This window comes from Merops nubicus, unplaced genomic scaffold (assembly GCF_000691845.1).
Source record: "Merops nubicus isolate BGI_N331 unplaced genomic scaffold, ASM69184v1 scaffold27633, whole genome shotgun sequence".
Lineage (NCBI taxonomy): Eukaryota > Metazoa > Chordata > Aves > Coraciiformes > Meropidae > Merops > Merops nubicus.
The window spans coordinates 743-72,831 of NW_008601459.1; the positions used below are offsets into that span (position 1 = coordinate 743).

Genomic DNA, 72,089 nt, shown 5'->3' on the forward strand with positions numbered 1-72,089 from the left:
AGAATTTTCAGTACTTCTAAGCTCTGGTAGATATTCGACTCCTCCAAAGCAACTTAAAGTAGCAGTAAGGTCTTTCCTTCTGCCAAAAATAGCTAGAGGGCAGCTTGTTCTTCCCAGTATCTCTTGAAGGCAATGCGAATGGAAGCTGTCTGAAAGACAGGGAAAAAAACTTCTCCTTTTTTATATTTTAAAAGGGAAAAAATATTCTGTTGGCCAGATCAGAGGAGGGTAAACTCCATGTACCTGTATATTCAAGGATGCCACTGAAAGCAATCCCTTTCCAGAAGCTGCATATCCTGAATAAAACATTAATGATGGTGAAAGATGCACTGCCCAGAGTACTAATGGGAATTTCCTTGTCATGAAATTTTAACAAAGGCTAACAATTTTATTTAGATTTGAATTATAAGACTTTATGCCTCATAAAATATATAAAAGCGGGTAAGAAATATACAATCTGTCTTACACTGTATTTAAGTGTCTCATAACTTTCTTGAGCTGTTTTTACAATAGGTGTTTTAAACTTCATTTTAGCGTTCCTGAGATTTTGGGGAAAGTATAAGCAAAGATCTCACTGGTAATGTTCAGTAATGATAGGTATGTGTGAAAGGGGAAGGAGATCCTCTCCTGTTTGGGTTTAATGACTGACTTTGCATAATTCAGAAACAGATGAAACCATGCTTATGTATGAAAAGCATGGAGTACCATTCTTAAAAATACTTTTATATAGTATTTTGCTCCTGAGTGTATTAATATTCTCTTCTACAAAGTAATTACCATTGCAATGATAATGCAAATGATTTTTTTTTCTTTTATTTACTTTCAGTGGCATGCTAGTTAGAAATCACAGAGGTAAGAAGTCTGAGGGATCTAGAACTGATACCACCTCCACCCCCTGAACCAAACAGTTTCATTTTCACAACAGATTAGAACTTTTTCAGTAGTTTTCTTCAAAAGTCATTATGCCAGATTAAAACTGATAACAGAGAGGAGATCCCTGCTGCTTTGTTAATTTGTTTGCTAGCTGAAAAGAGGACTCTGAATATTTGGGTTTTGTTTGTTTGTTTTTATGTGGGGACTGGCTGCATTTCACAGGCAGGCTTCACTTTTCCTTGGATCCTTTCTAAGTCCTTTAGGTTCAGTTTTGTAAGGTGCATTTTGTTACTATTTCTTTATTTCCATTTCTTTAATTAGACATCTTTATTAGCACCCAAATTAAAAATGACAACCCAAAGCACTGTAAAAGCAGATGTGCAACCGTGCCCCAAGTAGCAGTTCCACGTTACTTATGGATTCCCAGTCACTCCAAGCTCTGAGAACTCATAGTACTTACTCTGAAAATTGTGCATGCAGATGGAAAAGTCTGAAAAAATAAAAGCTATTTTATTCTTTTCCTCCATTGACAAAATTCAAGATAGCTGTTAACATCTTGTTTACATTTGCTCTAGGTGAAAGTCTTGTTGTTACAGCTGCTCTAAGCCTGGCACATACACTGTAGCTGCCTTCTGAGGTGACACATCTTTTATGCTACTTTTGCCTTGATTCTTAGAGTCCTTACTGTGGGCTAATACAGATGAGTAACAGTTGTCTTTTGCAACTGACAATCATACTAAACAAAAGCAGCATCAATAAAGTAAACAATTTACTTTGTTGGCTGTACCTGGGATTAGTTAAGCAATGCTTTCTTTGTAAAGCCTGCAGCAAACAGGATTATATGCCCATATGATCACACTAACAGTTAGGACAAAAATGTTGCACCTATGCTATGCTGGAGCTCATGAAACAAAGGAGGGTATGAAATCCAAAAGTGTGCTGAGCGAGTATAATGAACAACAGCAGCGTAAAGCATGGAAACAGGCAAGGAATGGAAGACTGAAAAATATTTGCAGAACTAAGAGCAAATCTGGATGTTCCATTACTAATTTAAAAATATACACAGGGTCTTTACTTTTTCATTTTACACACTGGTGTTGTGAGTGTTCTCTGAAGGGTGTTCTCTGAAGGGCATATGATGCCTTTGAGGTGAGAAGAATCCTTCTCTAGGAGGAAGGACTGCCTCTGCTCCCCCCTTTTCCTTGGGAATTCTCTGGCGAATCTGTTCATGTTTATGTCTGCTAAAGGAATAAGTTATATCCAGTACTTTGTTAATTGAAATAACCCCTCTGACAGTTCCTGTGTAACATGACTGTTATCCTTGTGTTTATCCAAATCCTGTATTTTAGTTAAGCAAGAAATTTTATTTGTGGCCCCAGGTCACTAAATACAGCTGCATTATGACATGAGAATCTGAGGTGTGCTTAATCTCACACAGGATTTGGCAAAATCACACACGATGGAGTGAGAGTGTCATTATCTTTGCCATTCATATGGAGAGTGCATTTAACAAAATTCTGAGGCTTTCAAGTTTTGACAGGGCCCAATAGGTAGATTTTCCTTCTCTGTTCAATAGTTGCCTTTTACCTTGTTAGGAAGGCAGCATTTAATTATTTGTAGTTAATGTTTGGTTAATATATTCCTCAGCACAACTAGAATTTCACGACAAAATAACATAAGCAAATTGCTGGTAAATAAATTTAAGGACAGCTATTATATAATGATATCCAGATACTATCTTTTTTTTTTTTTTTGCTAGAGATTTAAGTACTACCAGTTCTTAAGAATAATGTATTTTGAATCTAAGTTTCTGCATGCCATTAAGTTCTCATCTAAGTTCTCATGCCATTACACATGTTGGTAATTCCCAGTCTCCTAGTACTCAGATATGAAGAAAGCAGCTTTAAGGCAACTGTTTAGATGGTAAAACTTAAGCTGCAGAAATACAGGATGTTCTCAGTGTTCAAACACAAGCAGTAAACTTAGAATACCTACCAGCATACTAAAAGATGGGGCTTTTGCTGATCTTAGATTTAAGATTTTTTTGGGGGAAAAGAGGGGAACAGAAGAGGGAAGCAATCAAAGAGAAAAAAAAAAAATCAAAACAAAAGGAGCTCTTTCTTTGGCTTAAAGATTGGCTGCCAAATCTTAGACCGCACCCACCAAGAAGGGATCTTCATCTCTTGTTTTCAATCCTAGGGATGATGCAATGATGACTTCCCACACAATAGGGAATGAAATTGTAGCGTAATGGCTTGCTTCTCACTCAGACTCAGACTGAAGAAGTACTTTCCTCATTGAAATTAAACACTACTGGAGAAAGAAAAAATAAGAAAGCTAGTCCATTTTTTTTTTTTCTTAAAATGGAGAAGTAAAACCAACAAAAAGGAGATCTGGGAGCTAAACTGAAAAACAAGGAAGTACATCTTCTGCAGATGAGTAATGAATGTTTTAAAGGTAAAACATTATCAAAGCTAAAACATTATAAAAGATTAGATGATAAATACTCACAGAGTTAGTGATTTCATATATAACTAGAAAAAAAAAGTCCCCTTTTTTGTTTTTTTTTTTTTTCTGCTATATTGACAACAATGGGTTTTCAAGTCCCTTTATATCAAATGCTTCTATTTTCCGACAAGGCCTGGCTATAGCTGTCACTTTGCTAGTGTTGTTTACTGCTTTCTAGCACACGATATGCACCAGCCTCTGCTAGCACTAGTTGGTGGCTCAGTTTCACTGAGCTCTGACTCGTCTATGTGCAGGTAATGGCCCAGAGAGATGACAGTGATCTGATCTCTGGAGGGTAGTTGTGTTGACTACAGGGCACAGCTTAAAATAAGGAACATTTAGGCCATCTTAAGGCCATTGTGTGTGATCTTTTCTGCCCTCACCCTGTCTTCCTGTGCTGAAGGTATTTTCCTACCATAGAAACTTGGCTATTAAGTTCTCCAGAGGGAAATTGCAATATATCCCAGTGCTATCCCAATGCGATCTTTATCCATCTGAAGTTTTGCTGTGTAGTCTAAGCTACTTACCTAGGCTCCTGTGCAGCCAATGGAACTAGATAGGCATCTCCACCAGCTAACTTTTCCCTTGCTCTGGTAGGTGTCTGAGACAGGTGTGATGAAACTCCTTTTGGAGATGCTTGTCGCACGCCTTTGTCTGGGGCAGGAATGTGGATAACTGGGTTAGGCTAGAGGCATGGCTCTCAGGGGACTATGCAGAAATTGAACTTGTGTCTCCATGCTTACCTTCTGCAGGATGCTGGGATCAGAGTCCTCTAGAGCAGAAGTGTCTTGGAGTAACTGTGAAAAACAGGTGCTAAAGGTCCATCTTCCTTTCATCATGAAATGTCCATTTTTTTTAATGACTGACTTACTGTCAGAAGAGGGTTTCTGTCTTGGCGCCTCACCCACACTGCAGCGAACTGATGAGGTGTACGTAATGAACCCAGCAGTGCTGGCTGTAAGCCAAATGATTGTACACATCACCCCAGCAAATCAGGTGTACAAGACATGCTTTTCTCCTAAACACACCAGGCTGAACGCACTGCATACATGGTGTAGGTCCAACGCCTTCCTGGAATTTCCGGTCATAGTGTCACAAGCAGTAAGTTATGCTCATGCCTGTGCAGCAATTCCAGTGTTCCCCCAGAGCAGCAGATTTTCTGTGTGTATGTAGAGCAGCTGTATTGCACATTTGTAAGACATGCATGTGGTGATGGCAGAGGGAGTGGGAGAAGATCCCAAATGGGAGTGATCTGGCCTCTCTGGAACAACTAATTGGGCTCGTGGCCTGCTTCTGGTCTACTCTTGCACTTGTTAACACCACAAGGTGTGTTACGATTCACCTGGTGGAAACTGCCACCCTGGCTTCACCTGGCAGAGGCTGAAGACCCTGTTGTCATAAATCCACGTCAAATATGACTTCACACAGAAGACTAGTTCATTTACATTCTGGTGAATAAACCAAACCACTCCCTTCTGTGAACTTGTAAACACAAATGCTGTTATTTTAATCTACACTTAGATAACATTTTCTAACTTTAAATTGAGCTATCAAGGAGCTACTATGGTATGTGATGTACTGAAGTGACTGAGATCTCAGAGCTATGCTGATACGTACAAGCTGAAAATCTGACTCTTGTTTTAAAATGTTTTTTGAAGTCTTTACTTTCTTTTCGGATTTATTTCCATACTATCTTTTGCTGTATGCATGTGCTATAGTTCTAATTCTTAGGAACACACATTTTTAATGTTTTCGTGCTTAAGAAAGTCTTCTGTTCATTATGAGAAAGCATACTGTTAATGACAGGAAAATATTTTTAAATTCCATGTTTATAAAAGAAGAGAAAAATGCTCTTCATCTAGAAGTAAATCTTAGTAAACTGTCTTTTGAAGTACAATGATAAAAGTGATTATCTCAAACCTAAAGCTAATTTAATCCCAATTCTCATCAAAGCTTCTTAAATGAAAACGTGATTCTTTTTTTCTTGAAAAGGAAGATCTTTTTAAAAAATTATTATTCTCTAAGAAGGTTTAGAAATCATGTGTAAACAATGGCAAAATGGTGGGAAACAGATTTAAAAGTGTCTAGCTGTGGAAAATAAGAGGTCTGCTTAGAAAAGACCAAAGAATGAGAATTGCAGCAGGACAGCTAAAAAAGTCCCATCCATGTGCTAGCCTTGAAAGAGGAAAACAATTGGTTTATTCACGAAAAATGAATTTCCTTTCCTGGAAACCTGGAGTAAAACTAGTAATGGCAGTAATTTTGTAAGACAGCAATGCCTGATCTGAGGGATCTGGGAAAAGACCAGAAATGTGGAGGAGGTGAGGTGAAATTACTGCAGCCAGACTGTCAGACCAGGCATTATCACACAGTGGCTCTTTTGAAGCCTGGGAGGAAACCTTGGTGTGTGTGGGAAAGCCGGTGTATGTCAGCCAGGCCTCCAGGAGTGTCTGCAGTCTCCAGTCATGCTGTGGCATCACAGCTGTGAGGGCTTTAAATGAATTAGCTTCCTGCAGCAGAAAACCACTAAGCCTGAAACCGGCAGATGCTTAGCTTTCAGCCAGAGGCAGATCTGCAAGCGGATTCGTAGAAGGAGCAAGGTTTGGGGAAGATGGAGAGAGACCTGGTGAACCACCTCATGCCCGGCGGGCTGAGGATGTACATTCATAGGACCACAAATTAAATGCGTAGCAACCTCCACTGTTTCCATGTACCCTTTCCCTATGAAAGGGTCATGCTGGGGAAGAAAGTCATCTCCTCAAACAATAGCCTTTGCAGTACTAGGGAAACAAGAGCATGTCTGTTTTCTTCAATTTATCATATAGACTATTAACAGTCTTCTGAATTAACAACTTGGGGTGGCCCCTCTGCACACCCTTAGTTTAGTAGGACTAAGAGCAAGTAGTGTGTTATTCCCATATGTGCCTGGTTCAGGGCTCTTCTCTTGCTTTCTCTCTGAACTGCTCTAACTGAAGAGTCTGCTCATTAGTGCTACATTGTCAGGGCTATCTGATGTACTGGTTTGTTGCCCTTCTAGTAAGATGCAAAGCCTCCCCACCCAAGGTGAAAGTTCAGGGAACATTCCTTATATTTGTGGAAGGAGGTATCCTGAGTTTTCTTAAATGTTGGTGGGTGAGACCCTTCAAAGTAGGAAAGTGGCTTCTCTCTCACACTCATAAATCTCTGCAGTACTTGAAACGCTGAAACTTTGGACCGATTCCCTAAGAACTGTAGTCATACCCCTGAGATGAGAAGGATGTTGAGTCATATTGAAGAAAGGAAAGAAAAGCTGCATGTTTTTTCTATTACAGTCATCCCAGAGGTCAGACGCAACCAAGACAGACAGATGAACAACAAAACACTGGTCAAATGATTCAAAAGGCTAGGTTTTCTGGCATTAGACAGAACATTTCAAGCACTCTAAAAGAAAATATGGAAATTAATTGTCATCCCAGTATATCTAAGCTTATTTGAGTTTTGAGTATAATGCCTGAAGAAGGATTCATTTTTAAATGTTTTGGTAGAAAGCTTCTGAAGGACTTACACTTAGGCTGGTAAATACACTAGGACCAGAACAGTGAACAATGAAATTGCATTTGCTTTTGGAGATGGCTGACAGTGCCATAAAGAAGAAGCAACATACAATTTTTTTCAGCATAGCATAACATAATTTTCTTAAAGTACCTAATTAAGCTACTCTTTTGCTTAAATAAATTCTTCCTTATGATCATCCTACTTGCTTTTGCTGTGCAGGATTATTGCGAAAGTGGATGATGTGTTTGAAGACCTGGCTAAGACTGGAAAGCATACCAAAATTAGGAAAGAATGCCATACATTCAAATACTTGGCTAGGTTTTAATTTCACAGCATAAGGTTCTTCTTGTAGCCTACTACATCTGTATTGTTCACACAATGGCTTGCCAAGAAGACAGTTTGACTGATTGATGTATTAACTCTACTATTTAGGCTTTCTGAAAAGGGGATTTATTTTTCTGAGGTTGTACGTTTTCCCACATGTCTTAACAGAGGAAAAATTGTTTCATTGCCTGCTTCTGTTTAAAGCTGCACGTTAAATGCCTCCCAACAGAAGCTGTTCAGTTTCTGGGACTCATTAGCAAGTTGGAGTCTCAGCTGAGAAACTGGAGTGATTACTAGTTTGTTTGTCACTGCAGTGATCCAGTAAGAGGAGGGAGCCAATCTTCACCCATCTGCTGTGTCTATCTGGTTTTCCTCCTGTTCTCAAGTGACTGGCCAGTCAGCTCATTGTGCACTTGGGTGTGACTGCAACCCATGATGAGTCACAGTTTAAGTGCACAACTCATACCAAAAGGAAAATGAGACCAATTTTAACTCCACTTTTGATTTTATCTGTAGCTTAGTTCTGTGAAAGTCACAAAGAACCCAAAACTGCTATGCACAGCAAAAGGTAACTCAGTTCAAATAAGGCACAGAAGGAAGAATTGCCGTCAACATGCAAAAAAAGAGATAAATATACCTGCAGTTCTCTGTACAGGGTCTGATTGTGATGGAGTCTCTCCTCAAAAACAGAGCATTAGATGATGCACAAACTAGTGGTCACCTATCATCAGAGGGTGAAAGTTGCTGAAAACAGCAAGCTGACAATTGGGAAGTGTACTTGCAAATCTGGAACTTGTTATAGAAATTATGGAACTGGTTATATAGTGTCATTTCCTGAAACTTAGTTCTTTGTTAATTTTTTGTCTTATGACATACTGCCTAGGACACAATAGATGAACAGTTTCCTACTGTTCCTGCTTTTTCTCTCCCTTCTTTGGACAGCTGATGATCCACACCTGTGGAGACTGGTTCTGCCATCACTGGAGGAGACTTAGAACAATTCTTAGAAACCTTTTAGAGTTGAGTTTCTCATAGTGCAAGGTAGGAGCCTTTTAAAACTTCTTGCAAAGTTTATTTCAGGCTCGGGACATGCTGTTTTGTTTTTTTTTTTTTTCATTTTTCCCTTCACAGTGATGTGACCGCTGGTTGGAAGTGACCTCTGGATGTCATCTCATCCCGGCTCCTTGCTTAATCAAGGCCACCCAGAACAACTTGCCTAGGACCATGTCCAGACAGCTTTTGAGTATCTTCAAGGATGGAGACTCCACAGCCTGTCTGGACAACCCGTGCCAGTGCTTGGTCACACTCATAGACACAATGTTTCCATAGGTTCAGGTGGAGCTTTCTGTGTTCCACATTGTGCCCATTGCATCTCAGTGGATACCACTGAAAAAAAAAGCCTGTCTCTTTGATCTTTAAACCCTCTCTTCAGATATTTGCACCCATTGATGAGGTTACCCCTCAGCCCTCTCTTAACGGCGATGAAGTATTAAAGATGGGCTTAAATAGCCAAAACTGCCTAGGCAGGGACTAAGCTGACATATTCTACTCAACAAAAACTTCCAGTACTGTTCCTGCTACTGTCAAATGATTACAACACTTCTTGAGACATGCCTTTTCTCAGGCCAACATGTAAATGGTGTTGTTTGGAGCCTGGATGCTGTCTCAGCCAGCGCTTACTTAGCCTGGTAACTTTTCAAGACCCCCTGCAAAAACACCTGAAAAAGTTGTCAAAGACTCACTTAGACACCCTGAACCACACATGAGCCTACAGTTACCTTATGCCTCGTGCCAGACTCAATAACCAAGCTGGACAAATGTATCTGAGGCTTGAGTGTAGTCATGAAAAGCAGTCTATGAATATGCTGATGATAGTTCCTATTGCATATTTTCTGTCTTTCCTGAAATGAGCCCCTCTCTCATTTGAAGATCTCACATAGTCGCTTCAGTCCCCAGGGGAGACCAGCTGGGTTACACGTTGATGGCTTTACCTCTCAACAAGCATGTGAAGGTGTGAGGAAGAGAAGGGAAGACAGAGGGAGTGGAGGGCAGGTGCTGTACCAGAACAGTGGGAGAGAATCAAATTCCCATGTGTGCTTCTTTGCACACAGACTTATTTCCTGATAAGGAGAGTCTCAGACGTGACCTTGAATTCCCTTTAAGGTGTTTTCCAACTGTTGTTTAGTTTAGGAGATTGATTTTCTCATATTATTTCACATGTTACTGTGATCTTTCTTCTCCAGTACAAAATCCTCACCTCTTTGTCTGTCTGGCAAATTCTGGCTATATTGACTCAAAGACTGTCTGAGTATGTAGCAGATTGTTCTAGGACTCTCTGCAAGGCTGTTGTCTATGGTTGGGAGTACTCTGTAAGTGGTCAAGACCCTACAGCCTTTCTAAGGGATGTTGCACTTGATTGACTCCAAAGCAAAATCTTCTCTACCTGCTTTTTTCCAAACATGCTGTTACTATTGGGGCTTCAAGAGGGAGTGCTCAGCAGAGCATTCGCTTGTTGACTAACCCCTCAAAACATCCAGGGTCAACTTAATGACTGTGAGTTGCTCACAGGAGCAATATTCTCCAGGGTGTGTTGTACCTGTGTATATTACCTACTTTTCCTCATTGTCCCTCCACCTAAGAAGGGGTTGGAAAATTTGGGATTCCAGGGTTCAGGTGGAGTTTTGCAAGTCATGGTCAACCTGTTTACATCTCTACGTGCAGCCACAGCAGAGCAGTCATGTTTGGTCCTGATAAGCTATAACCCTTCAGTTATGAATGCTCATTTTCATGCCTTCCCATCATGTGAAAGCAAGTTACTACCTAAGAAAATGCAAATGCCTTGTACTTTATGACAAATGCTGCAAATCAGAAATTGTGGTGATTATCTCACATGGAAATCCCCCCTAAGAAACAACAAAATACTAATGTTCTAGTTAAATGAACACTTACGAATCACTTGAACACTCATGAATCACTACCCAGTGAAAAATGATGCCACCTGTCACATTTCAGATACTTTCTCAAAAAATGGGGAGAACACACTGAACTGAGGCAGCTAGTGGCTGTGTTTTGCAGTGGTTATTATATGACAACAGGAGATATATTATACTGAACATTCCTTTCTGTCAGAGAAACATAGCAGAAACTGCACAGTTGGCACAGTGCTAGGAGAACAAATCTTAAAATGGTAGTTCAAGTAACAAAACCATGCAATTTTTTTTGCATGCATAGAGTAGAACACAATTTACATATTTATCTTTCATTGTGAAATTAATAAATACATGCAGAAATTGCATGTAGGGGTACCGGAGTGACTGTTGCCTTACTGGTAGATTGCGAGGTGTAGGTAAGAATGAACAACCCAGGGGAGTTTTTAACAATGTTTCTGGAGCAAAGCAATAAATGAAAGAGTAATGCAATTCAGTAACACAAAGGAGCTGCCACTCCAGCTGGGAACGCAGGCTTTGGCACTGGCATTTATAGCCTACATAAGTAATGTTTATGCAAAATTACACAACTCCAGGGTTGTACTAAATACTCCAAGGAGAGAGTAAAATGGAATGTAGTATATACACTGTGTCTCTCATCTACTAAGAATAAATGTCAATAAGCAGCGGAGTAGTCCCACTAAGATCTGAATGAGCAAGCCTTTGAAAATCTATTGAAAACATACTGTGTTCTGTTGCATATCAGGAAATATCAGCCAACGTCAACCCACCACAGATGGCACAATATAATTTAGAAAACTGAAATGATGTAGCAGAATGGGAAAGAAACTTACAGACACCTATCTGACAAAACAAAAGATAGCAGATATTTTGTATAAAGACAGGTTTGAGAAAATGCTGGTGTGTAATAATTAATAATAACCCATTTTACCATCTTTGGGAAATTATTTTCCCTCGACTGGTCCATATATGAAGCTTCTAAACCTGCCTGTTAAACTTCATTCAAATCGGTTCAAGTGTAAACTGATATATAAATAAAACATAGTTTGAGGTTCTACTGGTTCTGTCTCTCATTGTGCAAATCTTGTCACTTTGACTGAGAGGTCATGTGTCAGTGCAGTCATGTTTATTTGGATTAGTGGCTTTTTTTCTACCAACAGGAAACTTATAACTGCTTTTATGTTGTTGGCAGTTGTGTTTGTAAGGGCATGATGACTAAGCTTCACATGTTTCTATTAATACAAAGTCGGCTGTCATTGATATCTATACTTGCTGTTTCATAAAATGAGAAATACTCAAATAACCACTTAAAAATTGGTAGAAACATCTCAAATGCATGCTGCAGTATAGATTTGGGTTCAAAAGTACTCAGTTGTGCAACGCCAAAGAAGCCTCATTTCTGTCAGGACAAGTACAGCTTGCTTGTTTTTTCATCATCTGCCAAGTGCAGTGGAAATGATGCAGCACAAAATACAACTGCTGACCGAAGAGTCAGTTGTATTTTCTAGGTACTTTCTGGTTTTGAAATAACATTACAGATTATCACAGGTGGCACAGTTGTTTGAGTTCAACTTCTGCCAAGTTTTTCTTGCTGGTAAGAGTAGAAAAATCTACCTTAGAGGCAACTTCATAAGTCATATCTTGTTATTTTCAATATTAAATTTAAAATAATGTTAAAATTACTTTAAGTCTCATTTATCTTTATTGTCACAACATTCCTTAAATGAAACAATATCTTAACAGTTAGTAAAGAATAATATTGTGAAAATGCAGGGGAGCCACACCCTGCTGCAGATAGCTATGATTTACTGTAAGACAGGAACAACCAGAAGGATGTAAGTTAATGTGCATTGGTGGGTGCAAGGTGACACAGCTCCACTGGTACTATAAATCAGTATATACGATGAGTGATAGTAAAAATGATGAGTCTCTCACTCCAAAAAGACAACATTTTCACCAGATGAGGCCTGTGATGGGGATCCCTGACAAGCAAAACACAACCCTACAGGCCTTTAATCATATTCTGAAACCAAGTACCCCCACAGAGAGCTGAGCAGGCTCACACTCTGGGAACTTTCCATTGGTTCCTGCAGGCCAACTTTGAGGGGATCTGCTGTGCTCAGTGTCTGTCCTCGGAAGGGTTGCTGAATTAGCTGGGGTGTATGCACTCTGCACTTCTATGCTGGCTTATGCCAAAAGAATTAGCAAAGACTTTAAAAAGAGCTTGCACTGAAAAATTAAAGAACCACAATTTACTTGCAAGCATTGCTCTTCATTGTTTTTTTTTAATGGGGAGCTAGAAGTTGTAAAACATTAACCAGAGAAAAAAGGAAGGGAGGCAACTTCACAAAACAAATGTGTATTAAACATATGCATTTGGTGTGGCAGTTAAAACAGCAATCACAAGGTAGTGACAGAGTAGTGCAACTGCAACTACTGGACTGTGGGAGGAGTTTGGAAGTGTACCTAGGTATATCCATGGATACAAATATACTTGGTTATCTAAAACTGAAGTCCGCTTACATCCGAACACAACTGAACACGGTTCAGTTTACTCCATCCTTCCCTCTTTGACCAGAGCATCTTCTCGGTACCTCCAGTTGTGCTTCTCAGTATGCACAGGTGAACTGCAGCCCGAGAAGGTTGGTGTCTCATTCCCACTTAAACACTTTGGTTGAATTTTGAGGCGTGGGACTTCCAAGAGGCATTTCCAGTGTCCCCAGCCTGCGAGCACAGTGCCTCAGACGAGCCCAGGTGAGGCCTAGCCTCCCGCAGAGTGCAGCTCCTTGCCTTCTGGCTGGGGCACCTAGCTGGAGACAGAAAGAACTCAGCCCCTTACCTCAGGGCTGCGAATCATATTGAAACATATAAGCATAAAATTTGAGTGGGGAGCCCCAGTACCGAAATGTTAGAGCCCGGTTTCTTGCTCGCTCTCCAATTCACAGATTTTGTAAAGTGTTGCACAAGGACCCACTTGCAACATGAGAGGATCAGTGTGTGAGCTTTGACCTATTTAACTGGGGTTCTGCTGGTGGGGACACTGTCTTCAAAGCTGACAAAGCTTTCCAGTTCTTTCCTTTGAGTGATTTTGGTAGAAATGACTAAAAAGTCACAGATAACAAAGCCAGTATTACTAATTTTCATTGCTGCTTCTCATCTCCTCCTCTTTGTTAGTTCTCCAGACATTAGCCTGTTTCTGTTGATCAAAGCTACTCTCCTGAACACATCACAAGAATTTTGTTTTACTCCATGTGTATTATTTTAAGCTTGTAATTCATGGATTATAAGAATAGGCAGCAGACCATTAAAAAATGTGAAAATTAGCATGGATTAAACTGAGTTTGTTTAGACCCTGTCAGGGTTTCAAAAAGCAAAATACAACATATTGCCAATTACGCTCGCTAACTTCCTGACCCAAGAGGTACTTGATTCATTGGCTAGATGGCCACTGGAGTTGAGCAGGTATTATGGGATGCATATATTAAAATGGAAGCTTCATCAAAAGAAAAAAAAAAATTGTGTTTATGTAGATAATGCCCTGGAAAATCCTTACAGTGAAAGCATAAAATTTAACCATTGATGGAATGAACTAGAGTTAATCAAAAACTTCCTCTGGAAAACAAATCAAAAGTTCTGAGAAAAGTTGTTTTGTTGTCTGTTGAATTTAAAGTCATTCAGCTTATAGACACTCATAAAATACAAAATGTGTTTGCATTATCAGATAAAGGCAGGAAACAAACTTCTAGCAAAAGAGGTTCTAGGCAGGAAAGGTGCCTCTAGACTATCAGTGCCAAGCAGGCATACTAGGGATAGAGTCCTCTCCCTACCTTACAGGCAGTGAAAGACAAATAAGTTTATACTGGGGAGAAGAGTTGTTACTGTTTGTTAAAAAAAATAAGCAAAGCAAAAAACTTAAGAAGGGACTCAAAAAAGAGTAAAAAAAAATCAGCTGGTCGGTACGAGTTTGGAAAGTAGAATAATTGTAAAATCAGGAGTTCATTGCTAGGGACACTTACAATCAGGGAAAAGCTGGCCATGAAGAAAGTTAACTGACAATTAAGAAATTAAGGCAGATAATATGTTGCTAGCAATAAACTCAACTTTTTGATGAAGTTTGGGGACGGGTATTATCTTAATTTTTCTACAAAGATAAACTCTTGTAAAACAGCCACCTGACAGCAGGTTGGAGAGTGCTAATGAAAACACAATGAAAGAGTTCAATTCACAAAAGGAAATGAGTAGCAAAAGTTCTGGCAGAAAAAAACAGGTAACAGAAAAGTTCAATCCTGAGACTGTTTATAAACAGCATTAAAATTAAGCATTTCTGTTTTATCAGAATGGATTGCTCATGCATACCACTGATGCATGGATAAATTGCACACAGCTTTTCCAGAAATGAGTAAGCAGAAGGAGGGGTGAAATTGGAGCTGACTTCACAGAGTGCGTAGCCCAGCTTTAAAGCAAATTAGTAACAAGATCCAGGAAGACATCACCTGGAATAGCAACTGTAAAAAAATCCAATCCAGACCAGCTTGTCAGCTGTTCGGTGTGAATGGACACAGTGGGCTCCAGGTCGTGGCACAGAAAAGGATGCCAGGGAGCCTGGGCACAACACTTCCCTCCATCCCTTATGGGTGTGCTCCTGCTTGGAGTTCTCCAGGAGTTCCTGCAGCAGCGCAGGTCAGTCAGCAAATGTGTTCTGGGTTTTTAGGTACTACAGACTGACTTTGGGGAGTCGGATGGAAAGAAATCACTGCATGTTTTTTTCCTGCTGTCCTCAGTACATCAAGGGAACGGTCCAAAACAGTTTTTCAAGGAATCCCCAAAAGACCCATGTACACTGTCACAAGGTTTACAGTGCATACCTATCCTCTTTCCAGATCTTTATTACTCTACTAAGATAGAATAAAAAGTCTGTTCTTAAGCTGAGACATCATCAAAACCCTCTGAAGGTCAAAGAGTGCAGATGAGCAAACTTGTCTGCAAGAGTATTTCCTGTATTTCCCAGCTGAAATCACCAAGTAATTCAGCATATTAAAAAAGCAGTGTCCTACCACCAATCAGCTGTCTCTCTCCAGGTTTTCAGTTTATCAGGATTCAGACAAGAAGCAGTACAGAGACAGCATTTATTTGTTTCTTTGTTGTTGTTTTTTTTTTTTTTTTCATGTTTTTCTTTCACAGACTATGTAAGTACAAAATGAACTTGTTCCATTTTGGAGAACCTTCAGCCTGAACCCTGAAAAAGCTCAAGGTCTTCTTTGATATAGTTGTCCATATAGTATAAACAACTGTCCATTTGTATCTCATGTGTCTTCATTGCAGCACCAGAGTAATGGTTTTTAAACTGTTTGTTTTTTTTTTTTTTTTTTTTTTAACAGGAATATTTCCATTGTATATTCCACCTCTTTTTCCATTGTACCTCCTCTTATTGTCAAGTGCTCTAGAGCCTCTGTGGAGCTGCAGGAGCATTTGCTCTGCAGGTTTGAAGTCTTTTGGCTTCTTCGTTGCCACTTGATGGTGCCTTGAGAGCCCTGATGACAAATGGCCACATTTTCTGTCCTCTGAAGACCTCTCTGACTTTTACCAGTCACATGAAGAGCAACAGGCAGAATCTGCCATGCAAGGTATGGAGCAGTCCCTTTTGCACCACTTTCCCCTGCAAAAGTTGGATGTAGCTCCATAAGGAAAGGAAGTCATACAAACCTGCTGCACTGTGTGTAGCACGCAGTGGTATTTTATGTGGGACCCCTAAATTCAAGAAAGGAATTACTGTAGCTGCACAGACATGTCATAAGGATTTCAAGTTCCCTTTCATGTGTGCCATACTAAGCTTTGTACCCATGCCAGACCACCTTTGTTTGGTTGACAGAACAGTTTTTTGATACGTATTTGGTTTCTGAGAGGGGTTTTTCAAGTAAAGACAGAACAGTTTGGTGCTGATGCTACTCAGAATCTGAGTTTTAGGTACTTTTTATGTCCACATAGAATGACTCAGAGTTTCAGTCTTAACAGCATTGCCAGAAGTCTAATACTTAAGTGCAGAGCGCCAAGTTTTAAGTGAATGAATGACTCTTTTATACAGATGCAAGATGCAGTAAGGAAGAGGCCCATGGAGACCCAGCTGGTGTGGGGCTGGACCCCAAGGTCCCTATACAGTCAGAGGAAAAGTAAAAGACCTCCATAGAAGGCACTTACAGTCTGAACAAACGCCTACTCCTTGATAGTGATTCTGTTCCCAGGATAGCATCAGCGTCAGATAACATGCAATCTGAATTGCTCACATCTTTTTTGCACTGAGGCACTTTTTGTGCTGTCCAAGCCCCTGTCAGATGTCAAAGAAGATCTCCATACAGTCTAAAAATTTCAAAGTTGAAATCTGGCTTGCTGTGTTGTGTTAATTTTTATTTATTCTGAGAATGAAGCACTGAAAGACTTGTTGCTCACCCAAACACTACTTAGTTTTGAAAATTTGGCTTAAATTATATAGTGAGCAATCTAAGACCACTGTGGACTACTCCTCTTCTAACCTCATCCTTTAGCTGGCATTGACTTCTGTGACTAAAATGGTACATAGAAATGCATTTAATAAATAATTAAATGGGACTGGGATAATTTATTTTTTTTTATTTTTAAATGAAACTCCTTAAAAATGCTCAAGTAAGGCCAAGACTAGCTGAAGATGATGTATTATAAATCCTTTGCTTGCTTCAGACAGATATTAATTCCTACTCTTGAAACAGGAAAGCGCGTCAGCAGACAAAAAGCTCCAAATGCTTAAGATCATACTGAAATAGTAATTTTGTTTGTTCAGCTGTCCATATCATGATAGGTCTGAGCTCATTGCCCACTTGTCTTATAAAGGGACTCTAAGTTCCTTACCTTTTGTAAGCATATGTTTTAATATTCCTGACTAGATAAAAAAGAAAAAAGAAAAAAAAAGAAAGAAGAAAAGAAGAGAAGGGAAAGGGAAAGGGAAAGGGAAAGGGAAAGGGAAAGGGAAAGAGAAGGAAAAGATTTGGTTTTGATTAGTAGTAATTAGTGATGAAATCAGAAAAGTGGCAGTGGTTTCTAGCCAAGTTTAAAGGCAGAGTCTTCTTCCTTCCTGGATCCAGGTTTTTGATCATTTCATATTTGAACATGACAACTTCCCCCTTCACAATTTACAGTGACCAAAAGAAGGGTATTGACAGCATGGGAGAATCAAATTGCTGTGATGAAGTCACAAGCAAAATTGTCTGTGGTCATATATGTCAGCCTGAAATAAAATGCATTTGCACAGGAGAGCAATCTGTGCAGTGAGCAGTCACCAATGCGCTGAAGCTCTTGGGTTATGGTGTAAGTTCAGCTAGGAAATATTTTAGGTCTAAGTATCTACTTACCACATGTAAACTGACAATTTCATATGCTTATTACACATCCAAATTTGAGCAGGCATTCACGTGGAGGGCAGAGGACATACCTTTAACCCAAGCACTCCTCCTCTGCCCATTTCCTACATCAAAAGCAGAGGGAAGTTTCTCCAAGAAAAGGGTGCTGCAACCACAACTCTGAGAAACATTTTATTTCTCTATCTGATCTCTGAAGGGACTGAGATCTCCTCTTACTGGAAGACCAGGGAGGGGTATATGAAGGGAGAAGAAAGGTGGGATGGGACCTATCTGATGGAGACACCCATGGCATTTTCATCCTAGCCTGATATTTCTGCTAAATTTTTCCAAAGGAAAGAAAAGCAAGAAGAGCATTTCTAAAATTATTTAACAGTATTATGCTGTTACTCTTCTGGTTAAGAGCCATTTCTAGATGTGTTTTGTAGTGCTTTGTAAATATTTGACATTTCTTCTGTGTTTGCTTGCTTTTTTAAAAAAAACCTCATATTATTCCATCTAATGACACTACAGAGCCACTTCATAAGGATTGGCATGGCTGCCATTGTGCAAGTGGGAACAAATGTGCTGACCAGGAATGACAAAACAGAATGTTTTCTTAATTACTTTTGACATCTTATGCCAGCATCTGGCTTGTTTGGCAGCTGCAGCTGGACCTAGACCCAGCTTAAAGCACAGGAGCAAGATGACCAAGTTTTGTACACACCTCAGTGTGTGAAGGTCATCTAATGCTATTAGATGCTTGTGAGGACCTGTTTTAGTTTATTGACAGACAGCTCAACAGAAAGGCCCCATAGCAGCATGATGTTTAAACACTCCAAGCACATAATTAAATTCCAATCAACTTTTAACAATCAACTTTCAGTCTGATGTGCTGGTCTCTCTGGCCTTGATCCAGCAAAACACTTGAGTACATGAATAAAACTTTACCACAGTGAATAGTCCTATTGGCCAATCAGTGGGAACTACTCATCACTTAAAGTTAGGTATGTGTGCAAGAGGATTGTTTGATGTGGCCACAGTGCCTTACAGTAAGTGAGTGCTGTGTTGAACCAGGGCCTAAAGCCGGTTTACCGTGTGGTTCCTTCTTGGCATTGCTGATTACCTACCAGGCAGCCTTGCTCCCTTAGATGTAGACACCCTCATTTCAGAAGCAATGTTAAGCACTTTTAGATGTCATTTTTCTCATGATAAAATTTCAGTGGCGATTCCCTTTTGGGCAGCAATGTAGTGGTAGGTTTACATCAGAGCACTCTGGTAGTCAACCTGTGAATTAAAAGTCTCTTGAAGAGAAATGACAGGATTAGGAGAAAATCATAAACTTCTATCTGCAACCACTGCACATACAGTCATACTCAGGAGATGAACAGCTATCAAAAACTGCTAGTAAAAGTGTCATCCACTGCCTTTGGTAAAATTCTGCTTATGTTTCTTTTCATTGTCATGCCTCACCTTTAAATACAATGTAACTAGAATTTTGTCTCTTGCCAGGTTACAACCAAGTGACAAAGCATAAACCTCTTTTATTTTTAATTAAACGGGGAAATCTGAAGCAGCTGAAGTAGAAAAGCAAACTTATTAGCATGCTTTTTCTGCTCTTTTTCCTTCCAGAACATTCTAGGAACATGATTTTTTTTAAAAAAATGTGATTGTTCAAATAAACTGTGGGGTGTGCAAACACCACCAAAATTCATTGCTGGTAAAACAATCCTAATATTCTAGCACAACCACTCTGAGGTGTTGAAATTTGAACTGTGGCTGGAATATTGCCCACGCATTTGGGTACTCTTCCAAAGTCTAACAATTCCCATCTTCAGATTACTTCACCTAAATACACAGACAAAAACAAGAAGATAACACTTGTGTTTCTTTTAGAAAAGTGTAACACATAGACACCAGGCTGTATGAGATTTAGGGCATATTAAGATCTGCCAGCAAAAAAGAGGCACATTAGTCAGCTCTTCTGTGCTGTGTTATTTAAAGCATATTTGATTGTTAGTTCTTGTACCTTAAAATAAATACTTTTTACATAAAGTGTCTGCAATCAGTTAATAGTGTCTAGTACTTTGAAAAAGTGAAGCCTGATAGGTCAGAATTCCAGGCACGTAAATCCAACTGAAGTCAACAAAACTACTTTGGACAATTAAAGATCTTACAATATAATTTGTAAGTACTATGTCAGCTTCTCTAGGATACAAGAACTCATTTAACTTAGGTGATCATGTTAGCTGTTTTCCAATGTGTTGTTGAAAACTACACCTCTGTGCAAATGTCTCTAAGTAATCCCAAAATATTGAATATCAGTCTTTTAGTAGTTGCAGATGTGATCAGATGGTGAGAAATTAGTATACTGACCGGTATCTAGATATATAAAGAATTAGTAGCTATGAACACCTAAATAAACAAAGATCCACTTCAACAAATGGAATTGTATACCCAAAAGATTCACTGAGGTATTTGCTTTGCAATAATAGTGGTAGAAGTCACTTTACCCACCAGAGGGAGCTAATATAGTAAAATGCAAGGGTATTTTTTACAGATGTAAACTAATGAGAGCTCTCATTATAGCCCTTTTTATATATTTATCATTTAAAGGGTTATAAATAGATCTAAGCACATTTTTAGCAGTTAGTGAATAGTTGGATGTAACGTATATTAGCTGGAAACTGTGAAGTGTTTTGTTTTTTTTTTTCCTTGAAAGAATACTCCTTTTTTGAAACCATTTTAATAATAAGTGTTCATGTACTCCTTGGTGCAGACAACTTAATAAGGAGGTACTATTTAATTTGTGATCAGCGGGCTTTTTTCTGAGTAGACATACAACCAGGGAGTGAGCTCCTTGAATAAGCCTAATATTTAGAACACTATTTACAGCAGCATGTTTGAATGTGCCTCTGTCTTCCATGTATATTAACGCTTGCCTGATATGTTTTTGTACTGGCATCTAATCAATAAACCTAGAACAGGAATACAAATCAAATGAACAAGCTGGGGAGAGCACTGTGATGAAATGGCTGTGGAGAAAGCCTGTAGGGACAGGGCAATCTGAGCTGTGCACTGAGGTGTGTAGGAGAGTCACAAGACAGAGGTGGAAGTTTTTTTGTAACAGAACATCACATTGCTATCCCTTCATGTGGGTAACTGGGGATCTAGTTAATAAAAGCACCAAACTACTTGTGCAAGAACAGCAACAAAAGCCTATGAGTGGAGATGCATTTATTTCATTACTGAAGTGCTCCAGCTTCAGTGTGGCTTTTGCTGTACACAGCCTATTTATCAAGGCTCTAATTTATGTTTAATGCAAATACAGCAGTTGGCGTGGTATTGCACTCAATGACACTTTGGGGCCCTTACAACTTGAAATATTCTATAATTAGCAGAATAGAGTCATATACTGATACTGGTTATTCCTCTTTCTACGGAAGAGCCATACGCAATGCTGTGAGCACCTTTATCACAGTATAGCTCTGTTGATACTAGACTTATTAGACAAAAACATAACCTTAATGAAGTATATATTCCAGTATGAAATGTTTGTGTAGACTAGGCTTGGAAAACACTTGGGAAAGATCCAAACAAAAGCTTCGTAGTGTTGAGTTAAGGACAACAGTCTATACATCCCATGGGTGTGAGCCATAAAAAGCAAGAAAGCAAGCAGCTAAGGCACACATCTCACTCACCAGTTCCTCTTCCGAACTGTAACTAGTTCCTTTCTATCACTTACAGTTCTTGTATCACTTTACTCATTCTGAGCACCCAAGGCAGAGTCTGGCATCTGGTTGCACGTTTGTTACATCAGCACACACATCCTCTTTTCATTTCCCTAATCCCTGTATAAAAATTGAATAAAAAATTCAGACAAATAACTAAATCGACGGACCACCTGCACTGGTATTTTTGTAAACAGTTCAGAGAAAGTCAGCACATCTCACAGCCAGCACCTGTAGGCTGGCAGAGTACCTTGCTGCCATATACCAACACCATATCACAAAACATCATACAACTGCAACACTTAGAAACCATCTCAAGCACATGGTGATCATCAGACCACATCATGAGATCACCAGTGAACTGGATCTGAGCTCTAGACTGACGCCGACGCTGCTTACTCAGTAAGGGGCACAGATGCATGGGTTGTTGTCCTGGGGGCAGGGGGGGGTTAAGGGAGCTGAGGTTTAAAAGTGGGAACTGATGATTGTTGTGTAGAAAAGCTGAATGACTCATACACTAAATCTTGTGCTTTCTACAGTGTAAACCATTGGAGTGTGCAGTCTAAAAAGCCTGGGTCGAGGTTAACAGTAATTTGTGAATGATTGTCATCTTTCATTTGTATGGGTATAAGTAATGCATGATATTCCTTCTGAGGGTTTTGTATATTTTATTTTTTGTATTTTTTCCCTAATCTTTGTATATATTATTTTCCTTACCTCCCTTTTTCGTTTTCTGTTCCTTGTTGAACAATATACTTCATTTTTTTTTCCAAAGTGTCTCTCTCTCTCTCGTGGGGGGGGGGGGGGACGGGGCGCACTACATGGGGTGGGGAGAGGCGAGTACATAGTTCTGTTCCGTGTGGGTCCTGCCCTGAACCCCTTTTTACACGGAACCAGGACAGGAGTACTGAAGAACAAAGAGGTGACTGGCACTGTCCCAAGTATGACAGAGATTTTTTCCATTCTTATAGGATAATCAGCTTCTTTGAATTTGAAATGTTTGTTGCACAGTTTTGCTGTGCATCTGAAGGACCATCTCAGAAACTCCCAGTGGAGGACAGGGTAAGGTTGAGATTGCTCATCCAACTCTGCTTTGGTACTCTCCCTCCCTCCTCAATGTGCACTGTGGTACAGTTGTCCAGTCACAGTGTCTGGTCTTGGCCCATAGAAGCCCAGCAGGATGGACAGTGGGGCCAGCTTTTCAGTGCTTGTTCAGTGATAGCTGTAGGCCTTCATTGCTACACACCTTCCAGGCCTGCCATGAAGACAGCTGATAGTTTTATCAGGGGTTTTCCAAGGGTGTTCATCACCATATTATCCATGCATATACAAGCCGGTACACTCCCACAAGAGGCAGAGAACCCTCAGGGCTGTGGGTGCACATATATGTCTGTGGAAGTATATGCACGGGAAAGAAAAGTCATGTCAGCACCCTGGTTTTGTCAATTCCCCTCACAATTCTGCGGGTCAGGCCTAGCACTCCTCCTGCTACATCACTGCCTGGAACAAACCTTCTTTCCTGGGAACCCTGTTCTTCAGTCACTGTACATCTTGCACCCTCCATGAGAAGAGAGGCAAGACTCCTGTAGACAACCATCTCTCCTGCTCCTGCAGACACTTCTACCTTGTCTGTTAAACAAGCTAAGGATTTTATGTAGGAAAAACCCCAAGTGACTCCATGGCTAAGACTGTGACCAGCTCATTTCTGCAAGGTGGTCTGTGACTGGAGTTCAGGCAGCAAATGGACATGTGCCTGAGCTCCCCAACCACATAGACCAAAGGAAGGCTGAGAACACCTCTGTGTTATGCCCTTCCACATTTGTACCAGCTATGAACAACGTGTAATGCTCACAAAGGCCTAGATGGCAAAAAAGCCTCTGGAGGGAGGTGACACACTTCCACAGATCATCAGTGCACAAAACCAACCAGAATAAAGATAATCCTGGAAAGGGAAACATTAAACAAAAGGCACCAAACACAAACCTGCAGGTCCTTATCTTCCAGACTTTTCAAGTGTAAAATCACCCTGGCCTTTGCCTGTTTCAAGACTGCGTGAGTCATATCCTTGCTAACTGGGATACTTAAATTGAGCTTGTTCAGCATTTGTTACAATGGAAGGAACTTAGTTAGCAATAATAGGAAATAGAAAGCACAGGTCCTGTTTTTTTAAACCCTTGTACTTAACTGTTTTCTTAAGCAGTCTGAAGCAAACGCTTTTGTCATCGTAGTAGCGTGCTTACTTTTGCTAACCTGGATAATAGGAAGAAATACACTTTATGTGTGCAACAGACTGTATCTATGTAGCTGGATGCATTTAGCAACTTCTTTTTTCATCCCAGCATTCCATGGGTCTTACTCTGCACCTTCTGTCCACCATGAATTGCCTGCAAGAGCCTCAGACTGCACTGTTGGTTTGCTGCATTTGTCACAGAAGTTACAACATTGAACACTTCATTGGTAGTTGAACTCAAAAGCTGAAACTGGCTTCTAAGTTCCTGGGTGAAATACGATGTAAAAATATCTTTGAAATAATTTGACAAAACTTTCTTTTTCACAGTGCTGTACTTAAAATGGACCAAGCTAGCAGACAAACTTAAGGTCTCTCCTTAAATACCAGGACACAAATCGTATTGTCTATTTGGAAAATACAGCATAAACATGACAAACATTTTCTTTAAAAACTTAATTTCAGCTATTGAGCCCACAGAGCTAGGCAGTTCGAAGTAATATCTGGAGAAAAACTTAGCATGTCAAGACTGGAGATTTATTTGGTATGAAAACGTTTATCATTATTATGCTCTTGATAAAACAATCAAGAGATGGATACTAGATACCACAGTTACCTTTCAGAAGGCTGTTCTATATATTTTACTCTTTGCAACACTTGAGTGATTTTCTGGGTTATGTTGACTTTTCTGCATTTTAATTTTACACACCTATGAATATTTTCAGAAAATTCCATCATCTACCCTCCTGTCTTTGAATCCCATTTCACTGCTACTTTTTCTTCAAAAAATTATGTTCATGAGATACTTTAATTTGTCTTCCTTCGTACTTCTCTTTCAGTTTTACTTGTTTGTACTGTGATGCAATTTCTCTGAGTCACTATTCTCAGGCACATGAGCATCCATGCTGACAGACAAATATATTGATACAAAGCATTAGTTTTGGAGGTTTTAAGAGTTACATGTTTAGGCCATCTGGTAGCTGGACCACACCACAGATTTGGTGTCTGCACACCTGTAAAAATGGTTCCTGAAGACTTCCATACTGGTCAGTCTCTATAGATTAGAGAAGCCATGTTCCCTGGCTACTCAAATCACTGTGTCACAAATGATGCCCAGCTTTGCTTTGTCACACAGCTTTGGCTCTTCCACAGGTTTTTCTCAAAGAGTATGACCTGATATTATCTGACAGCTAAAATATAATAGTTGTACGTAAATAGAAAATTTCAAGATAAACAAAGTTATCTCTTAGTAAAGTTCTGCTGTCTGATCCATCTTCATCCAAAGCCAGTCTGCTAACAAAATAATTTTAGGTAATCTGTGCACATTTTTTTTTTCTCTTCAGCTTTCACAAGATATGGTGAAAACTGGACCCTCAGATAATTGTGAAAGAAGAATAAATGCAGTGCTATACTGCCCATGGAGCATCCCAGCAGAAAGCACACTCCTCAGAGTGGTGATCTCTCTTTGTGCCTCAGCACTGGCCAGGGTAAGGCAGTAAGGAGTGCTGGCCACCTACGCTGCCCCTGCCCTGCAGCTCAGGAGGAGAAGTGGGGACAAGGGTGTCCTCTCCTGCCAACTCCTCATACCCTCCTACTGCAACGTCAGGGGCTCACAGTAACACGGAGCCTGTTTTCACATAGGGAATGCTGCAGGTATTTAGCACAGAGAAATAAAGGGCAGCTTGTGTTTTTTAGTTCCCTTTGCACTTGGAATTACTAGGGAACATTTTGGTGCCAAAAGACTTCCCCCGGAATTGCGCTGATTAATATAAACCCCCATTTTTAGAATAGATTTGTGATAATGGTAAAAGCTGAAGTTCTGGTGGAAATCTTCAGTTGATAATTCTCAATTATTAAAATGCATTTCAGTACTAATGACACATCAAGCTGAATTCCAACCTCATGAAGATGTAACAAACAGAGCTAAAAATACAGGGTGATTTAAGAACATCCAGAACATGAAATGGCTTTTCTAGATCCACTTTTAATGAAAAAAATACTGTATGAATAGAAATGGAAGTATAACAAAGAATTTTCAGTTGATCTAGGAAAATACAGGGATAAATAGAGCAAGTAAAACTAACGTTTTACTTCCAGGATATATTTGTGTATCACAGAACTCCTGTCCCTACTTAAGCCACTTATGTTTCAAAACAGAACAGAAAATAAGAACAGAATATCCTCACAGTACTTTTACTGACATAGTCTCAGTTGAAACCATGATGGTAGTATTCATATATTATTTTTTCATTTCTTGCATGCCAAAAAGTACAATAAAAAGACTCTCAAGCTATCTTTACACTTGAGGAAGGAAAGTTTGATCTCATCTGTTACCTTTTAATTTCATAACTTGCAAATTATTACTGGCAATACATTTGTCTGATAAAAAATAATTATGGTTCTTCAATATTTAATGTGCAATTTCTCAGATTTTATACAACAATGTAAAGTTGGCATGGGATAATGAAGTATATTTTTTACCAGTGAGAAGATCTGTTTTAAGATAACTTCCAAATGCTTTAGGCATGAGCAAAATAATTAAAAAAACCTTCACCAAACTAAAATTAACATTCATGTATTCCATATATTAACATTGTCCCTGCTGTATGCCTTAGTATGGTCCAAATTCCCAACACAGAGACTATTTATATCATTTTCTAGTGTGTCGATATCTTCTTAAATTGGAAGAAATATGTTTAGAAAAGAAACCTGATCTAGTAGAACATATAATGGGGATAGATTAACTTCAATTATGTTACTTGAAATAAAATATCCATTATATAATGGATGAAATATCCATTATATTAAGCTACTGGCTGGCAAGCATTAAATCAAATATAGACTTCTACATGCTCTGTATCTGTAGTGAAGTATTATAACATATTAAACAGACCTTTATTTTAAAATCTCTTTCCAGTACAGGACCAATCTTGTATTAACTGCCTCACATAAGCTAACTGAGAGTTATGAGGACCCCTGTCTTTTTTGGTACTGTATTCTGAGCTTTTCCAGTTGCTCTACACACTGTGTCTGGGCCAGCTTCAGTGTTCGGTTCTCCTCTGTCAGTTCTGCGTACTCCTTAGCCAGCTGAGCAGCATCCATGCTTTCTTTTTCCACTTCTTCCAGCCTGGCAATCAGCTCCTTTCTGATGATTATGGAAAAAAACCCAAAGATTAAAAATGGCAGTATTTGTTATCATGTGTTCGATTAAAGATGGTCTGTAGGTTGTTAGCATGATAGCACCTGAGCTCCTGTGAAACAAAGACCTAGGCAATTAATTTGTTAGTGTCTCCCTTTTCTCTTTAAAATACAAAGCTACCAAAATCTCTGGTAGGTTTGCTGTTCAGCAACCAAACCTGCCAAATGCTGAGGACCTTCAAGTATCTTTAACTTCAGTAAATGTTGAACATGCAGTTCACAGAGGAGAATAAAGTTCCTGGAGTCTACGTGCTAATATTTTGCCTAAAGAATAACAATTCATTTTTTTCTCAATACCAAATATATCTGACAGAGAGGGGTTTTTTATTCAGTTGGTTAGCTTTATCAGTAAATTCTATGGAGTGCATATGGTTTCCTTTCTAACAAAGAAAAATTATTCTAGTAAACACTAGGCACATGAATATAAACACTAGGCACATGAATATGAACTACATATATTGCTTCTATAATGTGTTTATGCTCATACCTTAGTCCTACAGCTGAGGAAGAGTGAGAGAGCTGCAAACCTGACCCCTCCTGGTCTTTCTAAGAGCAGACACAGGAGGGGATTCAAACTGTTCCTTCTTCTGGATGGAGTCACACAGTGCCTTGTATTCCCAGAGCTGGCCAGGACGTGGAGTCTCCCGTATGGTATCAAGTGACATTACCTCAGCACGAGTTAAGATAAAGGAGGTCTTAAAACAAAACACGCTGGAGGCATGAGTAACTCAGGGGGTATCTAATCGCTCTCCACTTAGTTACCCAGCAGGCTAGCCTGGCCTCTGCTTTTTTTCCCCTTTAAGTAAAATCATTTATTCAGCCTTGCTACAGGAAATCTCTTCTAAAAGATTCTTAGTTCTTTTGATCATTCTATCTCAGAGATTAGTTAATCTTTAACTGTTCATACCCCTGTGACTTTATTTCTCAGTCATGTCAAAACAATGCTTGTAGATCATCAGTGGAAGACATAATGCCTTCAAAGAGGACAGCTTTTGCTGCAGCCTTTAAAGGAGCCCTCTTGTCCAGCTAAACCAGTGCTTTCAGACAGGAAATTTCTAGAAATCAGGAATTCTACCACCACAGGTCAGAGTTTTCATGAAATTATAACATTTCATTATTTGCTGATCATTTTCTTATAGCTGCAAAGCTGTAAGCACCTGGATTTTGAAAAACACTTCTATCTGGCTTTCTTTTAGGATTGGCTTGCTCTTCCTCTGTCTTTACTACAGCCTTCAGTGATAGCACAGTTTGCCCATGGTTTAGCTGACTGTGTAAACAGTCACAGTTCAAGGAGTCACAAACAAGAAGAGACCCCTTACACACAATTATGTTGCCCAACTGTGTTTCCCATACAAAAGAAAAAAAAAAAAAAAAAAAAGAAGGGAAGAGTTAGCAGCCATTACAGCAATTTTAACTCATCCAAAAGTTGCAGCATATCAAAACCCTTCTGTAGCTAAATATCTTGGTTTTGTTTTATACCACTGAAGTAATGCATAGCAACTATGCTGCAACAAAGCCTCCTCTCTTTCCTTTCACCAGGTGAAAGGTATATTCAGTCAGGTCTTCAAGAGAAAATATCAAGTATATTTTTGTTCAGCAGAATTCTATTAACATCTGTCGTAATACAGTTGTAAAATTTTTAAAAGCAGCAAGGCCTTAAAAGATTCATTTCTTTTTGCTTGGGCTGTGCTGGACCAAACAGTTTTCCAATGGGCCAAGATGAACTGATCTTGCCAGACAGTTCGATATTCCAGCTCCTATTAATGGGACTATAGGTCTTGAAGGAGTAATTGCATGTATGCTTTAGAGAGTGAGAAATGCAGTTAGGGAGAATGAGATTTTACAAGTCCAGCAGCTTTAATCACTTCAGTCTCTTATGGCTCCCTCTAGAAGACTTTTGTCTCTTGGCACCAAAAGAGGCTTTTAGCAATATTTCTTTGCAATTATTCTACTGGTGTAATGCTGGACTGAAGGATTAAATTAAGCTCTTTCGAATTACAGACTGTTGGCTTGAAAGTGTTTGAAACAAATTAATTGAGAATCATTCTTCCTTACTTTCCTTACACAGTTCTTAAAGGGAGATGCAATGAACACATTAATAAGTAATCAGAATCTTAAAAGCAGGTAAACCTTCTCCACAGGGGCTTTTAGTACACGTAAAATAAAGGTACTAACTACTCTCTTTGGACTTGAGCCAGGAGTGGCACACACAGACAGTGTGCAGACTCAGACAGCTCTACTAATGAATGTCAGCCCTGGTTTGATAAAATGAGTCTATGTGCAGGCATGGCTTTCATGCTGCTCTCCAGTAATACTCAAGCAGCACAGAAAACTTTTTTTCCCTGTGATTTAGACATGCTATTAAACAAAATATAAATGCATTAAAACCAAGGTATACTCATTGCTGCTGTCCACCTTTAGCACCTCTGTCACAGAAAGCCATTTCCTTGCACTGAGGTAGTAAAATTTCCCACTTCTGAGTCAGCAGAACCTACTTATTCCCTTCCCATCAGGATCAACACCTGTTTATAGGGTAGGGTGATGTTTCAGGCAGATACTGTCAGCCTGCCACAGGGATCTAAAATTAGAGTACCAGGGAATTGCTAAATGTTATGAATGGTGTGGTTTACAAAGCTCACAAAAGGATGAGGACAGTAACCAACATTTGCTTGTGATCTAATCCAGGATTTGAACTTAGCTTCCAGAGGTCAAAGAACACCGTACTAAGCTCTTGCACTGTCTAGCTTTTGTTATGGATCCATAATAAATAGCTCTAGCACTGTGTAATCTGTGTATTCTGTTAATGGTTACCCTGAGTTTAAGTATTAACAGCATTGATAAGTTATTTTCTAAAATGGTGCTGAGGTACTTGAAGCTTTGATGCAATCTGTAAAGTACACTTTAAATGTTTTTTGGGGAGGGGTTTGGGTGGGAAGGGAAGATGAGTGTGATTTGCAAATAAACCAAAAGCCATACCAGAGCAGCATAAAAAACCAGCATGATTTTAGGAAAATTATTTCTCTTGCTCTGGCCCTAATGACTGACTATGCAGAGAACAGAGTTCCTTTACAGTAATATTCAGCAATAGTTGGACTTGATGGTTTTAAAGGTCTTTTCCATCCTAAATAATTCTATGATTCCATGAATAAATACCAAGAAAAGTGACAGACAAAGCAGATAAATATATCTGGAGATAAGTGTATTTGGAGATGGACTGGACTCAAGGAAAAAAGTTTCCACAGCATAAGGAGACAGACTGATCTTCCTCCCATTGTGAACAACGAATTCAGGATCAACTACCTGTGGTACTACACATTTCTACCCAGCTAACGTGTCTGTGTGTTCTGGTGGCCATAAGGGCATTGACTTTTCCCGTATTTGACAAGACTTTCATGTCAGGAGGAATCATGAGACCCTGTAAGTAACTGCTGTCTGAGAACATGGCTCTTAGATGTTCAAAGTCTACTAATTAATTTTTAAAACAATGAAATTGCCTGTTTTAATGTAATGAAAATATGTCTTGGATGCCAGCATGTAAAAGGCCTGTAAGTATTCATCACTGTAACAGAACAAGCTGAGGTTTCTCTTTGTATTAGAAAAGCTGTAATTTCCACTATTTGGCAAGTAACACATATTTTGGATACATGTAAGGTGGTGAAAAGTCAGGTCTAGAATGAGAAAATTATTAAGAGAAATGGTTGCCTTTGTGGGTTATACCAATCTTTTGTTGAAGTATCTGAAAGTCTGAGGACTACTTTCTCAACAGTGACAAGTACTCTGGAAATAATGTACCTTCCTGGAGAAACCATCTGGACATGAGACCTTAGAAACAGTCCTATGGTCATGAGAGTATGCTAAAGCATACAGAAGGATCCCTCAGATTTAGGCAGATAGCTCCACTGCATATCTACTGTAATGTGTGTAAAAGAAAGAAAAGAAAAGCCATATCTATGGCAAAGAAAACGAGTGATGCTAAACCAGGTAGTGATCAAACTATATTTTCTGAAGGGTTATATCAGAATCATCTGGCGGAAGAAAAAGAAAAAAAAAAAACAGCTAGAGCTAAGAATATAAGATATAGGTAGCAACCATGGCAACTCTAATATTTAACTACATAATCCAGGGTCATTATCTAGTAATAGCAATATAACAAGTGCTCAAAATAACCAGCCATCCCATCCCTTTCACCCAAACTTAGATACCCAAAAACATCTGTTATGGAAATACATGTGTGTTTCTGGAACATAAATTAAATTACATTCTGTGACCTAAATGTGGTGTGTTCTTGCTTCCACACCCTTTTCTTTCTTTTCAATGATGTCTCCCATTCCAGAATGTTTTTGTCCCTTGTACTCCATATTCCTGGCCTAAATGGGAAGAGTTTGAGTGAAAATAGCAAACAAAGCCATGATTATTTACATTACCAAAAAAATCTACACAATGATTTTTAAAATTCTTTCAAGTTCTTGCTTCCTTTTGTTTCCCTTTTTCCCGAGTAACTTCTTTTCCCCTTCTTATTTGCTTTGTCCTTTGACTTCCCCTTGTTTAGACCTGCTACCTCCTTTCTCTCTCACATTCCCCATTTTCCTGCGAAATAGTAATTGTCTTCTCTGCCACCCCAAGCCTAGTACCTTCTATTGTCATTTACACAGCACACAAGAGAAAGAGGCAAATAAGCTCTGTTCTTGCCCTGATGAAAACCAACCCTTGTCATTTCACACCCCTACCTTTCTATACTTTGGCCCTACTTGATCCTCACACTACCGTGAGAGGCAAGTCAAGTTAAGCAGAATTAAAAGACTTTGAAAAGTTGCCAAAAAGTAAATGTTTTTGAATGTTTCAAAATGATCTTCATCAACTTCATATTTCTTAAAGATGCCTCCTTTAGAAATATACCTGCATGTATTATTTTATGGATGAAAGCTTACACTGAACTTTGAAGGTTGGAACAAAAATTGTTTAAAGTAGAATGAATACTATTCCATTTTTTGTTTTACTAAAAAGCTCTAATTCCTGTATGGATATGTATGCCAGGTTAACCTAACAGTGTTTCTTCCTCCTAGCCAAAAATCAAAAATATTTGCTCAATCTGCTTTCTGCTCTTTTCCTGACAATCATTGTCTTCAGTATTCTGTGGGCACAATGTACCATCAGTAGGCACCACAGGTGCAGACACTGCCAGGTGGGACGTGACATTTTAATTCCACAGGTGACTTTATTTCTGGAGAGGAAGTTCAGCAGACTGGCTGGGACACCATCCAACAGAACTTATGGTTGCCTTCGGCAAAATCGTATGCTGAAGAACACTGCACAAATTGTTTGTTCCCATTAGAAGGGATAAGACTTTATCTTTGCCCATTTTATGAAAACAATAATATTTAAAAGGAATAGACAATAGATAGCAGGTGTATTAGGCAATGGTGAATCTCTATTTCCATACATTCAAGTTCAAATGTAGAAAGAAATAAAGACACCTGCTACATGGGAAAATTTCAGAAATCTGCAAACTCCACCTTTTCAATTTGATTATAATTGGTTTTGAGGCTAAAGCCTATGCATCTCAGGCTTTTTAGAAAAGTCAAACCATCCTTCCCTTCCAAAGATGGAATATTCAATACACATGCCACTCCAGCCATTGTAATCCACTCTTCTCCTCTTCATTCAGCATATGCTACCCTAGAAACGGCTTTTCAATCATGAAAACTTTCAAAGTGTAACTGTTGAGAACACTTTTTGATGTGAATTAGTGATCACTAGACCAAAACTCTCTTTCACTTCTTCCTTATTCTTTTACCCCCAGACTTACACTCCCTGTCTATCTATTGTTATACAAAAATCAAGGTTAATGTGTCCAGGTTGTGTATGCTTACATGTGTGTAAAGGTATAGCCATCCTAGTAACTTTTTAATCCACCTTCCAATGCCAACCAAACTTCATGCAGTGAAGAAATCCCAGTTAGCTTCTGGAAGGTTTTATAAAAACAGACTACTACAGAAAAGAAAGACAACCCAAAGGGAAAGGCAGTATCATGAGACCTCCTCCAAAATACTATAAAATGGAGAATCTTTGTGGATGGAGAAGTCATAAATAGTTCCCATCTGGAGGAAAAAAAAGCTTCAGTTGGCACTTGCAGCTTTTTTAAACCTCAAAATCAAATAACCACAGTGCACAAGCCTGTAGGAAATGAAGCATCTTCAATCCCAGCGCTTGTAGGACCACTTCTTCAGGTTAAAAGATGTGGAAGGTGGTGAAAATTGCTACACCAGTATTTGCCGTGTTTAGGCATTTCACAGCTACACAGCATGTGAATATCTAGGCCACAAACGTAATTAGAAGGCACATAAGAATCAAAAGAATATTATCCTATTTGCTGCCTCATTCAAACACTCTTGTTTCAACATCTGTTTACTGGGGCATGAAATCTTCTATCCACAGAATTCATCCAGCAGAAGTGGCAGCATTGGGAGCTCCCTCATATTGTTTCACTGTTGACATCCACTAGTGAAATGAAGGAAATTGCCAACCTGAAGCCCCTTTATTCTGCTCAGCTGAGAGGCTTACTCATAGTTTTGAGCTAGGTAAACAATTTTGTGCATATATCTGTCATTCCCAAGAGGCAAAATATTTCTAATTCAGCTAGAACCACAGACAACATAGATAAACAAAAGTGCATTCTAACAGCATCTTTTTTCACTCTAGTAAATGCAAAAGGGGCTCCAAGCAGACTTCATAAATGTTCACAACTAATTCAGGGATGTGTCAGTAATAATAATGCACTTACATTAGACGACTCTAAAAACCAAATTATCTACGGCTATTTTTTGAGTTCATATGTCTAAACTTAGGCACTTAATCATTTAATATTTTATATTTTGCTTGGATTTTCAGAGAAGAAACAAAAAAGTTCACACTGAATTCACCTGGTTGCTAAATATACATGTAAGCAGCTTGTATTAGACAATCAAATTTGACCAAGTATTGCAAAATTATTTGAATTAATGATCTTCCCTACATCTTTTTTAAAAATCAATTTCTTTTGATTGGACAAGTTTAATTAATAATTAAAAATTGCAAACACTGGGATAAGTTAGTGTTAATCTCTTCTGTTTATTTTTTCTCCTGTTTTAACTTTTGAGCCGGCCTGTCAACAGCTGAGTGCCATGCAGGTCCTACAGTGGAAGGGGATTTGTAGTGGGAAACATCAACTAGTTCTGACGTTTTAGGCAACATCTAACTATATTGTGGCTGGAGCCATCAACCCCAATAAAGACAAGTCTCACTTTCTTACCCTGCATGGTCTGGATTCAAGATCTTTGGCTGTCTGACTTGTAAGACTACTGGATTTCACCTGCAACTGAAGACTCCCACAGATCCAAACTTAGCTGAACTGCATGGTCAGCTGTGTGAAGATTGCTATAAAACTGATACAGTGGTCCACCTTCTACTTAAAGCCCACTCGTCAACAGAGCTCTTTTGACACTTGTTGCTGTACTAAAAATGTTTCTGTTCAAGCAGCATTTGGAAAAATGATGGTGTGGTCTTCACTTTCACAGGAAGTCTCAGAGATTGACACTGAGGTAACTCTCTCTGAGGATGGCAACACTGCTAGAATTCACCATCAGTCTGAATGTAAAAATAAAAAGGCATTTGAAAGAGAAAGTTTACTCAGCAGTAACTGTTATGTCTTGGGGTTGGCTGTCTGTTAAAAACTTTCACTATTCACCTTCCTTCTTCTCTCTAAATTTCTTTTTCAGGTCCCTTGTGGAGAGGGATCAAGAGTTGCAGAGTGCACTTTGCCATTTAATAGTCACTCAGAGATGGCAGGGGTATGGGTACAGGCCATAGATAAGGAAAAAAGTCTCCAGTTTAGCACTTTGGATACGAAGACCTAAAATGTTAATGTACATAAACACAATGCACCTCACACAAAAATGTTCACTAATATTGTCAACTACTCTAAATGTAACTGAGGATCCATTATGTTTGTTATTAAACCATATAAAGTTAAATTGAAAAAATTTCCCTGAAACTAAAAAAGGGACTCACACCAGCTGAAATAGATTATGTGACCTGAAGGCTATCAATGAAGGTTTTAAGGGACATCTGTATAACAAAGGGTCCAGAACTATGACAACTCTGTGCCCTTAGTGGCCTCAGTTGATCCTGAGGACCAATGAGCTAAATGTTGTGCTGTACTGTTACTGTTAGGCTGAGGTAAAAGGTCAGAATATATCTTGTGAATCCCTCATGTTTAAAATAGAATTTTACAAAGAGAATACACAACAGTAAATACTTAAGGAAAGGTACTCACTTTCTTTCTTCCAGCAGAGCAATTTCTCTCTTGACCTCATGGTACTCTTCTGCTATTTTGCAGTGCTGTTTGTATACCTGCATAGATTCCTTAGAGTCATGACAAGGAGGCAGTGGCTTTAAGAAAAGAAGAAGAAAAAAAACATATATACTGCTTTTGAATGAACATTGGGAAAAAACACATATTTTGAAAGATACAGTATATTCCTGTGAGAACACTCAAAGAATTTTTTTCCCTACTACCTGCAGGATATGGCCAAATATTCCTAGTGCTGGCCTTTCATGGAAGGAAAAAAAACAAAAACAAAAACAAACACTTCCCTGCACAAAAATTCCAATAAACATTCAAACCTTGTAAGGTTTCTCAGAACTCTCCTTGTCAACTCTGCAAAGTATCCCTAAAGACTGTTCAAAGAAAGACTTCTCCTTTACCTCCCTCTTTTTTGGCTGCGTTGATATAAGTATGCTACAGTTGGTCAGATCCATAAAATACATGAGTGTGTTTTCACCGCAGAAACTGCAGAATGGAGCAGAAGGGTAATTTGAGTGCAAACAAGCTCTTATTCTCCAATTCTGCAAAATGAGAAGACATACAAAACTATTGACTAAACACTCTTTTTTGATAGATGCAAAGCTGATTGCAGTTTATTATTAAACAGGGCAGGACTGTGAACAGCGACACTGGGGCTGAATCTGCTGGACTCAACAGGAATTATAGTGCTGACTCCAGTGCAGCCAAGGTTTTTCTAGCCCAGCAATGCCTTAAGCTCTAGGCAGTTTGCTCAAGATCATATCCAGTTTCTCTGCACCTCTACTTCCTGTAGAAGAATGGGATATACTTAGCAGAAATGTTATAAGAGTTAAATCACCTATATCTGCAGAGTGCTTTCAATTTCTGTGAGAAGTGCAGGTGACATTAAGTGTAGAAGGATGGCAGCAATTAAAAAAAAAAATCAGATCAAAAAGAAACAGTGAAGGCAAAAGGACTGTACCTCCTAACCTAAATACCAACATTACTGCAGCAAGATTTTAATTTTTTTTCAATGCACACTGGCAGTATAAATTGGACAAATAAACCCATTCTATCCTGGGACTCATGTCAATGGATATGAGGATTCTACACTCATATAAATTTCAACCAAGATATTGAAAAAATAGTTTCATTAAATGTCAGTGCTTTTTGTTCCTTAAAAAAGAATGCAACTTAACTCAGACTTCAAGCTTGACTGTCACATTTTGACTATAACACTTTCAGGAAGTGTAGTATTTTTAAGTTATTAGCCATGAATCAATTGACTGTAAATGAACTCCAAATAGCATGCTTGAGCCACCTGTTTGAAGCAAAAGGAAGCACTTAAAATAGTTCCTTTACTGTCCAGTTAACATCCAATTGCCTTTCACAATATAAGTAGATTATTTTTCATTTCTTGTTGTCCTACTTTGACTTCTCTGTAGTGTAATATTCCTTCAATGACATTGTTAGGAAAAGAAAAGCACAAGTCCTCAGACTTTCCTATTTGCGATTCTGTAAATCCTTGTTTTAGCTCAACTGGAAATTTAAATTTTACATATTCAGAGACAAAGAATAAAAATATTTGTCCAGGAGGGAGGGTAAGTTAGCTCTATATGTACCCCAATGCACAGATGTAACTAATGTATGGACCTTGCAAGTACTTGTAAATGGTATGTCATGTTCTAAATGTCTAAATGTATGTTTCTAAATGTAAAAATGCTGTGGCAGAATTGTTTCACAGCACATTGTTGCACTCTTTCTGAGCTTGAAGAATTTAGAAACCCAGGGGAAGGGCACTCTGTTACTTGATGAATCTGATCCCTAGGAAAGGGCTTTTAAATGCATTTCAATGTGGATGAGCAATAGCACCATTCATACAGCCACCCAAATAATAGGCATAAATTTAACAAGACAGAATATAGAAGTCTCAGTGTTCTAATCCAAGAACGCATGGGTGAGCCAAAGTAGCATCTCTGGTATCTACTAGAGATCAGCAAACAACAAATGCATCACAACAAAACAATTTGAATAGTACCCTGGGAAAGTCCCCAAATAATGGTGCTTCAAAAGAAAAAATAAAAAAACTTGCTTTTGCTTCCAACTTAGTTTCCACAAATCTAGCTGGTTTAAACCAGTTTTAAAATTAAAGTAGCATTCAGTTTCTGTATTCCAGCTTCCCACTCAAAAGATATATATAGAGAGCTAAAAATTATCTAGTCATGCTGAGACTTAGTATCTAATTCCCACTTAGAACCAGTTGCTGACTTTCAAACCCCTTCCTATCATTGTTTCCTCTTTAGTGTCATTTTTTCTTATATTGATGTTTTATCACTCAAACTAAACCAACAACAAAAGATACAAGCAGTTTACTAATATTCTGTTCATGCAGTTCTTTTTAATCTTGTCTGATGCTATTAACCACTAAATCAAGCACTTTTAAAATTTTGAGTGTATTTTTAACTCAAAAATAGATTTTACTATGTTTTTATATGATTAGGTGAATGGACAATTTGGTTTGCTCTGTTGTAATTCTGAAACTTCTAAGAAAAATTTTGGAGATAGCACCTACAGTATCCACAAGTAATTTCTGGCCAGTAGGACACGAAACAGTATTCATTATGCATTCATTATTTAACATTACACGTTCATTATTTTCTTGCAATAACAAGAAACAATGGAGAGATACAAATTTAGTCCGTTCTTTGCTGCTAAACAGAAAATGCAAGCCAACACAAAAGCACAGACAAATTATTTCACCCACGTCTAGCGGCTTACTTTTTTGACATAAACAAGGGTGCAAAGAATTTATGATAGATTTGTTCAAGAGAAGCATTTTCAGAAGATGGCAGGGCAAACTCTTGAAACCCAAAATCAGAAACAGGCAAAACTTGCTTGTTCCAGAGAAGTAACTCCAACTAGCCAGCAGACATTTACAGTATTAGTGTTTCCACAGAAAAGAAAAGAGTAACAGAATCGTAACAGTTACCAGACTAGCCCATACTCAGCTACATAGGAAGGAGAGGAACCTGCCAAATCAGCCAGTGTGGTCCCTCATTATCAGAAGCAAATCCTGCAATTCCCAGGCTTGCCCAATTCTGTCTCAGAATAACTGAAGCCCCTGGCCTCAGTTGTAAGACTGTCCCAGAGCCTCATCAAGGATTAGAAACATTTTGTCACTTCCAGTTTGGTTTTGTTGAAGACAGGTTTGTAGAGTCTTTTATTGGACCAGCGCTACCTTTGGTTCAAATAGTGGCTCTCTGTCCTACCTGTTTCACCTCTGAAATGTACTTACCAAGGGCTCTCATATAGTTTCGAAGACCTATGTCTCCATAAAGCTGTGTTCCTCTAAGCCATCCTAGATGAAATTTTCATTCTCCCTAGCTTATCCAAGTAATCATTCCACCATGACTTTTTTGAAAGCCCAGGGCCAGGCTACGGGACGTGTTGCAGATACTATCCTGATGACACTCCCATAGCAGAGAAAAAGAACTGGAATTCCCAGCAGAAAGTGCTTTTCATCCATGAAGTCTGTATACTCTGTTGTTGATAAGAGTTTGCTAGTTTAGCCAGGCAACTAATTACAACAAGCCTTAATAAAGTTCAGCTTGTAGTGTTTATTTTTTTTTTCCACTCAGAAGCCAACAGCCATACTTTAATTTTTCCTTAGCCTGAGCTTGTTACTTCATGAAGTATCTTGCCCAACCATAAATTAATATATATAAAAGCATACCTGCTACATAAGCAAAAAACACCCCTGCCAAAGAAAGTTATATTTAATGGCAACAATTGCTACTTTTAATCCTGTTTATTTCAAGCTTCAGTATCATCCACCCTCATTTTCCTGTGCTGGCAAAATATGTCCATACATCATCTCTGATTTTGTTCACAAAGTGAGTACAAAAGCTACAGATATGAAAGATGTTGGAAGAAGATATGTAGAGACAACTCATGAAGAAATAGAAAGAGCCTGAGCAGTTCTGCCTCTCCTTTAAGAGAGGTTGACGGAGCTGTTCTAATTAAAATCATTGCTGGGGGGACATAAAAGGACAGTTTCCAGTAATTTTTTTTGCTTCACTCACATGACAAAGTGTGTTTTACCTTGTCAGCACTCCACATCTACAAAACCTGTATAGTTGATAGTGCCACCAAAATGTTCAAAAAGTTCAAACCAGTTTATTTTTGAATTCACCTTCACTTGTTTGCATTTACTTTCTGGTTATACTGTGAAAAATAAATAAATCAAAACTCTCCCCTGAAAAGGTTGACGTTTCAAGAAAAAAATTTTATCATGCAGTTTTCAAGGCTGAGCATGTGGACTTATCTAGAAGGCAGTCTTAGCACTTGTCTAATTAAACAGTGGTGTCTCACTTTTTGAAAAGTTGTTCATTTTCAGCTAAACTCTACTGGAAAGCCAAAAAGTTCAGTGCCAATATTTTGCACATAGCCCATGTTCATTATATGTCCTTGTGTACTCTTCCACAATTATTCAAAACCACATTATTCAAAGCAAAAGTGATAGCTGCACATTGCAGCTACTTTTTGTTGTGCAGCTGGAACTCTTCAACCAGTTTCAGATACCTAGTTTAGGATATTTCTAGTCTAGTTGTACTATGAAAGTAAGCAGTTCACTTCCCTCCAAACTATTCAAGTCTACCGGATGAGAGCAATTGAGAGTTCCGCTCTCCTTTCCTGGGAGTTTTTCTATTCTTTTCTAACCTTTGTATGATGCTCTGAATTTGTAAACATTCATGTCTTACATAATCTAAGACCATAGTTATCATAGCAATATTACAGGAGACTTATCGAGTTCATAAGCAATCAAACCTAACTACAGAGTACCATAGTACTTTAAGAATTCTTTTAGAATTAATACCTGTTAAAAAAATACAGCATACCCTATGAAAATAGTATACTTTTAAACTTTCTAAAATAATTTGTACGTGTCTAACAACAGTCTTTGCAGTCAGCTGAAGCAATAGTTCCACTATTAAAGCTCCAGAGGAAACCAGGTTTCTGCTAAATGTTTGTATCGCACACAACAAGTTATCCCTTTCATAATATTTTAATTGCTTCTTTTGTACAGACAGTTCCCACTAAAGCATGAAAAACTACCCCTTGACTTAACAAACCAATATTATAAATTGTTGGAGCCACTTCTCTATTGCAGCAACGTTACGGTCATCGAAATCCATGGATCTCAACAGATTCATAACACAAAATATGACATAAATGCCTCTCTCAAGCTCACGATTTCATGAGAAGAGATGATACAGAATTACAGAACACCCAGTGCATCCATATGTGACTTGTGCTCTTCCCTCTTCAAGATCAAACTCCCAGCTGCAATAAAGACTTGGACAGAGAGAGGAAGATGAACTGAGCATGTCACAGGAAACGCTGGAACAGGAAAGTCAGCACACAGGGCATAGTAATGCGGGTACTTAACACTAGATACCTTCCTCTATATTCAGTGACCTAAACAACAAGGCCTTAGATGCTGATGTAGGTGTCTAAATATAGTAGGTAACCCATAGTAGAGTGTCTGTCAGAGGGGCCACCGCCCACTCTGCAGCTAATCAAGGAAGTGCCTTCCAAGGCCCAGTCCAGCTTTTACACAAGGCAAAGAGGTTAATGTTTCTCAATAACAAACTGACAGATGTAGCAAGCCTACCCTCCCTGCACTACCCACCACATGGCTCACACAAGGATGGGAGGGAAATGACACTGAAGCCTAAATAAGCACATGCTTATCCTCAAAGAGTTGCTCGTCAGTGGGAAGAGAATAATTTCCAATACTGCAGACAAAAGGAATTGAAAGCAAGAAGTTTATTAACATGAGCTTTGTTTCACTGGTAGCATATCACGAACGTCTCTGTAGTTTTTTTAATAATAGAGCTGCAAAAGAGACCAGGCTTTTCCTGCATATAGCTTAAACTGCTCTTTTTCTCATATGTACGGCTTTCGTGTCTGGTTGACCGTACTTTTGCTTTTTTTTTTTTTAAAGTAAAAATAAAGAACAAAAGCAAAACTTTAGAGTTACAGAATTGGTATTATTTCTTACAAATTGCTTCTTGGAATTTCTTCCTCTCACAGTAGTAGAAAAATGTAACATTCAGAAAGGTAATTGGAAAAGACAATGCTTTTGGTCTGAACCTAGCTAGTAGATCAGAACACTAGACTGATCATTTTTATTCTTCAGAAAGAAGCTGTAACATTCAACTAGAACTGTCCTCTAGTAAGAGTCCTTATAGAGAACTAGCTATTTGCAGTTAGTCCTTTAGGACCTTTTCTCCAGTCAATCCTACCTCTACCTCTACCTCTGTAAAGTTGGTGTTGGTGCTTGGACAGCAGGGTTTATTACCCTGTCAGGAGGAGGCTGTACTGAACTTTGCCCTGACATCAGATACTGGTGCCCAGGGTGAAGGTATGGTAAGATTGTGGTAGGAAAAGTGGGAACACAAGGTAATTCTGCTTAAACAGTCAAGTTATCTGCCAGGGCCTAACATAGAAGGACAAGGGCCTGAAGACTAAAATGGAGGTGCAAATTGCTTGGTACTTGGTCTGGTGCCTGCATGCATAAAATTTTAAGGCTGTGATTTTCCAACTCACTGGATGAACTTGAATAGCTTTCAAGCTGCTTTCAAAACTCAACCTGAAGATTATCTAATTTGACCTTTTGTTTTTAGAACAGGCCTCAACATTTTCCTTTGTATGTTTGAAACCTGGAAAGTTGTAGTTGTTTCTTGGGTTGTTGGTTTGTTGTGTTTTGTTTGTTTGTTTGTTTGTTTTTTTATGAGTGCCTATTATTATATAGTCATCTACTCTGCACTTATAGTTTGCTTCATTAAATAAAATAAAAATGCTTTTGACTATTTATGGCACAGTGATGAAAATCTTATGGCTCTAGATGTGATATTTTAATTATGGAAATACGTACCAGCACTCTTACAAACTCAAGAATTTCAGGCTTCTACACCACTGTTGATTAAAGGGTTCACATACATGACACTTCACATGTGCTGCTTTATATTAGGTAACGTTGGGATGAAGAAAAGCATGGATGGAATGACAAGGGACACCATCATTCAGTACTTCTGCAGATCCTGGTGAAACCTATGTTATAGTTTGCTTCTATAATACAGGAACTACCTGTTTCAAAGCTGGTATGGTTATGTCAACATAAATTGCAACCACATGCTAGACAGGGGCTGACACACCCTTAGCAGTTTGGATTGTTACAGCAATTTAGAAAAGTAATTAAAAAGAGATGTGACTAGGTAAATTGTAACTTTGTTACAGTCATTGTCTCTTCCAAATTATACAGTAGTATAAACATAATGTAATTATATTAAATAGCTGTAACTTTAAGCTGTGATCCAGATTGACAAAATCATAGAATCATAGAATGTCTGTGCTGGAAGGGACCTCCAAAGGTTATCTAGTCCAACCCCCCTGCCATAAGCAGGGACATCTTCAACTAGATCAAGCTACTCAGAGCTTCATCTAGTCTGATCTTGAATGTCTCCAGGGATGGTGCCTCCACCACCTGTCTGGGCAGCTTATTCCAGGGATCTATCACCTTCATATCAAAGAACTTTTTCCTAACATCTAATCTGAATCTACCCTTTTCTGGCTTAAAGCCATTACCCCTCGTCCTGTCACTACAAACCCTTGTGAATAGTCCCTCCCCTGCTTTCTTGCAGGCCCCTTTCATGTACTGGAAGGTTGCTAACTCAATATTAAAAAAAAGTTTCTGAAGGATAATAAAAAGAACATTATCTGAATGAAAGCCTTTGATTGTTTCTTTGAATTTGTTGTCAAATTTTGATCATGAGAGGAAAGGAAGGTTCTCTTGAAAAAAATGTCAGGTACTTAACTGACCAAGAGGGTGTATTTAGAGGAACTGCTCTAGTCTGTGAGGCTATTATTTATCCACCAGACCTGAATGCTTCCAGAGGAGTAATTTCAGCCTATCATGAAATTACATGTTTAGAGTACATTATATGTTCCAGAAATGGGACATAAAAGTCCTAATAAAAAAAAAAAAAATTCACTTGGCCTGTGAAATACTTACATCTAACGTTTGTGATTTTGTTTATATGTACCAACAGCAGTAATGATAACCATACTTTGCTCTTTTACTGCAGGTTTCACCCACTGATCTCAATGCACTTTAACAAAAAAGGTTAAAATTATTAACCTCTTTTCAGAGATGAGCAGAGGGATGAAGCAGCTCCTCCATGATCACACAATCTGTCACTGACAGAGTTTGAAACAATGCAGGTTCTTTACTTTCAATTCAGTGCTTCAGCCACAAAACAATATTTCTTTTCTCAAATTTAAATTTTCTGAAGTAAAAAAATATCAATCATCTCTGCTGTGCTGCAAGATCTGTGGAATAAAGAGGCTAATGTACTATCCTGTTCCGTTCAGCCCAAACCTTAGGTTGCTACCCATTCCTTTAATCTTTCCTAGTTATGCCTACGGAGCACAACCCTATTTTCAGGATTAGCAGCATAGAGCAGGAAAAGTCCCTGTCATCCTCCTTTCCTTCTTCAGTCACCCCTTTGATGAGAGCAGTGAGAGAAGTCAGTCCTTTAAGTCAGCAGCCCTCCAGAGTTGTTTCACTAGTTGATGGGGACAGGAAGGATGACATCATTGGACAACACCGTCTGCTAATGCCTTTCTCAATTTACACTCAGGAAACAACTGCCTTCATATTGAAATATCAGAGGAAGTCTAAATGCTCCTGGGAAACAGATGAGCTGAAGTAGTTTACAAAAGCCAACAAACACGCCAGAGCTGCCACAGAGGAAAGGGAAATAATCCCTGGATACAGAACTGGCTCTATGCCTGGTGCACCATGGAGTTGCCATCAACTGCCATCTGAATTGCCCAGGATGTCTGGGCTCCATTGTGCTACGCTGACAAACCAGACCAGTCACAAAAGGGTTCACTGCTTTTACCCCGTGCTGCCTGCAGGAGCCTGCTAGGGCAGCCCTTGGGTTTGCTGGCTACCAGCACCAACTAGTGCAGTTTTGAGGAGGCTCTCATCACTCCTGATGACTGGCTTTAGTTACCCAAGATTAGACATAATCCACCTTTGTGTTGCCTTGGAGTGCTTCAGAGAAAGATGATCATACTGGTCTTAACAAAGCCTGCAGGCATGAGAATATAATACCTGGCTCATCACTTCTCCCATCAAAACCACACAAACTCTCTTTGTTGAAGCGCAGCAGTACATGCTGTGTTTTGCACATTAAAAAATAAATTAAAAATCAGGTGAGATTGTTAAAATAGTAATTTCCCTGCAACTGAATTAAAAACATCAAAACGGTCTTGCAAAGACGATGTTTTCTTCTATGGAAACATACAGTCATATTAAACGTTAATAGGCTAGCAAAGCACCACTGAAAACTTTCACATTAGTGTAACAACCAGAGGTTTTTTTATCATAGTAAAAAAAAAATAAACCAAAACACCAACCACCAAACAAACAGAAAGTTTACCTGCAGCTGCTGATCTAGTTCTGGAAATGCCAAAGGGAAATTTTCAGAGGAAGCATCATCTAAAAGTTAAACAAACACAATGTTAAAAGTCAATGTCTACTAAAAAAGAGCACTGCGAATAACCTTTTTGATGTAGTTCTACATTGTATATATATATTCACAATAATATTGGGATCCTGCAATCTGGCTTATCTTTCTATACTTGAGATACCTTAAGAGACTCCTTGAAAATACTAGTGGGTTGGCAGTAAGAAAATGTTCAGGTTCTGGAAAGACAGAAAGCCTATTTTTTTTTTCTTTCCCATCACAATACAGTGAGTTAACAGAGTGAAATCAACAATAATGGAATCCTTTTCTCCCACCACCCAAAGGCAATGACAAGAACAAGCAAAACAGCCTGGAAACCCTGGAACTAGAAGACTGTTATCTACACAGATGCATTTATAATGAGGCAGGCTCCACAAATTTTTCCATACTTCAAAGAAATGTCTTTACTCCAGCTTGTACTGAAACCTTACGGGCTAGAGTTATTTCATTCATGACAACAAGCCAAACGGTGTTTTTATTTATTTATTTTTAGTCCAGGCTTCCAGCAAAGGTGGGACAGACTGCCAGTTACGTCAGTGTTGTGATGTGGACACCTGCCCACTAGTAGCTGGACTGAGATCAGAAATCTGAATCATACTTAGCAGCGTCACAGCTAGCCACCGCAATATTTCTTTCTCAGTGACTTTCGCACTATCAGTTTTGCATTGGATTGTGATGACTGTTTATGCATCTTACTACAGGTTACGGGAGGTGAACAGAAGGTTACTATTAGCTAGCTTACAGAGTCAGTTATTTGTAATGTGTCAAAATTAAACAAGGATAGCTTGCATAGGAGAAAATTGCTAACATAGGTCAGATCCTGCAACCTGCTCCATGCTGGCAGACGTGTACACTACAACAAAACCCCAACAAGATTAAGAGGATCACATTTCAAAACAGGATTATGAATATTCTTAAAGAGTACAGACTAGGAATATTAATCATTATTTGTCAAAAATTTTTTATTACTTTATCCTGCTCTCAATGGTCAGACGGCAATGTAGGTTAGGGGGAAAAAGTTAAGTAAGTCAACTTACCCTATGAAGAGTTAACGTACAGTCACAACCTTACTTTAACTAGAACAAATAGCCGAGGGATGCTCAGAGAAGAAAAAATATACTGTGATACAGAGGGGAAAGCAAAAGCTTTTGAACTTCCTCAGGAAACAAAGTGAAATTCTGTATTTTCATGGGGTAGGGAGTCTTACTACTACTATCAAAAAGTCATGCCTGCCTCCCTCCCCAGCTTCATTTTTCACACCATGCTCCAAACATGTCAATTCTGGAAAATACTTAAATGCTTTCACAGAATCACAGAATGTTAGGGGTTGGAAGGGACCTCCAGAGATCATCGAGTCCAACCCCTCTGCCGGAGCAGGACCATCTAGTCTAGGGCAGGTCACACAGGAACGCATCCAGACAGGTCTTAAAAGTCTCCAAGGTAGAACGCTCCACAACCTCACTGGGGAGCCTGTTCCAGTGCTCTGGAACCCTTAGAGTAAAGAAGTTCTTCCTCATGTTGAGGTGGAACCTCCTGTGCTCCAGCTTGTGACCATTGCCCTTTGTCATATAGCAGGGCATAAGTGAAAAGAGGTTGCCCTTTTCTTCTTAACACCCAGTCCTCATATATTTATACATATTAATTAGATCGCCCCCAAGATCCTTTCATTATATAGAATTGTATCATGTTGATATGCAAGTGTTTACCTTTAATTTGATGTTGCTTTCATGTACAATATTTAAAAATAGACTAATATTCTAAAAGAAGAAGGATGAATCATATGGCAAGGCTAAAAGGAAGGATGGAATAGGACGCAGTCTGACTAGGGGTACAGCTGCTCTACAAATATTTGGCTGAATAGCTGTTAAATATTCTTACAGAGATATTGGATGAGAGTCGTGGACAGCAGTTAAGCTGCTATTTGTTTTGACAATTCCTGAAGTATAATCTTTGGTAAAGTAGTTTCAAGGAGGGACTGTGAACATTTTTAACTTCAGAAAGAAAATGCAAAAGCAATCCCAAGAATTTTAAAGGAACATCAGCCAATAATTACATTTTCACTGCATTGGCTACTAATAAGACAACAAAATTAATACAATGTCAAAAGATTAGAAAGTATATTGGACTATCTTCAGAAAAGAAACAGTAGAAAAAAAAATAAAATTGAAATACTTTAAAAAGGATGGAATATAGAGAGAAACTACTATAGAGGAAATCCTTTCAATAAACAGATGTTCCCCGCTTATTTTTTGAACTCAAGTGACTGAGTCAATGGTACTAAAAATAGAGCATATTGGTATCCTAACCATTATGGCATACCATAGTACATTTTATAATGGGCTTGCCCTAGCATCTATTGAACAGCTGCTAGGGTTTTTTTTAGTTATGCTAGTTTAAGACTCGTTTAAATCATCATCTGATGTGCAGAACATCAAGAAAAGTTTGACACTTCAGTTGTTTGAAATTTTTCTGAGTTCCTAGTTCTCTTAGGCTCCCCTGAAATTTTTAGCTGAAGCATTTAGCTTACAAAAATGAACAGAAATTCTCACAGCTAACTGTAATCTTGTTTTCCACAATAAGATCCACAAAAGCTTCCCCCACAGCATCCAGTGAAATAAATTACTGCATCAGGTCAGTCTGTATTTCACTGTTGTCAAAGTAACAACCACAACAATAACAAAACAAAAAAAACCCCACTCGGTAAAAACTAAACACATTTAGCTTTCACACAAGGGAAAAGCAAATGACAGCGGTCATTTGGCTCCTAACACTTTTCTGGGGATGTTTTCAGAAAGCCAAGACAAAAGATAAAAACTCTTACATTTTCTTCCAAAAGAATCAGAATTTCCCTTACAAGCTTGAATACTGGGTGTTGCGCAGGGGATCAGACAAAATCACATTGGTTTCTAGCATTAAAAATCCATGACTCTGAAAATCAGAAACATTGAAAATGTCTGAAAGGTCGAAGAGAATATTCTGAAGATCAAAAATTTTATCTCCTTTTCTGTCTGTATTTGTCCTTTTCTATTCTACATCTCCTTAACTAGACAACAGAGTTCAGAAATATATATTTTTCTCCTTTTCTCAATTTATTATCAATATTTAATGAGTACCTAGACTGTTGCAAGGAATCACTGATACAATAAGAGACTCTCTTTATAATAAAGTTAGTGGCTTTTCTGTACCACAAACCCCTGAAATTAACTGCTGATTCTTCACCAGATAAAAACAGCATCTCACCTCTGTGGCCACTATTTTACTGCTCCCTTCCCTGCCACTCATAAAGAAAAAAAAAAAGATATATAATGCAAGCTAGTTGTTGAAAACATATTTTGTTCAAAAATAAAAATAACAAATAATCAGAGACTGCAACTTGTTGTGCCTAAAAGACTTTCATGTTTGTTTCATCAGGTTCATACATTTGCTTTGCTTATTGCTAAAAGCTGTCATTATAACAGAGCATCTGAGGGAGGATCTCTGGGGAAATTACTTCCTTCTTTTGCTTTCCATCAGCTGGGCTGAGACAAAGTACGCTTCTATGTCAGAGGCAGTTCTCTGGCCATCCCTACAGTAGAACTAATGACATAACAAAAGAAGAAGCTACCTAAGCATGCTGCTGAGCCCAACACACCTTCATGCTGAAATGGTGTGATGGGCAGCTTTGTGTAAGGACAGCAAGGCTGAGCCGTTCAGCTTTCACTGCCCTAGTGAGCTCTTGTCTTTCTGCTGATAGCACCTATTAATATGAATGTGAAATAGGCTTCTAATACGTGGTGCAGAGACCCAAGCCACCTGATTTAGAAGGCTGAATTGTATTAAGACTGATTGTCTTCATACCAAAGGCTTACTACTTATTAGTGATGTCCTGATACATTCAGTCCCCTGCTATATGCTTATGCTGCACATAGGAGAATGAATCATATTTTCTGGAAAGCTTCACTTACTTAATCATGTTCTGGCCTTTCAGAGATTCCAATAGCCCAGACCTTCATCATGTAGATGAATGAGCAAAATCTCTCACACTTTGCTGTATGAGTGACACAATGTCTCGTACAATGAAGTATAATAGTCCAGTCTCTTCCTATATGACTGCACCATATAGCCAAATTGTGGGCTAGGGGTAATAGTTAATGAATAAATAGTTTACTAACAACATCTGATTTACTCGCAGTATAAACTTACAAATAACAGTTTCTCTAGGATCTTCACAAAGATACACAGAAATAGAAAACAAAAATTTAAATGTGTTGAAAGCATGTTAAGGTTGCTAAATCAAGCACTCGAAATTTAGGAAATGCCAATCACAACTCTGCTTCCTTGAGTAACTGAGTTATGATCCAGTCTTTAATTATACAATCAGGTACTATTTTTTTCTCCTACATGTGTGGGCAAGTGTATTCAGATCTCTTCCTCCTAAACTAAAGAATTAAACTGGTAACATAAGTAGGCTGCTATCCTGTAAATGGATCAGCCCTTGCACAGGAAAAGTGCTCAAACTCAACTGCAAGCACTGCACATCGTGGCGGGACAACACTGACAACCTGTGTATTGGGGTCCAGTCTTGGCCCTAGGAGGGCAGTGAGATCCAGCAGCCCCAGCCCTGGTTACTGACAGACAAGCATGGACTCATCAAATTTGTCCTGGAAGGCTGTGTGGCTAAGTGACTGCAACTTGGCACTGCTGCATGAAGCTCCCAGGCTTCTATTCACAGCCCTGCCTGACGTGACCTTACACAACCTCGCAGTTACCTCACTTGTGAAATAGTGGGGAACGGTCACTGCCTGACCCAGGAATAGGCTGTGAAGGCTTGCTCAATAATAAGAGTTGTGGACCTTCCAGAAATAGAAAAGGCCCATAACAGAAGAGATAAGAGCAAAACCTTTCTACTCCATAAACCTTCATGTAAGCCTAAAGCATCCTCTGATGTTTGTACAGCCACTATCCCTTTGAAGGTATCTCACTTAAGTTCCTGTCAAACTTCCCAAAGATCAAACCAACATACTTGTAGCTTGAGCTTTCTAAATTTTAGACATGTGTTTTAGCAATCCCTACTGGTTTTCAACCAACACATTATCTGCTGGAAAACCTCAGCTGCCGTTACATCCAAAACGAGGATGGAGTAGGGATTTGAAGGTCGCTATTGAAGAAGCAACCATAGCAAAAAAGTCCTGCATGATCAACTATAAAAACAAAACATTCTTTATGGTCACTGTGATAAGTAAGCCATAAAAGAGGAGTAAAGTCAGTCATTTGCTATGCTTGCAGAAATACAACATTGTTCCACCGTCTGTCAGTTTCATTAGAAGATGTATGTTTTGCCTTTGTTATCAGTGATTTTTCTTGAGAGTGCTATCAGAGATAGACTAATTTTAAACAGAAGAAATTACTAATAATTTCAAAGCCAATCATTTACCACTATGTGGCATGAGCAGAACTTTTCAGCTATGTTCAAGCTTTTATTCTGGGAGGGACAGTGAAGAGAAGTTTACCTAAAAATCTTCGCCTTAGATTTATTACACAAAACAAATACACTTCTCTACCTTTGATGAAGTTCCTGTTATAATCATTATATCTCAATATGTTCAGTAAATAAGAGTTAGTGATACAAATTAGAACATACAGAATTTCATTGGTTTAATTAAATTGGTATTGATAAACTACAACAAACCTATTTCAGAACACTTATATAAATTTTGAAACACCATATTCAGTTTAACTTGCGTTAGTTTCCAAGTGATACAAGATGGATTGAAATAATATGTTTTAAATTCATTCATTTCAAATGGTACCTTATGTCAAATGTGCAATACGGTGTGCAGACACACCCTGGGAAACCTGTGTTTGAAGCCAGCTTAGTGAACTTGAGTAAAAGAGCCAAACATAGATATCTATATATACAGGAATAAGAGATACACAATAAAACTGTCTTCTTATATAGCACCCACTGATGGGCTGCTCCTGAGACTTTTAAAGAACTGGTTAGCTGACCTTCACATTAAAAATACTGCACAAAGCTGGCCAGGATTTCAGTCATCAGGTGTTGGCTGACAAATAATATAACACAATTAAATTATTTCTTGTACACTCTAGGATAGTCCAGCTCCAGTCTTAGGTCAGCTAACACAAAGTAATCTCTTCTCATGAGTTGAGAGCAGTTTCTCCTTTCGCTGCTCCTCACACCCAGTGCTTGGTTACAATCCTAGCCAGTGAGATAATCACCACCCAGAAGAAACATTCCATTTCCCCTTTTTATATCTAGTTATGTTGCCAGTTCCTCCTAGTAAGCAGTTGTGCAGCCCCCACAAGGAGAATGCAGCCTTTCTTGGTGAAATCTGTCACTGTGCCTTTCAAGTGAGGTAGAATTTAAAGAAAAGCTTAACTCGGACGGATTCCCTCTACCACTTAGCTCTGGTGAAGAACTTTTTGTATATACCCTAGCAGTACATGAGCCTCACCTGATGCTTTACTATCACGCTTAGAGCAGTTGACTCCTGTTTGAACTGAAAACAAATGTCCTTGTCAAGGAGAAGAAAGATTAAAGTAGTATTAAAAGAAGTAAGGAGAAAAAAGAAAGCGTCAAGTATGGAATAGCTAAAGGTCTTGCAGCTTACCAAAAAAAAAAAAAAAAAAAAAAAAAAAGAAAGTATTAAATACTTATTTGTGCTCTATTGATTCAACTATGGGTTACTGGAATTTTTTCAATCTGCTAAAATTTTATTTCCTTTGCCTTCTCTAGATATATCAAATACAATAACCATGCTCAGGCTTAACACTAAGAGCAAGAGCAGAATTTTTGTGATGTAGTAAAACTCTGCTTCTTTAGACCTTCTGGTAGCCCTCAAGAGGATGTAATGCAAAGGAGAACATGGCACGCACTGTACTCGTTGCTATTTAGTTTTATCAGTACTCAGAGTCTGGATTGCATACTGCAGGAATACTTGCATATATGCAATACTTGCATATATACAGTAAAGGACTCAAAATTATAGATAAGTTTAAGAAAATGTAGCAGAAAAAAATATTACCTTTCTGTAATTGAGTTTATTTCTCTGAATGTTAAGAGAGAGTCTGGAACTATTAGCAGGATAGAAAAGTAAAAATAAAATATGATGCAATGTTAAGGAAGCTAGGCTTCCTGCCTTTCATGTCCTCTTCTTCCAAGCTATTCACAACCTTGTCATTTCCTACTGCCGTCTCTTGTCACAAACCACTCTACCTTCTTTGATTTTCCTGTGGTCTCAGCTTTCCCTGACTTTTTTTCAGTCTCTCACATAAGCATCCTTTTGCCACAATTTGTAAGAGCACTCTCTTCTCTTTTACGTCTGTCTTCAAGACCTATCTTTGCTATAATTCCTGTAAGGAATTTACCATGCTACCACAGCTTAAGAGATGAGAATGATTCCTTATTACTTTCTGTAACAAAAATGTAATTACCACATTATTTTATGAAAAATGGGCACACAGATATCCACATGTGCATTTTTACATTCCTTGTCCCAATCTTTCTGTGTCATTCACCTTTATGAGCTGAAAGCTATGTGCAATAATATATGAAGATGTTTGTTTTTAAATTCCCTTGCTTAGGGAATAAGATTCTATTTCAACCTTGTAGCTGCAAATTACTATTACACAACAGACTTCATTCACACAAAGCTCAGGAAGTGGCCTCGCACATTATCCTACAATGCTGCATACTGTCCCATAAAGCACTCCTCAGCAGTGGGTTTCAGTTATCAGAGATCCTTATATTTCACACCATAAACACACCTTAACCCTGACTCCAGGTACTCACCTGAAGCAACTGCACAGCAAACAGTTTTTGAGATGCTTCCCAGTTTACTTTATTTCATTCTGACTTTTATTGTTTGGCAACAGTTCTCAAAACCTTAATAATATTTAAGGTGCAAACTAATATTCATCTATTCCAAAGGCCAAAGGGCCCATGCATGTACAAGGTATGTTTGGGTATGTACAAGGTATGTTTAATCCTCAGTCAGCACTAGCTGACAGGATAAACGTCAGTGAAATTTCTGCTGCTTTCTCTGGGAACATGCCATGTGGGGCATCCGTTTCCTGAAACCTTTCACCAAGTTGGGCACGTGTGGCGGTTTTCAACCTATTCTCTTCCTGCTCTAGCATCATCCTCAGTACAAAATGTCCTTTTTTACTTCTCTTGTTTTAAAATTCCTTAATATCAGACCTAGTGCCTATGCAGGTAAATTTGATAATTAATAACAATCCTAAGTATATTCCAAAAAACACTGAAAGAAAGCTAAAATCAAAACTGTCAGTCTAGTGGGCTTAGTCTGACTAAATAGTTAATGGAAACATTAAAAGTTATTAGACAGGAAAAATGATCACATGTTATCGCTCTGGGAAAAAATCCACCCATAAAACTAGACTTCATTTAATAAACACTGGTAAGAGCATGTAAAAAAAGTAAAAGCAATTACTTCATTGCGGTTTACTCCACAAATTAAACTGTACCTGGGGAGTCATTCAGGCTGAAGGCAATTCGCACTGGCTTATCAGCAGGTACCCTGGCGGTGGTGATCATGTGGGCACTTGAGTCAATGCTTTTACTTGTCTGTTCCAGCTGCAATAATACAAATAATATATTTATTACAGAGCATGTGACACCATTCAACAAATGAGCTTTAATGCTTTCCATGCATCCACAGCTATCTTTCTCATTCTAGCTAAGCAGCGTTTAGAATCAAAGTCGAGGGAGCGCCTTTTCACTTTTCCATTTATAAAGGATTTAAGTGAAATTCAGTGCAGAGACTGCCTTTCTTTTGCTATTTACAGATTAGAAAGAATGATGGCAAAGGAAGCTTCCCCTCTCCTCACCTGCTTGCTCCCCGCCATTGCCCCTCCAGCAAGCCTTGACTCGTGGCAATGCTGCCTGGTTCTGAAGGTGAAGAAGGAAGAAGGGGTGGGGAGTTGAGAGTAACATGACCCCAAGCCTGCCATGTGATTGGAAATGTGCACACCACTCCACATGGTGTCAATGAGGAGACACCCATCCTCCTACCTTCCACCCATACTCCCCCAGTCAAACTGTGCCTGATAGTCACACACTTAATGGCCAGAAAGTTGCTAGGTCTCCAAACCTTGGTGGTGATTCTTCAGTGGAACTCTGTGCAGGTGTAAGGGTCTGTCTGCATGGGTTTGACTCCTGGATCAGGACCTTATTCAGCCCTCAGTCTTTCTTCTGAGACCACCAACTCCGAAAAGTGGTTTTACTGAGATGAAACCCTGTCCATTAAGAAGACTGCTAGTTCATTTCAAGCAGGGCACTAAAGAATTGTTGAGCAACAAAAGAATTAGCTACTGCTGATCTATAATGGTATATCTGAAGCATCTCTAAACACTCAAAAGTTGTACTTCAGAGATCTACTATATCTATTTAACCTTTTGAATAAACAGGTTTGTTTAAATTCTATTAAATAGCTGAATGCACACTTAATCTCCTTGTATACCTAACAAAAAGCTGCTAAAATTCACAGATATTAATCTTCTGATTAGCTCTATGTGTGGAGAACATGAAATCAAGCAGACTTCATGCATGTAAAAGATCTGCCCATAAAGAAATTATTTTAGGACTGAAGACTATGCTATCCAGAGTGCATTGTATCCATACCAACTATGTGGGCAATTATGAGAGGAGCTTTTAAATGACCATAAAACTGCCTCAGTCAATTAGAAACTAAATTTTTCAGGAAAATATGATGAATTTACAAAAAGTTGTAGCACATGTCAGTAGACAACACAGCATTTAGCTAGTGAAAACAAAAAGCAGATTCCTAAGTCAATAGTCTTGCAGTTTTTCAGTAAAGTAGCTATTGTATTGCATGTAAATCGCAACAACTCGTTCTAATTTACACTTAATTATTTGGCAGTCTCAGAAAGTCCATAGAAAAGAACCGTATTTCAGGATTATAATTTTCCTTGGTGATGCACAAGTTAATCAAACACTTGCCTGGTGTTCACTGCCTTGCAATCAGGGGAAGAGTATAAAATTTGCATTTGGCCCATTTATTTCAGCATTTCTTTTTTATTTGCTTTGTCTATATTCATATTTAGCTAGTAGAGTGATATAGTTACTCTGTAGCAATACTACATTAGAAATAGTTATTAAAAGTGCATAATCTTTTCTTAAAATAACAGGAAATATTCTAAAATCATTACTTTTAATAAATTTTATTTGGAGATGAGAATGTCTCTTTCTACTAATATATGAAGGTTATCAGCAATCATTCTTTATTCCCTATTACTAATAAACAAGACACATAAAACCTGAACTGATATCTACTGGGGAGAGACAAAAGTCAGCTAAACTGCCACAGTGTACTTTTTTGGAGTCAGAAAAAGATACCTGGAGTCAACTGAAATATTCTATTTTGAAGTGCATGGCATTAGACTAAATAACTTTTACCTTCTAAGTATCATTGATCTCTTTTTCCCCAGACCCTCACTTTATAAAAAATATTTGAGACATCTGATTGTTTTTAAAAAAAACAACAGAACTACTAATCCAAACTTAGTCGTGTTTTCCTTCCATACCTCGTAAGACAGGGTAAAGCAAAAAACAAACAAACAAAATATTAAAATCTAAGCGATAAGCACACCCTTGAAACAAGGCTGCTCATCATTTCATGTTGGTGATACACATTTCCCTGACATCTGCTTACTATCTCAGGTGGTCTTCCACATAAAATTATACTTTACACTTTGCATCATAGCCTAAGAAATTAAAACGATCCATTCTCCTGCCCAGAGGTTTTAAAGTTGCCATAACAATATTGCTAGGAGTAAATCTGTTGTCTTATCCCAGTCACATACTCTGTAGTCTGCACTGCTTTTAAATTACCTCTTTTAACCACCTACTATGTGAGGGCAAAAATCAATATCCTTCAACAAGCAACGGTAAATCCTATCATAACACAAAAGAGTGTTTCCATCTCATCTTTATACGCAGCAATTACCCTGCTACCCATTTTTTTTTTATATTGCATTTATCCGTTCACTCCTTTTCGTGTGAAATCCTCGAGCCCTTCATCACGAAAAGCAATCAAAGGGAACAGGGAGGGATGGAAGCAGCCTGTGTGTAAACGAGGTGACAGAGGAAACACGCAGACCGACTGCCACCAACCCCCACCTGCTTTCTCCACGCATGAAGAGCAATATCTCCATAGGCAGAGATGAGGGTGAGTGGGCAACCTGGAATTTAACATGATTTAATGAACAGTTCCCTTCTTCCCAACAATTGCCTATAGAGCTGGCTGCTGTTTCTCCATAAAAATTCTGCAGCAGAACTCAGATTAAGTGCTGTTATAGCTCTATCAATTTAGTTCAGTTTTCACACCTGTTGCCTTACCTCACTTAGCGGAGTGTCTGCACTTGTATAATCCAGGGCCAGCCACTGCCTTGGCTTGTCGTTGCCTTTATGGAGTAAAGCTTCAATAAAAGAAAAGGCTGCACCTGCTGCATAGCAACAAACTGACACGGTCTGAGAAGCTGAGACAGCTGTCAGGGCAACATGCTGCTACCTGCACTTCCCTTAGGCTTTGCTGTCCCAGAAGATCACCCTTTTCCGCTTTTCTCCACAATTCCACTTTTCCTTCCTCTGCTTGCCAGTGACGAGGGATTATGATGCCGTCATGCTTCAGGGAGGAAAAAATCCTTCTGTCACAGGCATTATTAAGCAGCAAACTGTGGCGAGCCCAAGATTTTTAATTCATTAGTCCTGGCAAACCTAAAATACAAACAGACTTGCTTCATAGGACAGGAATGTTTTCAGCATGACCCAATCAGTGTCTGTGTCTATTCCAGCAAACTGGCAAAGATAGCATGACTCCAGTCAGCAAAAATGTCTGCAGCTCCAATCAGCTTGGGCTGACACTGCCAATTTGGACTGGCTACAAGCGAACTATCAAATGATAGCAGCCGCTATCAAAGCTAACAACAAGGGATGGGCTTGGCGTGTCAGGCTGGGTTCACGCTGGCTTTGTTCGAGCTGGGCTGGGCTAGCAGCGGCCAACAGCCCCGCGCTTCTGAGGAGGCAAGGGGCAAACCTCAGAGTGCGTGCGCCGTGAAAGCAGATGTATTTATAGATGGGCCGGGGATGGCAGTGGCAGCCGAAGCTGACTAAATCAGAGACTTCACTGAACTCAGAGGATTTCCTAGTGCGACTTCACTTAGCTTTTGTCACTTCTGAAACCACAGGCAAGCAATTAACAGATAAATCTCAAAGTATCACAACGGAAATTAATTTCTTCAGCTTAAACTTTTATTTTCTGTAGCTGTGTCATGCACATGGACTGCCTACATGTCTTCTTTGATTGACTGCTATCACAGTCATTAGAACAAATGGAAAAAAAAGGAGAACAATTACAGAATGTCTGTATAGAATAGCTTTATATTTATTGTTCTGTGCTTGAAAAGGGGATTCTCCTCCTTTTATATTTCAAGATGTATTTTGAAAGTATATTTTACAGCTTTAAATTCAAAATGGAAAAGTTTCATCTAACTCACATCTCCTGTATAAGCACATTGCTAGATTCTCTTGGCTCAGATGAGATGCAGAGAGGTTTCAGGACAAACAGAGATGTGAAGGTCTGAAGTCAAACTTTCATCCTTCCTCACCCTCTCACTAGCCCAGGCACTAGCCCAGGATTGATTTAATCAGTGCAAATCCCAGAAAGCCAGCAGTTGCCCCTGTGGCCTCAAAAGACCTTTTTCATACTTTGAAATGACTAAACTGCAAAGATATTCTACCCACACTGCCTTTCCCCAGCAATGACCCAGGAGGGTATCAGACAGCTACACCATTAGTTAGGTATCTGGTGAGGCTACCTTTTTAACTGCCTCAGTTAACTGCAGTGTGATTTCAAAGCAGACTGTAGGCTCTGGCCCAAAGAGTTAGTGAAATGCAGGACTGTGCCTCTGACTATGCTGATCTTTTTCTTTTCTCTTGATGTGTGTCTGAAAAGATTGAGGATTGCTCTCTGAGCGTCGCCTTTGGAAGGAGAGGGAGAGCTATCTGTCTCTGGTCACAAACGCTATTGCAAATAACATCCTACAGCTCAATACCATCAGCAGTTGATATTGATCTCCAGCTCCAGGTCCAATTACTGTGAAAGTATTTATTTGAAGATACAGAAAATCCTGGCTTCAGTGAAGTCACTAAAAATATTCTGCTTCTGTTTCCATGGAGCCAGGGTTTCCCCCCCAGATCGTAAGATCCTCTTCTGCTTTGTATGGACAGATGGTATTTAGTTGGTATGAGTGCCTTCATTATATGCCATTACAGTAAAAACTAAAAAAGCTTCTCCATGTAAAATCTTAAGACATGAAAACTCTTCAATAGCCATGACAGCAAGGGTCTTGGACAGAAATGATGGCTGAATAGCCCAGGGGTGTTTTTTTCCAGATGGCTCTGACACTCCACATTTCCAGACTGACACTTCAGTTGTACTCAGTTTAAATAGCACGTGCATTTACAAATGGAGTTCATAAACATTTAAAAAATATGTATACAATGGAGTTCATAAACATCAGATGTTTTAAAAATGTTTATGAACTCCATACTATTTTTTTTTTAAATGCCACTGTTTCTAGTTAAATATGTATTACTATATACACCTTACACAAGAAGGTGGAATCACCTGCACTTCACTTACTATGCACACTTTTCTTTCAAGGGCTGTGCTGCTTCCGAAAGCTATGAATCATGTGCTAAGATACCAAATCTGCACAAGCCAAAAGGCCCCTCATTTGCATTTAAATATCACTTCTGTGCTTTACACAATGATTAGTCATCTGAAACTACTCCTTTATGGAAGGGAGCATATTTTCAAACTGTGTGAAAATTACAGCATTCTGTACAGAGAACATTGAATTCGAAGCATCAGGATGAATGATTTGACTGAAACCATTTTATCGTCTATTTATTATTGGGGCTTTGGTGCTAAAACCCCCAACAATATGGATTTAAACAGCACATTTTGAAAGGCTCTCTAAATTGTAACAGTAAACTAGAGGAGATCTCAATTTTAAACAAGGTGGAAATTGAAGTCCAGGGTACTTCACTTCCATGACTTGTTCAAAATAATAGTCAAAGGCATTGTAAATTTTGGGTTGATATAAATACCACTTCTCATATTCACTAAGAAGGTGACTAAAGCTTGTGCATCTAAGAAAATTACTCCCCCATTTACTGCAACACAAAAAGATATTTACTTATAACAGGCTGCACATAAACTTCACAGTTATCTCTGTGAAAATTACAGAATGCATATAACTCCATTTTTTTTTGTGCAGGAGCACAGTTTGCCCTGTTTCCTTTCCAGCACACTCTCAGTCATCAGATGTGTGGTACCCAAGCAAAACTCTTTCAGTCCTGTATCATTTTATCAAATTGGTGATATGTTAGAAGAGGATATTATGGTGTATTCATCAAAAATACCTTAGAGGAACATACTCTACTTTAGGAATGCTGGGACTTACTGATATTCTGTAGAAGAAACATGAAAACTTGTAACAATTTTTAGGATGAAGTATCAGATGTAAAAAAAGCCAATATCTGCTATCTAACAAAACACCTGTTGCCTTCCCTTTTTTAGCTGTGCTACTTTCAATTCATCTCAGTTTCCTAGTATCAGTAGTATTTTAGTAGCATATGACCTCATTCATGCTAAAATGGTGTTTCACAGATTGCCAGTCCCTATTTAAAAATATGCTTTAAATATTCTAGTATATGGAAGATGTTCCAAGAAAAAATAAAATTAAAAAATGCTTTCCCTAAAACCACACACTGAGCAAAATGTTCATTTTATAGACTCCTCTGAGGACAAATAGAATCTAATTCTTGAGAGTTTCTGATGAACTGATTTCTGCAGCAAAATTTATTAAAAATCCCACTGTGGGAGGGTTATGATCTCCTTTATTGATATTAGTGGTGATCAGTGTGAACCTGTTCCATGCTATAGAGAGCTGATTTTGAGAGCATAAACATTGGCAAGTCACATCATTTCACATTACCTGTAGGATTTCCAGTACCACTTGTATTGCATAGCTCAAAATTTGCCAAACATTATTAAAACCTAGGCGGTATATTCCGTTTGTTTGCCATGGTATCAGTGCTCTCACACCAGCCACAAAAACAAAATTTCTGTGTTGATTTGATCTCTTCTTGCATAAGGAGAAGCATTTCAAGCCCACATGGAACTGAATAGATAATTGGCTTTTACTACAGCTGCAGTTATCCTAGATGAAATCAGAACATCTGAGATGCCATAATCAAATTACAGTTTTCCCAGACAGAAATTCAGAAACAGAGAATGCTTCTTTCTTGTCTTCTGGATAATGGAAAGGTATAGATGAAATATACATTATTTAGTCTCGTTGTACCTCACTCACAACCTAACATCACAAATCCTGACAACTGGAGCAGCCAGCAGAGCACTTCATTACCATTCTTAGATACTACCTTGCTTAAGTAGTATTTTAACATAGTTAAAATGTACTTTCCTCCAAGCATTAGACTCATAAATGGCTGAATCCTATCAGATTAAACTAAGTCATTAAAAACAGCCTGAAACACACATTTAGAACTGACTTAAAAAGCAGCACCTAAGAAATTTTATAATTGATGGGAAATTGATATGCAATAGCTGAATTCACTCATATATGGATCTTACTCACTTATATAGGTCTAATGAAGGCGATTTTGCAGACAAATGTGGATTTACAGGAGATGACGCAAAAATTTTTACACCAGTCTTAAGACCATCTGAAAACAACTGAACCTTGAATCATTTGAAAACTTGACTGGTGAAAAACTCTATCACTTCCACAGCAAATTCTAAACAGAAATTGTGAGAAGGTAATTCCAATGAGAGGAAGAAAACTGAAGACTTTGAGATATGATACTGCCAAAGAACCTTGTGTGCCTCTTGCATGGAAAATAAGATGAAAGCTGAAGTTAGAAATATTACAGGAAAAACCTCAGTATTGTCAGAAATCAACAGGTGCAAACTAATAAACTTCACTGGCATCAGCACAGAGATGGAAAGAATCTTTAGAAACTAGTTACACGAAGAATGATGGTGGGTCAGCTCAACAGGCAATGATGAAGGAGGATGTGGACAGACAGTGTGCAGCAACTCAGTGCAAGATCAGCAGCTGCATGTTGGAAGCTAGCATTGGCTAGCACTGGCTAACTGGAAACACCAGCACTTTCTTGAAAGCACTTAAACACAAATGCATCAGTTTTGCTTACCAGTTGTGCCACTAAACTACATCCAACTGTCTAGGATAAAAAGATAATTCTCTCATACCCGTGTAACAGTGGAGTAATCACTCCATTTCAACTGGACTTTCCATTCCTTAAGGGAATGCTTAGCTTACTTTATGTAAGAACTTACCTGAAGAGGATACTACAAGACATTACAGCCTCACTTGGTGGTGGTTGAGGTCATCATGCTCTCATGGATACACACACAAGACTTTCAAGTTAACACACTCTTATGAAGCTTTGCTGCTGTAAGGAAGAAAGCGGCAATGAGAAGAACGTGGCAAAATCCCCAGCAGCGGCTGGTGTTCTGCCCATACATGAAACCTCACTGCTGATTCAGCACTGAAACTGCCTTAGTTAACAGTGCCAGCTGCAAACACAGAGGAGGAGTTTAGAAAAAATAAATGCTAGAAGATTTATTAGCAAAAAAATGTCATTAGTAAATGAAGCTTATAATAGTTCAGGAAATCCTCACACCTCCTCTAGACATTTATCTTCCCTCCCTCCCTGAAGAGAAAAGGTATGGTGTTATAATGAGCAAGAGCAGAGCAGCCCGTTCAACAGTGTGGTAGATGTATCAAGCACGGGACTCACACAATGACACGATGTGTGTACATGAGTTTATCTTGTTCTGTAAAATGAACTAGATTAAACAAGCAGTCATTATGGTTACAAGTGAAAAACTGTCTGACTTATGACCTGTCTCTCTATTTACAGTTGGTTTAGAACCATTATGCTCATGACACTTTCCCCCATGAATCAAATTCAGCCAAAATCACTTGTTCCAATGGAAGATCTTTTAGTAAAGCCCAAAGATATGATCGTTTTATAAAGGCACACTAGGAAAAAACGAATACTTTGCTCTAACAGATAAAATTATACAAAAACATTCCAAGAGCCATTTTACCCAGGGACAGCTCCTGCCCAGAGAACAAGACGACAATTTTCTACTGGGACACTGACAAGATGTAGAGTAAGGACAGTTAACTGCTTCTTTTTCAAAGGGAAAAAAAGAGTGTTTGAAATTTGTTCTTCCTAAATGATTACCCATGCCCTGATCCTGATTTGCAAGTGAAGGACTAAGACCTACCATTTTTTAATTATTAATACCGCGCTCTTCCTCTTATCACAGGACTTTAATAAGGAAGAAGCAGATATTCTTGTGATCTAATGAACAGGGCTAAGCCAGTGATATTAATACTTCAGAATAGTCCCATATTAAGTCACCTACACAATACTGTTTAAGTGCAATACTGGCAGGAAAGACCACATTATCTAATTAGCATTATTCAAGATGACAATATTGCTTCTAGAAATTACATAATATTGATATTTCTCACAAGAAAGAAATGCAAATAGGCTCTGCCATTAGTTTCTCACAAAAAAAATTTAAAAAAAAAATCAAAACCAAAGCCTCCCCAAAACCCTCAACCAAACCAACCAAACTACCCAACTTTTTTTTTGTATGATTCTGAATACTCTACAGGGAAGAAATTAAATGGTTCTATTACTTAAACTGAAGCATGACCTGCTACAGGACTTTTGACAGATTGTCAGTAATGACTCTCAAACATATTGCTTAGCTTTGAAAACCCATAATTCGAGACAACAGAGAATAAGCATTGATTTTTTAGTCACATACACCCACTCTGTGTTACGCCTAGAAGCAGCCGTTAAGAGACCTGCTCTTCAATGCTGCCCCTTAGAGGACACATTGGAGAAATTCAGCCAACTCACGTCGAAAAGCCTTTGTCCATACAAAAATTGGATTGGGACAGTGTAATGTTGCACCACTTGAAATTTACTGACTATTTTCATTTTCAAGGTATGACATATTAATGTCAAACTCTTAATCACTTTAATCACAATAATACAAGAACAAAACGAAATCTCCAAATTAAACGTGTACTGAATATTTTTTAATTTGCCTTGCCTTGCCTTGCCTTGCCTTCTCTTCGCCTCCCCTCCCCCTGTGTTGGCAATACCAGCTGAACACCATCAACCATATGCAGGCTGATGGAGCTACTGTCTGAACTCTCTAAATTCTGGTTCTGTGACAGTGACAGGTATCCCACCTTCGGAGGAAGGCAGCAGGGAATACTGATCTTTCAATTATCTGAATTACTGGCTCTTGACAAAAATGTTTAAAATTCTCATCTTCCACAACATCTCTATGTGTGAAGCTCCATTATAGCTTGAATGCCTTTCCTGTAGATGAGCAGTTAGACCTCAGTGCCTGGTAACTGTCCGCTTCAGATGAAATGTTATGAACCACAAGACTGCAATCTCAAGTAGCCATCAATGGCATCATAAGAAAGGGTAGCACATAAAGTTTTTTTTTTTTAAATTGTACATTCAAAGCTACAATTTAGATCATCAACTTGTCTGCTGCTTGCGTATTACAAGTCGTCAAACCCAGTGCAAAATTAGAAAATTACTACTGAAACATCTAAAATGAAAATTCCTTCCATTCCATTCACTTAGTTTCTACAGCTTTACAGTCATAAATGAAATGACAGTGGTTTAAAATGAACAAAACCTAGCTATTAATAAAGCCCACAATTCTTGAAATGTTAAATCCAGTAACAGCTTGTACAGCTTAGCGGTTGATGACATTTCAAATTTAAAGCATTGCTCTCAAAAGTTATGAATGGCATATAGACATAACAGATTACTTTTGAATTTTAAAAGGAATTTTTAAAAGGAAAAAAAGGAAGAAAAAGAAAACTGTTTCACATATTAATTTTCTTCAAACTTTTTTTACAAGTCATGATTTACCGTAATGACTACAAAATAATGAAAATTGAGAAACGTTGTCTAATTTCACTTCCTGAAGAAACGTGCTCTTTAAAAGTTTTGAACATCCAAATATTACAAGGCTTTTGCTATTCATCTTCACACTACCGCTTGCAGATATCACCATAACCTCACTTAAGCCTCCTAAACCGAAGAAATAGACACAAAAAGTAAAAGCAATAAGTTCCTATTGGACTGTAAGATGTTATGCAGAGGATTCATTCTTTTCTCCAAGATTTCAGAGAGAAACATGGAAAGCACATGGCTGGAACTCTTTAACACAGGCAACCCTCCAGGGCTGCTGAGAGGTCTGCAGGAGGGTTCCTGGGGCATTTGGAATCTTTTGGAACCACATAACATACAACAGAAAAAAATAACTAATCCCACTTTATCTAAGAGTTCCCTTATCTTTACCCTGTTGATGGTCCTGGAATAATTTTTTAGAACTAATAAGTCTAACCACAGATTAACTGAATAAGCCACACTATTACTAGCAATTTACCCTACACCTTCAGTGGGTAAAATCATAAGAATTTTTTTTTTTTTTTATGGTAAAGGTACATGGCACCCTTAAAAGCATGCACTCTGTATCTCACTGTATCAGCCTGGACTGCGATTCCAGTGTATAAAAACATTTATAGCTCTCAAGTTCATAATCCTTTGTAAATCTCATTGGAACAGAGCATTTTCATTTGTACTTCTCCTATATGTGGCAGCAGTAACAGAGATTCAAGATCAAAGACAAATTGCTGGTTAGACTGTATTGTAGAGGACTGGAAGCATGGAGGAACAATGCGGTACCCCACTAGGTGTAAGAGTTCAAACTTCAGGGACTTGAAGGCTTGAAAAGTAGGCGTCAAACTGCTGCTGAGACAAAGGGAGTTACACTTCTGTTTTCAAAAGCAGTGTGTATGAATCACACACTGCTGAATGACTGCTCTGGGTTTCCTGTCTTTCCCGAAGACATATTTCTGAACACTATTCTACTATATTTTTCTGAGTTCATGCACAAAGCAAGTCAAATTGTCAAATGTCTTCTTTTATTAATAAAGCAAATTTAGTTCAAACAAAGCAAAACCAGCAGTACAGTTTGGGATTCTGTACACTCTGCTTTCCACCACTCCTTTCTGCAAAAGTGCTGTCTTCTGGGCCAATCTATCCAAAGACTAAGTGATCAAACAAGACAATTATTCTTTCAGAGTTTCTGCAGGTATTGTGAACACAGATGACTCCCTCCTAAACCCATGACATGATGGTGTTCAAAGTAAGACCATGGTGGCATGGCTTGCTACCACATATTGTCCCATTTCAAGCACTGGTTTAATGTCTTCTGCTGTCTCTTCCCCAGCCAGCTGACAACAAGGACATCTGTTAGTGGATCAGAATAATTGATGTGATGCTGTAGTACACATTTTGAACCATTTTTATGCAACGAAGCAGAGAATCTGTCATGAGTATCACACATGGCTTATGGATGCTTGTATTTTAAACAATATGGTCCAGAACCTGGACCATAAAATGCATAACTATCATTTAGACAGTCACTTCACTGTTAAAAAACAAAAATAAAAAATGAAGCTGCTCAAATAGATCACAGATAAAATATATTCTTTGCTAAGCAATAATGACCTAGCCTGCAGAGTTGGTGAGACAAGCAATATCGACAATGAAATACTGTTGGGGCAATTATCCTTCAAAAGCAAAAAGTCAAAGATTTATTCACTGCCTACTTACTGTTTCAAGAATTTTACCACAAATACAGGGTATGTAATTAAAACTGGCTGATAACAAGGAAAACTACTCATAACTGCTGAGTCAGGGATGTGATGTTGCTGCCTTCACCTTGGAACTTCGATGTCTGGTAACATCCTTTTGCTTCCCTCTGACTAGTTCTCTCACTCTCATTTCACCGATTCATTGTGGAGTGTGCAAAGCATCTGGAGATCAAATACTTGGCAAATACACGCAAATCTGAACAAAGAAAGTAATGCAATATTTTGGTAGCTTTACATATTGTCAGAACACAGTACCAACATTTGTTCCTGCTGCTTAGATGTACATTAGGATGATTTTCTTATTAAACAAAACTCCAGGAGATTAACTTTTCTTTTGTTCACATATTACAACACTGGTACGCTCAGAATTACCTGTTTTGAAGTTGTTTATTAGAAAATGTTCTCTGCTTATTCTTCATCGGTAAACTCTGTTGCACTGTTTAAATGATACTTTCGTAACTGTCAATTATTTATTCATATACATGTTACCTTATTTTTCTCTGCTGTGGAATTTAAATAGCAATGGTATAGCCTTCAGCTTAACAGGGCTTTTAGGAAATGTGTCTACTGCTCAGACATACTTTGGGGATTTAGCATGTGGTACTGGGAACAAGGCCTGTGCGAGTCCTGACTTTTGGCATGAATCCATTCCGTGGCCTTTGGCCCTCACTGCACTACAGCATGATTCCCTTATCTGTACAACGTGCTGTAGTTTCTCCTGCTTTGCAGGAGGGCACAGCATTTATTCATTAACATTTCTTTAAACTCTTCAAGAACCATGTAAGAAATACTATGCATTACTGTGTGAGCTATGGTTCTAGTTACAGCTAGGAAGGCTGTGCAGTGCAGAAATGAGGGCTGCAAAGGTGTCTTTGGAATTCTTTGGATTCACAGCCAAGCACAGATTCAGGCCAATTTCAGAGCTGCTGGCAGATATATGGTGCCGACAGAGTAGCCAGGAAATAATGGGACACACAGAAGGTCCCCAGGTCATGCTGGTGGGTCATGCTCTATGCTGGCAGCAAGAAAGAGAGTGCTTTGCAGACCTTGGACCAAATTCAGGAGACTTGCAGTGACCTGAGTTCTGGAGAATCAATAGATTCCTCAACATATTCAGATGACACATGAAACCTAAAATGAATCTTCAAATAAGAATGAGGACAACATGAGAAACAAAATTTGTAGTTACTTGGACAAGGTCTTTAAAGCTATTTGAGCAGAGAAATGAAGTATTAAACATTGGAAAAGCCTCTGTCTTTGTCCTGAAGATCTAGTACTATTTTAGACCATCATTAGAAAATTCCAGATTGGGCATCCAAGTCAAGGCATGACACAGTGAAGAAAGAAGACTACAGATCTCAGTATCCCAGGTGCCAACCAACATAAGCCGTAGTCTTGATTTCAGAATCCTACATTTTAGCTACACTTTTTAATGCTTAGTATCTGTGGAGCTGAAAGAAATGCAAATCAGGTGTGATACTAGCTCGTTTCCAGGAGTCTAAAGACAATTGTTATTTATTTCACTCTTCATTACTCCATTTGGGTGCTATTTCTGCAGAAGTCTTCCTCTACTCAATGCTGAACTCACCACCTTCTTCCACTATTTCCTATCCTTTACAATTACAGCCTAAAATTTCTATTTCCCTAACTCCTCAGTCTGATATTCTCCAAGTTTCACATCCACACAGGTACTGATAAAGTCTTCCCACACCAACAAGAACTTCCCATCCCAGGTGAACTTTCAATGGCAGTTGGCTTGTATTTCCAGGTATTTTCCAGATTCCTTGGCACTCCACTGGAACAAAAGTTCCCATATGACCACTTTGAAAACTGAAGAGAGATGTTTCCCTAGCCATTATCTGATCCTGCATTTGACCTCCTCGTGCAAAACAGAATTCATCTAGAAGACATGTAATTTTTGCCCAGTTATTGTTTCTTTCTTTCTTGTGACATCAAATGCAGAAAGACCTCAACAATTTTTCTTTCTCTCATGAATAAGAGTCTGTTGAATTATATTTTGGTGTGTACTACGCCAGTGTCATAGGACGATTTTATACCTCATTGGTACCTGCAATATAGAATCAATGCAAGTAGCATCAATTCCTTCCTGAGATTATCATCCTTCCCACTCTTGTTTGTTTAGAGGAGTCTCTGAAATCTTGCCATTTGTGCAGGTAGAATCAAACATACTGGATCCGTAACTCAGCTGGGGACTGCCATCACTATTTTAATATGTCAACATTTTCAAACAATTTGATCTACTGATCCCATGCAAAGGCAACACTCCTCTAAAGTCCCCAGAAGTGCTTTCCCGTGACTCAAGCTAACTGGATTATCTATAGCCGAAAGCACACACACTGAGGTAAGAATACAGAAATGGCAAGGAAACCTTACTTTCCTGTCTGGCTTGCAGTCCTCTGCACCAGCAAGCGAGGTAAGCCCAGGATGAGGGTAGCATCTAACCTAGGAGCTGTGCACCAATAACCTAAGAAGTACTTAGTTGATTAGAAGTACTCTAGTTGATTAGAGTGCTCCTTCTCATTATGTCACAAGTGAGATAAGCACAACCTGGGAAAAGCTGATGTCACTGCTGCTGCTGTTACTAAGAGAATTATGTTGGCCCTGAATGTTCAGCCCTGTGTGTTTCACAATTCTCCAGTTATAAGTGTGATTCTCTGCAAATCAGGTATGGCCCTCAGGCTTCCCTCAGGATGCCACTCACATTTTTCCATTGGCCGGACATCATTGCTGTTGGACAAACACGGTCAGACATCATACTCACAACTTCAGCAGATACTTTTCTATCCTTTGTTTTCAAACTGTGCAGGTTCCTACTGCTGAATAAGCAAATGGAAATTAACATTATGTCCTTTTTATGAACCTCCCAAGATCTTGTTAAAATTTTACCAACCTAGAATTTAACAAACATGTGCCTACAGATAAGCTGGGGATTTCCACGTGTACAGTAATAGATTTTGGCTGGTGGAAGGGCAGCCAACTGCCAATAGACAACCCTCTGACCTTTGGATGGTCTTTGAGCTTGGCAATGTCTGTGAAGAATATAAATGGTGTAGATGAGTAGCTAAAAAAAGATCAAGGCCAAGTCAAAGTCGTGATTAGACAGCGAGTCCCAAATAACTACTGATTATAACAGAAAGAGATGTTTTAGTGATAGGTTAATACAGACTAATACGTATTGTATACATTAATAATCACAAATATACATATATATTTTAGCTTTAGTGGAATTCTGGTTTTAAAAAACGTAGCTAGCATAAGTGTCAATAAAAGCACCATACAAAGAGGGCAGTTTTAGGAATATTTAAAGATAGCATAAGGCAGCACTGCCACAAAGAGGGACTGCTGCCCTGTCTCCTTCATCTCTCCTTGTGCCAGCTAGCCCAAGATTTTGCACAGCCATGCAGTGGGTAGGAAAAATGAAAGCTGGCCTGGCTTCTTTTGGGTTAGTCTTAATGCAGACCAAGTTCTTAATCTGGTTCACTGCATGGGTGCACAGAAGTTTGGCAACAGAGGATTTTAGAGAAAGGGAAGGAAAATGCAGAGGTGAAACAAGCAGCCAGAGATTGGACTGCCTTTGTGGCCACTGTCCTTGCTTGAAATACTGGATCTCCTGTGTGGAATTGTTGAGCAACACTGACTTTATGACTCTGCAATATTATGAGTAGGAATAAACATGGGTAAACTTACCCAGGCAAAAGCAACACTTAGGAAGAAGCCTAAACTGGAGCGAACTGGACAGCTGAAGTGTCGAGTAAGAAGACTTGAGTCTTTCACCTCCATGTGGTCTACTTTACTCAAGCAGAGTTGACTTAAGAAGAAGAGCCACGCAATGGTTACTGTTGGCCTGTGTGAGCTGACTGCTTTTTGCTGTAGTTCCAACATTACGTGAGATACGTTTCCCATACATAATCTCTTGAGAAACTAATTGAATAGCAGCATTTTCATCATCCTGGCTTTCAGTATCCTGGGCTGCATTAAGAGAAGTGTATGCAGCAGAACAAGGGAGGTCCTGCTCCCCCTCTACTCTGCCCCGGTGAGACCTCACCTGGAGTATTGTGTCCAGTTCTGGGCTCCCCATCTCAAGAGGGACAGAGATCTACTTGAGAGAGTCCAGCGAAGGGCTACGAGGATGACTGGGGGACTGGAACACCTGCCCTATGAGGAGAGGCTCAGAGACCTGGGGCTTTTTAGTCTGGAGAAGACTTAGGGGGGGTCTAATTAACGTGCATAAATACATGCAGGCTGGGTGTCAGGAAGGAAGGGGCAACCTCTTCTCACTCATGCCCTGTGATAGGACACAGAGCAATGGTCACAAGCTGGAGCACAAGAAGTTCCACCTCAACATGAGGAAGAACTTCTTTACTGTAAGGGTTCCAGAGCACTGGAACAGGCTCCCCAGGGAGGTTGTGGAGCGTCCTACCTTGGAGACTTTTAAGACCCATCTGGATGTGTTCCTGTGTGACCTGCCCTAGACTAGATGGTCCTGCTCCGGCAGGGGGGTTGGACTCGATGATCTCTGGAGGTCCCTCCCAACCCCTAACATTCTGTGATTCTGTGATTCTGTGATTATTGAAGACCCAGAAAGGGAATGTCACCTTCTTAGAAGGATAAATGCTCGCAATGTTAACGCACCACATTGCCAGGCAATAATAACCCATGATTTGGCTCCTGAGGTAACGTTTATTGAAGTTCTGATGAAATGAGTGAGACAGGCCACCCCATCCAAGAACAGAGTTCAGGAGTTATGAAAAGATAAATATTCAGCTTTTCACTTTATGGAAAGGATATAGTGAATGTAAACTTGAAAAGTGTTTTTAATAGTAAAATCCTGTTTCTTTGGTGTCTCACATACTCTTGCCTTGACTACTCTGTTATTTGTCTTGGTGGAAACCAAAGAGGGAGGATAATACCAATGTATACCAGTGAGGTCAGAAACATGCTTTAATACAAATCAATACTGGTTCAAGCACCATAATTTAAGCCCAGGTTGGCAATCCACCTAGGCAAGTGATAGGGTCCTACAGGAAAAGAGCCATGGATTTCCTTGCTGAAGACTAAACAATTCTCAGGAAACTATTTAACCATCTTTCAACCATTTTCTGCTTCCTGTCTAGAAAAAAATTTACTCATGTTAAGTCCTGCAACAGTGAAGTAGCTACATTCAGATGATGGCACTGAAAATGTGAAATATATGAAAAAAAACAAAACAAAACAAAACCAAAACTTGTGTTGATGAATCACTAGACACCTGCTAGTCTCTAGTGCTAAGTCATGCAGGGTACTAGTCACAGAGAGCTGAAATGTATGCTGCAGTTACTGATCAGCAGTCTTACCACTTGAACCATCTTTCCTATCTGCCCTAAAGTGAATGTCTTTGATGAGAGTGAATTCAACTCTTCATATAATGCCTGTGATTTCATGCTCATAGCTATGAAAAGTCTTCTGCATTGGCTTAGGAGTAAGTGCTTCCTCTGATCTCCATGGCTAACAATAGATTACATTAGTTGCTTTATAAAACAGTTTCTGGTATCTTGCTGTAAAACAAGAGGGACATTTCCTTCTTTCTTTGCTGCCCTGTGAGGCAGATACATTGGAAGAGAGAAGGGAGGAATAAATGGGTTTATGCCTCTATGTCAAACCCCAGCCTTCCTTTTGGAAGTGGCGACACTCCCTGGTCACAATAGTCAGGGCTGAGCAGGTTATCTCTTCTCCTTCAAATAATATCTGCCACTAAGTACTTCCAGCAAAACTGCCTACAGATTTTTTCAAGTTCATTCATGGGTTGCTTTATGCAGTTTTGCTTCCTATCATCACTCTTTTTTACACTGACATGATGTGTTACAGGTTATAACTGATTGAATGTTAAGAATTATAGAACAGTAAAACTAAACTAAGCATGTCCAAGCAGCACCATATAGAAGCAGCTTCACTGACTCCTGGATGGACCTCAGCTACTTGTAGAGATGTCAGGGTGACCCCCTGAAGTATTCTTCAGTGTGTCCTGTAGCACACATATTACTTGGGATTACCCTGGATAATAAGGACTTGATTGTATTTAGTCTTCCCACCAGTACATTTTGCTTCCATTTGAACAAGTCAGGTACGTACTAAAGCAAAATACTTGACTACTCTGCAAAGTTTCATAACCAGTTGTTGCTATTGGTGGTAATGAAGGGTTTTAACTGTTTCTGGGACATGTATCACTAACTGTACTCAAGAGAAATACGTGGGGAACAACTCGACAGTGAAAGAAAGACTTTGAATGAGCCAATATCATGCATGGCCATGATACTGCACATCACATTACTACATGGACAATGATTCCCAGGAAAGAACACTGCCACTCAGCACCCCTGACAGAAAGAGGTAGTGAGCTGAATGTAGTACAATGAATCAAGCAACAACTTGATTGAAATCTTGCCAACTTCAGAAAAACGTGAACTGGGCTTTTTTTCTTTTAAGTGACATAAATCTTGCATGTTACATAGACACTATGAAGTGAGATAAAACTACGGACTTTGGTTGGCTTCATTTACCTAAAGCAAAACTCAGAGGCCAGTCCTGCCCCAGG

The 72,089-nt window shown here is 38.9% G+C and overlaps 1 protein-coding gene across 1 annotated transcript; it reads right to left on the minus strand.

Annotated features, from left to right (window-relative positions):
* Positions 1-25,490: 25,490 nt before the first annotated feature.
* MAP3K7CL (MAP3K7 C-terminal like) lies at positions 25,491-56,375 on the minus strand. Its single transcript, XM_008938004.1, has 6 exons — positions 56,007-56,375; positions 53,740-53,884; positions 53,114-53,222; positions 44,540-44,598; positions 35,019-35,134; positions 25,491-26,654 (listed from the first exon to the last, which is right to left on the minus strand). Exons 3-6 carry the CDS (start codon positions 53,181-53,183, stop codon positions 26,474-26,476), a joined length of 426 nt encoding a protein of 141 aa, XP_008936252.1. The 5' UTR covers positions 53,184-53,222; positions 53,740-53,884; positions 56,007-56,375; the 3' UTR covers positions 25,491-26,473.
* Between the last annotated feature and the right edge of the window lie 15,714 nt (positions 56,376-72,089).

Coding starts and splice junctions, on each gene's coding strand:
- MAP3K7CL (XM_008938004.1), bottom strand. CDS start 53,183: ATGATCACCACCGCCAGGGTACCTGCTGATAAGCCAGTGCGAATTGCC. Junction 44,599..53,113: donor CAGCCTGAATGACTCCCCAG/GTACAGTTTAAT, acceptor TTTAACTTTTAG/ATGATGCTTCCTCTGAAAAT. Junction 35,135..44,539: donor AACTAGATCAGCAGCTGCAG/GTAAACTTTCTG, acceptor CTTTTCTTAAAG/CCACTGCCTCCTTGTCATGA.